Consider the following 72,089-nt stretch of genomic DNA (forward strand, 5'->3'; position numbering starts at 1 on the left):
TCCCCATACACAAGAGCGCTTGTTTGACTAAATGCTCCTGTGTTCTTTAGGTTTAGAGAAGCCACGCTTATTTTGAGTAGAACAAAATGATCAGCAGTCTGAAATCAGACATGCCAAATCAATATTTCCCCTTCCAGTAAATTGTCCAGTGCTCGCATACAAATTAGTGTCAGCCGAACCTGTCGATATCATCAGATTTGGTCATTATCAGCCTAATTAACGTAATATTGCCTAAGCCCACCATTATCATCTGGTTCAGCGAATTGGCTAATGTGTATGGGGTCCCCAGATTAAGTGATTATCAGTGGAGTTGAGGATCTAGAGTGTCTAATTTTGACTTACCGATCTTTTTGTTCTCTATGGAGATGGCTCTTTAATAGAGAACACAGAAGCACTCAGTTGAATAACTGGTAGAGCTCCCAAGATGGGTGCCAGCCAAATGCAACGTTCCGCTGATATCAATCTCATGTATATGACTTTAGTGTTGAAGAGAGCATCAGAGAATGGGAGTGTGTAGGGGGTGTACACTGTGAGGAAAGGGATAAGCATCCACAATCACAGGTAGGGCCGAAAAAAACAGGAGATAGAAGCCTACAAAATTTCATATTAGGGAAATTATCTGTATAACTATCTTCATATTTATTCCTAACAGTAAAGTTGTATACAGTTTTCTTAAATTCCACATAGAATGCTTTTGCTTCCTGCAATCATATGTTGGAATAATTGATAATTTTTTTTCAAAATATAAACATTTGTTCAACTCAAAATTATAAAAGGCAACTGGAATTTATTTATGACTGTCCTTACACTTAATTCTATGAAGGTCTGGTATGTCATGATGGATGTGCACTAGAATAAATGGTGGTATGTTTAAGGGATGCTACCAACCAATTTCACATTCCTATGTGTCACAATCAGAATGTTAGAGCTGGAGAAGTCAGTAATTATCATGTCATCGCTTCTTCAGCTGGTGAATCACACAGGGCACGGAAAAATGTTTCCTGGCATCAGAATGTGAAATGATTTTTTCTACTTGGTGACCTAGACAACACCAGAACTGTGTAAAAAAAACCTTATGATGGTATATGGCAGCATCAGTATGTGACCTGATTATATTATAACTATTATAATATGAAATATATCAATTCTAAATGGTCACTGTTGTTTCAACAAACTTTGCATAAATCAACAGTACAAGCAAAAATATAATTTGTAATTCATCCTAGAAAAGAACTTTGCTTCTTTCCCAACTTACAAGCTATGTCTTCTCCTTTCCTAACTAGAGATGAGCGGATTAATTTGCAGAGCATCGAGTTTGTATCAAATTTGTTGAAATACGCGGTTTCATGCAAATTCAAACATTCTGAGTTTCAATTTGCGGCTCTTAAAAATAAAAGTTGCCCTGCACCATTTCCCTCTCTGACAATGCATCAGGGAGCAGAAAAATGCTATTTGCATTACAGCATGGGCCTCAAAATAATGCTCTGTAGCTATGGCATAGTAGATTATCATACCTTGTACAGTGGTGGTCAGCATACCTCCCAACCGTCCCGGATTCTGCGGGACTTGCACGATTTATCAGGGCTGTCCCGCACTCCCGCGGCTCACAGCTGATGTCCCGGCTCCTCCCCTCAGTGGAGTGAATAAATTAAATTAAATTATCATCGGCTCTGGATTTTCTGGGCGGCCGGGACTCGAACTCGTGGAGCTGTGAGTTCATTGTTTCAAAGGCAGCAGCTTTACCACTGAGCTACTGCCTCTATTGAAAGCAATAGGAAGATTTTATTATCTTGACCTCTATACTGCAGGTGAGACACCAGAAGTAGGTTATGCAGCTGCAAAGATGGATGGAGGGATACAGGGAGGGATGGATGGATGATAGAGGGATGAATGGAGGGATAGAGGGAGGGATGAATGGAGGGATAGAGGCAGGGATGGATGGATGATAGAGGGATGAATGGAGGGATGAATGGAGGGATAGAGGGAGGGATGAATGGAGGGATAGAGGGATGGATGGATGAATGGAGGGATGAATGGAGGGATAGAGGGAGGGATGAATGGAGGGATAGAGGGATGAATGGAGGGATGAATGGAGGGATAGAGGGATGAATGGAGGAATAGAGGGATGAATGGAGGGATAGAGGCAGGGATGGATGGATAATAGAGGGATGAATGGAGGGATGAATGGAGGGATAGAGGGAGGGATGGATGGATGATAGAGGGATGAATGGAGGGATAGAAGGAGGGATGAATGGAGGGATAGAGGGATGAATGTAGGGATAGAGGGATGAATGGAGGGATGAATGGAGGGATAGAGGGAGGGATGGATGGATGATAGAGGGATGAATGAAGGGATGAATGGAGGGATAGAGGGAGGGATGGATGCATGGATGATAGAGGGATGAATGGAGGGATAGAGGGAGAGATGGATGGATGATAGAGGGATGGATGGAGGGATAGAGGGAGGGATGAATGGAGGGATAGAGGCAGGGATGGATGGATGATAGAGGGATGAATTGAGGGATGAATGGAGGGACAGAAGGATGGATGGATGATAGAGGGATGAATGGAGGGATGAATGGAGGGATAGAGGGATGAATGCAGGGATAGAGGGATGAATGGAGGGATGAATGGAGGGATAGATGGAGGGATGGATGGATGATAGAGGGATGAATGGAGGGATGAATGGAGGGATAGAGGGAGGGATGGAGGGATGAATGGAGGGATGAATGGAGGGATAGAGGGATGAATGGAGAGATAGAGGGAGGGATGGATGGATGATAGAGGGATGGATGATAGAGGGATATATAGATACACGACAGATAATAGATAGATAGAGATAGAATCATAGAATCATAGATAGAATCATAGATGGAATCATAGATAGAGAGATAGAATCATAGATAGATAGAGGGATAGAGATAGATAGATAGATAGATAAATACTGTATCTCAATGTAGGTGAAAAAGTCAGATTCATTTATTCCCATAAAACCACTATAAAGAAATGAGGAAAAAAATACAAATACAATTTTTTATTTTTTTATCTTCACCATCTTGGATTCAAACCAGCAACGTTCAAAACTTGTATCTAGCAGCCTCCTGGCTTTCCTAGCTGCTCAAGCTGTTGAGCCACTAGGATTGATGATGTCAGAGGGAGGATTTCACATAAATGAACCTACAATGCAGCCTCTTACACAGCAGATTACACAGGACACAGCTACATTGTACAGAGCAGCATCTCTATGTCCTGTATTCTAGAGGGAGAGGAAAAGAGGATTTTTTTTTCTTCTAATAAAGTTACTAAAAATAATTAAAAAAAATAGAATAATGTAATTTTATTACACTTTTTTATAAAATAATAAACATCACAAATCAGCAAATAACATGGACATATTTGGTGTCCCTGTAATCGTAATGACCTGAACAACACAGCGATCAGATTATTTATGGGGATCGGTAAATGGCGGGAAAAAAAAGGCACAATGTATTATTTTTCTTTATTAAAACCCATAAAAAATGTAATAAAAATGGATCACTGAGGCCGTGTTCACACATAGCGTAAATGCTGCATTTTTTCTGCAGGTGTCCGCGCCACGAGTGCAATAACAATGTTCTCTGATTATTGCGTGTTTGTGGTATTTTTTATACATTGTCCCCCTTATTTGATACATGTTTGTTGCAGATGTGAATCCTGAAGCTTATAAAGAAAGAAACACCAAATCTGCACAGTTCAGCGGCGTCTTTCCACGCACCAGGGGCGGAGATTTCATGACGTTTCCTCCACTTTGCTTGGACGATTAGTCCATATTCCCATGTAGTGTGAATGCTGCATTTTTTTCTGCTGTTTTTTTGCACATTTATTCTGCTGTGTTTAATTGTCCAAGTAATGTGGATGTGATTCCATGAAAAGACGCCACTGAATTCTGCGGTTTTCGGGGGGGGGGGGGGGAGGGTTCTCTGGAGGTTTCTATGTGGAGCTTAAAAAATGCAGGAAAAAGCTTCTCTGTACAATTAAAACTCTTAAAACCGCAGATTCACATCTGAACCAAAAACGCATTAAATAATAGAGAGAAGGCAGAAAAAATGCAGCAAAAATGGAAAAAACAGAGAAGATTGTTATTGTGTAGTTTGGTGCAGACAGAAACAAAAGAAACAGAATTTATGCAACGTGTGAACACGGATTGATAGGCACAAATAAGCAACATGTCATATAGTGACACAGAAATATAAAAAAATTCTGACTGCTATAAATATGAATGAACAGTCCGGGGCATCTGCTGAATGACCCTTACTGCCAAATGGGTGTGACTAGGGGTGTGGCTAGGGGCATGGTCAAAATTTGCTGCGGCGCGCGCAGCGCGCCGCATACTTTGTCCCTCTTTCCTTTCTTGAAAAGTTGGGAGGTATGGTGGTCAGTACTCGAGTCATCACAGATCACATGGAGCACAGTTTATACAGCTGAGTCATTTTCAATCTCCAAAATCCCTGAGTAAGTCTCTCTCTCCTCTACAGTGTAAGCTCTTATGACCAGGTGTGCTCTCTCTCTTGTCTGTAAAGTGTAACCAATTATAATCAGTAAGGTCCCCTCTTCTGTAGAGTGTAAGCTTTTATTGTCAGCTTGGTTCTTTCTCTCTTTCGCATGTAGACTATAAGCACTTATGATCAGCAGAGTCCTCTGTCGCCTGTAGAATGTAAGCTCTTAGGGTTAGAAATGTCCTCCCTCTTTTTTGCTTGTAAATTATTAGAATCTCTTATGGCCAGGAGCCCTCTCTCGCCTGTAACGTGCAAGTTTTTATGATTTGGGGGGTCTTCTGTTCTGTAGAGTGTAAGCTCTTTTGGCCAGCTGGGTTCTCTCTTTCATTCTCTCTCTTGTATGTAGAGCACAAACTCTTGTGATCATCAGAATTCTCTCTCACCTGTAAACTGTAAGCTCTTATGGTCAGTGAATATTTTTCTCACACCTCTCCCCACGTGTATTATATGAGTAGGGGTAAGTGAACCAGAACTGTAAAGTTTGGGGTTTGTAATGGTCACCTAGTGTCCAGTTCTCAAATTCGAACACAGACTTCTCACTGAAGTCTGCAGTTGAGTTCGGAGTTCAGATGCTGTTCGGATAGATGAAAAGCTACACTGCAGCCAATCAACAAGCTTTTCAGCATAGGGAAGATCCCTTGGTGCTGCTGGGAAGAATGCAAATAAAAAATAAAACAAATGATGTGAATCACCCTTCTTTTTTGATAACCAATGCAGATGAAGCAGACAGCTGGGGGCAATTGAAACAATTCTGGCGCTTTGCCTGGCTCTTCCAGATTGCCCTGGTGGGGTGGCAAGTTGTGTCATTGTTTTTGGGGTTGATGTCAGTTGTCAAATCACTATATGGAGAGAAGGTATGCACACCAGGGACTATGTAAGGGGAATATATGAAAGGCAGAAACTGCTGTGTGAATACTGACATGAAAAATCCAATAGCTATTGGATTTTTCATGTCGGTATTCACACAGCAGTTTCTGCTTTTCATATATTCCCCTTACATAGTCACTGGTGTGCATACCTTCTCTCCATAGTGTAGATTTTTTTAGGTTTTTGCACCTGTGATGCCCTGGACCCCAGGGGTCACAGGTCACAACATCACCACATACACCCCCACACTAGAAAGGTAACATCAGCCAAACACAAAAACCTGATTGCCTCCCTCAGTGTTAGACAGGCACACCAGGTGGACGGAGTCAGGCGGAAAGACATGCCCACCGAGGAGTCTGCTGGCCTGAGGCAGGGAAAACACGAGCAGTTTAGTCAGAGAGTTCAAGGAGTGCAGGACAGTGGAGTGGAGAGTTGGTCCAGTACAGTCAGGTAGGCTGACGGCAGTGGCCGCCTGCAGGAGACCGGGAACACGACCAGCGGAACTGTAAGGGACCAGGACAGGGTAGTGGCCCGCCGGAACCGAACCAGGGAGCTAACAGGATACCGGAGCACCAGGCAGGGTACTCAGACCCCGAACTAGGCTATATGCCACCACCATAGTCGAATTAACTGGACCTCAGGGGTTCATTCCCACCAAAGTCCCGTTTGGCGGCAAAAGCCCAACCCGTCCGGATAGTAGCCACCGCCAAAAGGCCAGAGATCCAAGGGCCAGCGCCTGTGGGCAAAGGAGCTCCTCCGACATCTACATGCCGGGGAGCGGACTACCAGTGCTCAGGCACAGTGGTCAAACTACAACATAGGTGCAGGAGAAAGGTGGACATTGCCAAACCGACTAGGAAGCTGCAGCTGGCTGTGAGCCCCGTTCATGCCTTCGTTTGGTTTACCAGTGACTCTGTGTGGTTTAATCGTGAGTACACCAGTGCCATCAGGCACCGCACCGTGCTGCACCGCAACACTGCGCCCTGCACCCCGGCCCTCGCTCCACCGGGTCCCGGGACCAACACCCCCTACCCACGGAGGGGTCAACACCTAGCTGGGCCACTACACCGCTCCCGGGAGTCCCCGTACCTTCACCGCAGCGGTGGTGTCTACCATCACCACCACCCGTGGGTGGCGTCACGAACAATCACCCCAAAACCAAATACCTGCATTCCCCCGTGTGTAACGCAAACCCCCTTGCAGAGCGACGTGACCCCCGGGTCCGTGAGAGGCTCGAGCCACCACCCGTAGCACGCAAGCACGGATCCTAGTGGCTCGGCGGCCAAGGCCGCGGGGCGGTACACACCCAGTTCAGACTCAGAATGGTGTTCCAGACGTTATTTCTTGATTGAGTTGTCAAATCACAGCTGACATGAAACCCTGCCATTAGTAATGGAGAAGCATCTATCAGAAACCCCCAATACTAACCCAGTAATTATAAAGAGAAAAAAACACACACACAAAATAATTAAAATAAAAAGAAAGCCATAAAAATTCCGAAGTAATACAGCAAATCCAAAGTAGTCAAAAATGGTAAACTGAATGACAAAAAAAGAGCAAATTAAAGAAAATGTAAAAACAAGAGACAGTCCCTTATCCGCCATTTTATTAACTCCCAAAAAAACCTTGCAGGTCCAATGTAATCCATGGTGTTCCGAGAATCAGAGAATGGTGTTTAGAGAATGAAGCTTCATAGGTCACTACTAGTTATTTCTCACTAGCGGTGATGTCAATAACTAGGTAACGTCACCACTCATGACAGAACAATGCAAGACCCGGCGACAGTGGTAAGTTCATGTAAGGTTACTGACTTCATCACCACTCTTGCAGGGTCTTGTGGAGGGTAGTGTGAGACCCGGAATGTCTCATGAGCGGCGAGAAAGGACTGTGAGAGACCTATCAAACGTACCTCTCAGCATGATGCTCCATAGATTCAATGGACGTCGTGGGATCACTATAGATTTTGTCAAAGCTGAGAAGTTTTTTTGGAAACTAATAAAGTGGAGAATGAGGGACTGTCTCTTTATTTTATTTCTTTAATTCTCTCTTTATATGTCACCCAGGTTTCTATTTTTAGACTATGCAGGATTTGATGAATTAGTTCAGCATCTTCATGGCTTCTTTTTTTTTTTTAAATAAATTGGTAAATGAGGGAGTCGAGGAGTGTTTTTTAGAATAATTTTTTGTTTGTGTGTGTGTGTTTTTCTCTTTATAATTACAGGGTTAGTAATGGGTGTATCTGATAGATGCCTCTCCATTACTAACCCCTAGGTATGATGCCAGCTGTCAATTAACAGGTGACATCAATCCCAAAAATTATTACCCTGATAACCACAGAACCAGGGTAATCGAGAAAAGCCAAGGCAAAACACCAAAATTGGCATATCTAATGTGATACACCAATTCTGGGCAGGTGCAGGATTTTTAGGCTAGTAAGGGCCATATAGACATGCTTGACAATATCAGCCCTCAGCTGTCTGCTTTAGCTTGGCTGGTTATCAAAAGTAGGGCTGAACCCACAATTTTTTTTAAAAATGTCTATGTAAATAATTTTTTAGAATGGCATGGGATCCCCTCAATTTCTGAGAACCAGAGAAGGTAAAGCTGGCAGCTGAGGGTTTTAGCCCACAGTTGTCTGTTTTACCTGTGCTGGTTAGCAAAAATAGGTGGTAGCCCAAGTAAACTTTTTATTTATTCCCTATCCACATTTACTAGCAGGGCAATTTCCCCCATTTTGCTTCCTTTTGCAGCCCTAAGCCCTTACTATAACCATTTTAAAGCCTCTTGTGAGCACAAAAGTAGGGGTTTCCACTGGCTTTCTCAGCGACAAAGGGTATTCAGTTCTTTGTTTCTTTTTTTTTCATATCCTCCTCCACCACATGAACCGGGTCATAATGTGACCTCGCTCTAAATTTTTCTAGGGTGTGTATGATGCCCTTCCTCATACGTTTTAGAGACCTACCTTTTCTTTTTACATGTTTTTTCATAGCATAAATGCATGTCTTTATTCCCATATTCATTGTTCCATATACAGTTGCACTCAAAAGTTTACATACCCCAGCAGATTTTTTTGCTTTCTTGGCCTTTTTTCAGACAATAAGAATGACAACACAAAATCTTTTTTCCCACTCATGGTTAGTGCTTGGGTGAAGCCATTTATTGTCAAACTACTGTGTTTTCTCTTTTTAACTCATAATGACAACCAAAAACATACAAATGACCCTGATCAAAAGTTCACATACCCCAGTTTTTATTACTGTGTATTGCCCCCTTTAACATCAATGACAGCTTGAAGTCTTTTGTGGTACTGTAGTTGTGGATGAGGCTCTTTATTTTCTCAGATGGTAAAGCTGTCCATTCTTCTTGGCAAAAAGCCTCTGGCTCCTGTAAATTCCTTGGCTCTCTTGCCTGAACTGCGCGCTTGAGTTCTCCCTAGAGTGGCTCAATAATATGAAGGTCAGGAGACTAAGATGGCCACTCCAGAACCTTCACTTTGTGCTGCTGTAGCCAATGACAGGTAGACTTGGCCTTGTGTTTTGGATCGTTGTCATGTTGGAACATCCAAGTATGTCGCATTTGCATCTTCCAGGCTGATGAGTGCAAATTTGCCTCCAGAATTTGCTAATAAAGTGCTGCATTCATCTTTCCCTCAATTTTGACCAAGTTTCCTGTGCCTTTGAAGCTCACGCATCCCCACATCATCAGTGATTCACTTCTGTGCTTTACAGTAGGAATAGTGTTTCTTTCATCATAGGCCTTGTTGACATCTCTCCAAATGTAACATTTATGGTTGTGGCCAAAAAGTTCGACTTTGGTCTCATCACTCCAAATTACCTTGTTCCAGAAGTTTGGAGGATTCTCTCTGTGCTCTTTGACATATTGTAGGTGAGATACTTTGTGGCATTTGCGCAGTAATGGCTTTCTTCTGGCAACTCGACCCAGCAGCCCATTTTTCTTCAAGTGCCTCCATATTGTGCATCTTGAAACAGCCACATCGCTAGTTTTCAGTGAGTCCTGTATTTCAGCTGATGGTATTTGTGGGTTTTTCTTTGCATCCCAAACAATTTTCCAGGCAGTTGTGGCCAACATTTTTGTTGGTCTACCTGATCGTGGTTTGTTTTTTTTAGAGCCCCTGATTTTTCATATGTCACAGTTTGAAGACTGATAACTGGCATTATTAATTCCTTGGATATCTTTTTGTATCACTTTCCTGTTTTACATAGTTCAACTATCTTTTACCGTAGATCCGTTGACAATTCTTTTGCTTTTCCCATGACTCACAATCCAGAAACATCAGTGGCTGGATGAAAGATTCAAGAGTCGATGGGGTCAAATCGAAAGTGACGCACATCCGGTGTCACAGTCGATATCGTAGTGTGCAAATCCTTTTTGATACGATTAATGAGCGCAAAAGCGTCGTTATCGTATCATCGGTGTAGGGTCCGACATTTCCATAATGCCGGTGGAGCGACAGGTACGATGTTGTTCCTCGTTCCTGCGGCAGCACACATCGCTGTGTGTGAAGCCGCAGGAGCAAGGAACATCTCCTACCTGCGTCCCGGCTGCAATGAGGAAAGACGGAGGTGGGCGGGATGTTTACATCCTGCTCATCTCCGCCCCTCCGCTGCTATTGGCTGCTTTCCGTGTGATGACGCTGTGACGTATGGCTTCAGCCAACCTCTAACCATGAGAGGAAAAATGATTTTGTGTATCATTCATATTTTCTGAAAAAAGGCTAAGCAAAAAATCAGCTAGGGTATGTAAACTTTTGAGCACAACTGTATCTTAGCAATACAGAGTACAGCTGTCTCGTTTTTGTTACTGTTTAATTTTCAGTTTGCACCTGTTCACATTAGAAAGATAGGATGTGACATCAGTCTTTTCTTAGATTACAGGGTTTAGCTTTCTGATTGAGCACTCCTGCTCTTCATCCTCAGGCAATTTTAATTCACAATTTGCAGCTTTCTTTCTAGGGAATCAACAAAAATGAGGTTGCCATGCCGTTACCTGTTGGGCTCACATAAATCTGGCCAATTTTGTGTGCAAAGTATTTCAATTTTTCCATGTTTTTTTCATAGCAGTATTGCATGTCTAGATTCCCAAATTGCTCCATATATCTTAGCACTACAGAGTGCAACTGTCTTTTTTTTTACCATTCATTTTCCCACATTGCGTACTATAAAATGGGGAAAAAAAATCCAAATGCGTAGAAATAGTGAAAAAATAGAATTCCGACATGGTTTTTGGATATTGTCTTTATGGTGTACATTTTGTGGTAGAAATAATCTCCCAATATGATTAACCTCATCAGAATGATTATGGCAGTAACACACATGTGCAGTTTTTATATTATATTAGTGGTGAAAAAAAAATCAGGAGTTTGCAAACAAAAAAAAATTGGGGAGTTGTGTCACCATATTCGAAGACCCATAACGGTTTAATGTTTCTGTCAATGAAGTCATGTGACGGCTTATTTTTTGCAGGGTAAGAAGACATTTATATTTATACCATTTTGGGATCGATATGACGTTTTGATCGCTTGTTACAGCAATTTTTGTGGTATTGCAGTGTCCCAAAAAAATTATTTTGCCATTTTAGAATTTTTTGTTACAGTGTTTATCGATCATGTTAATTATTTTTACATTTTGATAGATTGGACTTTCCTGAACACGCTGATACCACATAAGTGTATTTTTTAATTTTTTTTAATTTTTTATTATTAATGGGGAAAAAGGGGGATGATTTGAATCTTTGGGGTTTTTTTTTCGTTTTTTTCATATTATTTTTAAAAAAATGTTTTTATTTTTCACTGTTTTAATAGTCTCATTAGTGGACTATAACCTGCAATTACCAGATCACTTGTGCTATGTACAGCAATGTTACTGCATTGCTTGATATAATAAAAATCATTGTCTCCTTTAAAGCCTGGCCAAAGTCAGGGTTTCAATGGACCACTGCTAGGACAAGCACAGAGGTCTATAGCAGACCCCCTGCTGTCATAGTAACTCAGCAGCGATCCTCGATCATGTGACAAGTATGTTAAATGCCGCCATCTGTCACGAGTTTCTCTAGTACTCGAGAGACTTGGGACAACTCTGGGATTGGAGCTTCACATTGCTCTGTGATTGTAAATGTGTTTTGCTTTCTATTGCTGCAGCAAAGGATAATGACATTTTCCTTGCTAGTATCCAGTGGTTAAGCTGGTTTGTGACCACTTCCATCTCCTTTAAATATCATATGTTCTATCACCTCCTCCCAGTGATAGAATATCATTTCTGACTATCCTGGACAGAGGAAGTTCTCTTTGAGCTGCTGGTGTTATGCTGCTGAAGCTTAGCTGTTGCAGTGCTGTTTTGTAGCCTAGTCAGATTCAGCCTTAAGGGTGCTTTACATGCTGCGACATCGCTAGCGATTGCTAGCGATGTCGAGCGCGATAGCACCTGCCCCCGTCGTTCGTGCGACATTTGGTGCTCGCTGCCGTAGCGAACATTATCGCTACAGCAGCATCACGCGTACATACCTTGTCAGCGACGTCGCTGTGACTAGAGTTGAGCGCGGTTCGCGGTTCGAGGTTCTGCAGTTCGATGCTCGAGTGATTTTGGGGGCTGTTCTAGATCGAACTAGAACTCGAGCTTTTTGCTAAAGCTTGATAGTTCTAGATACGTTCGAGATCGGTTCTAGTAGCAAAAAGACAAGCTAATTACTAGCTGGCTTTCCGCTGTAATAGTGTAAGTCACTCTGTGACTCACACTAATATGAAATTTCAGTGTATAGTGTGCGGGAACAGCGCATTCATATCACTGCTGTTTGGATAATGGCGATCACCATTTTTTTTTTTCCTTGTCTTCCTTCCCTAAGCGCGCACGTGTAGTGGGGCGGGCCAGCATGTCAGCCAATCCCAGACACACACACAGCTAAGTGGACTTTTAGCCAGAGAAGCAATGGCATGTGTGATAGGATGTCCATGTCACATGTCCATGCATTATAAAAACGGACATTTTCCTCCAGCACGCCATTATCTGCCTTCTGCGTCTTGGTGTCAGTCACCGCTGGCGTAGCTCCTGTCTCCGATACTGCTGTGTACGCTCTATACACAGCGCTATACAGAATAAGGATAGAAGTTTCTATTAGTCCTTGTAAGGGCTAATACCGGCAGGGTCAGAGCCATAGGTGACAGTCAGGTCAGTGAAAACAGATTTTAACAGCTACACAAGATGACAGCGTCTGTGTAGCTAAGGTCAGGGATTTCCTCGCTGCATTTCCCCATTAGGAGGGATAGAAAGTGAGGCTTCCTTTCCTCTACCCAGAGCCACAACCCTGCCACTGTACCCTCCTGCCCTTTGCACACTCAAACTCATTGTTACTAAGCCATTATACTAGCAAACACTGAGGAAACTTAGTGGCATCCTAAAAGTGGCTGTTGGACTTCCATTAGTGTCCCACTGGTGCAAACCTATGTGCAGCACCTCTGCATTGCACACTCAAACTCATTGTTACTAAGCCATTATACTAGCAAACACTGAGTAAACTTAGTGGCATCCTAAAAGTGGCTGTTGGACTTCCATTAGTGTCCCACTGGTGCAAACCTATGTGCAGCACCTCTGCATTGCACACTCAAACTCACTGTTACTAAGCCATTATACTAGCAAACACTGAGGAAACTTAGTGGCATCCTAAAAGTGGCTGTTGGACTTCCATTAGTGTCCCACTGGTGCAAACCTATGTGCAGCACCTCTGCATTGCACACTCAAACTCATTGTTACTAAGCCATTATACTAGCAAACACTGAGTAAACTTAGTGGCATCCTAAAAGTGGCTGTTGGACTTCCATTAGTGTCCCACTGGTGCAAACCTATGTGCAGCACCTCTGCATTGCACACTCAAACTCACTGTTACTAAGCCATTATACTAGCAAACACTGAGTAAACTTAGTGGCATCCTAAAATTGGCTGTTGGACTTCCATTAGCGTCCCACTGGTGCAAAGCTATTTGCAGCACCACTGCATTGCACACTCAAACTCATTGTTACTAAGCCATTATACTAGCAAACTATGCTGCCAGTTTAAGGGCCGTAGTTGCATTGTCAGGGATAGTTATTGTTGTTTATTCTGCTGTTAATAAAGCTAGACCACCGCTGCAATCTACACCACCTCTCAATTTTTACTACCACAATTTAAGTGCACAATCTTGTCGCAATCAAAATGAGTGGCAAAATGACAGATGCTGGTGGAAAGGGGAAGAGGCGTGTTGGAAAAGGAAAAAAAAGGGTTTGTCCGTGGGGAAGGTGGCAAAGCTCCATTAACATCTGCTGAAGATAGACCATCTTCCAGCAAAAGTAAGATGTCTACTACTTACCGTGGACAATCCGATGTGCTCCCTTTTTTACGGACACGAATAACTGGAACAAAGGTAGATGATGGCCAAAAAAAGAAAATGCTTGAATGCATCTCAAGTGGTCCAACAAGTGCCCTCTCCTCCACCTCAACTACCACATCCAAAAAACACCAGTCCTCTGAGTTGTCATCCCAATCACACTTGCTTTCTCCCAACTCTGAAGTCTCCATCCACCCTGCACAGTATGGTGGAACTGAGATGGCTGAGTCTGCAGAGCTGTTCAGTCACACTATAGCCTGGGAATCAGAGGTCTGCTCCCAAGCTACAGTGAGTACAGACCAGGAAATGGTCTGCAGTGATGCCCAGAACCTTTATGACTCAGATTCAGGCCATGATGACCAAGTTTCTGAGCATAATGTTGACCCTTATTCACAAACTGAAACACCTGTTGTAATAGACAATGAGGAACATACTGATGACGATGAGACGCAGATACCAGATTGGGATGACAAATTAAATATTCGGTCAGGGCAAGAAGAGGCTCGGTCTGAGAGTGAGGGGAGTGCAAACACAACAATTGATGAGGAGGTTCTAGATCCCACCTACTGTCAACCCACAGTCAGGCCCTCGATGAGGTCAACAGAGACGGTGGAGGAGGATGCAACTGACGACGAAGTTACCTTGCGCCTTCCTGGACAGAGTCGGAGTACTGGTAGCACGTCTACAACTGCATCCTCAGCCACCACTGTGCCTCTGAGCACTAGTTGGGGTGGATCAGCAGGTCGCATGCCCTCTAAGCCTTGCCTAGCCTGGTCCTTTTTGACATAGCAAAAGATCGCCCAAATTATGTGATCTGTAAAATTTGTCGTGATTCTGTTAGTAGAGGGCAAAACCTCAGCAGTTTGACAACTTTTTCCATGAATCGTCACATGAATAAATATCATATGTCCCAGTGGGAAGCTCACCGTGCTACAATGCGGCCTAGCGGAGCGAACCATCCACCGCCTGCCCCTTCCAGTGCATCCGCGCACTCTTCATCTTCTAGGACTGTGGGGACAGCTGTCACACCTGGTTTTCCACGCACAACTCCCACCACTGTAACCGCAACAGGCAGTTTGCTTGGTAGGTCTTCAGTTGATTTGGAAGGGGAAACAAGTGCGTGTGTACAGCTCTCTCAGACATCGATAGCACCAACGTTGGATGAAGGCAACATCATGTCTACGCCTGCACTTTCCTCACAAAGCTGCATTTTTCCAGGGACACCCTACTCAACACCGTCTACACACAGCAGCCAGATCTCTGTCCCTCAGATGTGGACAAATAAAAGGCCATTTCCTGCGACCCATGACAAAGCTAAGAGGTTGACTTTATCCCTCTGTAAGCTCTTGGCTACCGAAATGCTGCCTTTCCGCCTGGTGGACACACAGCATTTTAGAGACCTTATGTCTGTCGCTGTGCCCCAGTACCAGATGCCCAGTCGCCACTACTTCTCTAAGAAAGGTGTGCCCGCGCTACACCAGCATGTCGCACACAACATCACCGCTTCCTTGAGAAACTCTGTGTGTGAACGGGTGCATTTCACCACCGATACTTGGACCAGTAAGCATGGACAGGGACGTTACATGTCACTGACTGGGCACTGGGTAACTATGGTGATAGATGGTGAAGAGTCTGCTGCACAAGTCTTGCCATCCCCACGACTTGTGTGTCAATCCTCTGTCTGTCCAAGTTCCGCCACTGCTTCTGCCTCCTCCACCTCATCTGTGTCCTCCACCTCCGCCCCAAGCCTGCCTGGTCAGGCCACCAGCGTTCTCACTGCGCAGATGGAATCACGCACCCCTCATTACTATGCTGGCAGCAGAGCGCAACAGCATCAGGCGGTCTTTAGCTTGACATGTCTTGGAAATAGGAGTCACACAGCGGATGAGTTGTGGGCAGCCCTGGAGACTGAGTTTAATAAATGGTTGTCTCCACTCAACCTGCAGCCTGGTAAGGCCGTGTGCGACAATGCTGCAAACCTGGGTGTGGCCCTTCGCCTGGGCAAGGTGACACACGTGCCTTGTATGGCTCACGTGGTGAACCTTGTTGTCCAGCAATTTTTAACACACTATCCCGGCCTAGATGGCCTTCTGACCAGGGCACGAAAACTGTCTGCTCACTTCCGCCGTTCAACCACCGCTGCTGAGCGACTTGCATCGCTCCAGACGTCTTTCGGCCTGCCGGTTCATCGCCTGAAATGCGATGTGGCGACACGCTGGAATTCGACTCTCCACATGTTACAGCGACTGTGGCAGCACCGCCGAGCCCTGGTGCAATTCGTCATGATGTATAGCCTGGGCCAACGAGATGCAGAAGTGGAGCAGATCACCCTGATGGAGTGGTCTCAGATCAAGGACCTATGCACCCTTCTGCACAGTTTCGACTTGGCGACGAATATGTTTAGTGCTGACAATGCCATTATCAGCATGACAATTCCAGTCATTTACATGCTGGAGCACACGCTAAACACTATTCGGAGTCAGGGGGTGGGACAACAGGAAGGGGAGGAACTACAGGAGGATTCATATGCGCAAGACACAACAACATCACCAAGGTCCAGACGTTCATCATCACCAACACGGCAGGCATGGGACCATGGGGGACAGGGATCAACAAGGGCGCATGGTAGTAGGCGAAATGTTGAGGAAGATGCAGGAGAACATGAAGAAATGGAGGACGAACTGTCCATGGACATGGAAGACTCAGCGGATGAGGGAGACCTTGGTCAAATTTCAGGTGAAAGAGGTTGGGGGGAGATGTCAGAGGAAAAAAGAATGGTTAGCACCTCTATGCCACAAACACAGCGTGGACTTGGTCCGCATGACTGCGCAAGACACATGAGTGCCTTCTTGCTGCACTACCTCCAACATGACCCTCGTATTGTCAAAATTAGAAGTGATGATGACTACTGGCTTGAGACACTATTAGATCCCCGGTACAAGTCCAAATTTTGTGACATAATTCCAGCCATAGAAAGGGACGCACGTATGCAGGAGTATCAGCAGAAGCTGTTACTCGATCTTAGCTCGGCTTTTCCACCAAACAACCGTGCAGGTGCAGGGAGTGAATCTCCCAGTTGTAACTTGACAAACATGGGTCTCATCATCTTCAACAGTCTACCCGTACCAGTAGCACTGTATCTGGTGCTGGTAACAGCAATTTTATTGAATCTTTTCATAATTTTTTTAGACCCTCCTTTGCAAGGCCACCAGAGACAACAAGTCTGACACATAGTCAACGGCTGGAGAGGATGATACAGGAGTATCCTCAAATGAACATCGATGCCATTACTTTGCAAATGGAGCCTTGCTCATTTTGGGCTTCAAATCTTGAAAAATGGCCAGAGCTCTCCACTTACGCCTTGGAGATTTTGTCGTGTCCAGCTGCCAGCGTTGTCTCTGAACGTGTCTTCAGTGCTGCTGGGTGTGTGCTGACAGATAAGCGCACGCATCTGTCCAGTAACAATGTGGACAGACTAACGTTCATCAAGATGAACAAGTCATTGATCCGCAAGGACTTTTCTACCCCAGTGTCATCCTGGGGAGAGTAAAGGCTTGTGGATTTGGATTGTGTTACATGCAAATCAACATGTCAAGTTTGCAACTGGGGAACAACTGATGCCACTTAAGTGGTGTCTGTGGCCCAATTTTTGGAAAAAAGGGAGACTCTGGTTGGAGTCCCCTTTTTGTTTTTTTAAAAATGTTCCAAAATAAACCAGTTATTGATCAGCAAGGACTTTTCCACCCCTGTGTCATCCTGGGGAGAGTAAATGCTTGTGGTTTGGGATTGTGCTCACAAAAGCATCGTAAATTGGTGATCTGTGTAGCGTCAGACATTTTCATAATGTCGCACCAATAGGAGATATGATGTTGTTCCTCGTTCCTGCGGCATCACACATCGCTGTATGTGATGCTGCAGGAGCGAGGAACATCTCCTTACCTGCCTCCTCCAGCTATGCGAAAGGAAGGAGGTGGGCGGGATGTTTACGTCCCGCTCATCTCCGCCTCGACGCTTCTATTGGCCGCCTACCGTGTGATGTCGTACGACCCGCCCCCTTAGGAAGTAGGCGGGTCGCTGGCCAGAGCGACGGCGCAGGGCAGGTAAGTGCATGTGAAGCTGCCATAGCGATAATGTTCGCTACGGCAGCTATCACAAGATATCGCATTTGCGACGGGGGTGGGTACTATCGCGCTCGGCATCGCTAGCATCGGCTACCGATCTCTCAGCATGCAAAGTACCCCTAAATGCTTCTGGTTTTGGATTGTGCTTCATGCAAATCAACATGTCAAGTTTGCAACTGGGGGACAACTGTCAGGGCCAGGTGGACGGGCAGACCCAGGAGGTGGATCCACTGGGCCGAACTCCTAGATGGTGGTAAGGGGTCCGGTAGCTGGAGCACTATAGGCAGCAGAACAGTCCGTGCACACGAGTATAACGGAGAAGTCCCTGGGACCACGGAGTCACTGGTGGTAGTCCGGGTGACGTAGCTCAGGTTCGGAAGCCGAGAATTTGTCAGGCGGGGTCCGGAACCTTTGGAGCGAGATGACGGGTCACCGCAGGGATCCGAGATGGTACGGACTGTCAGGATGGCAGATGGACAGCGTTCGGGGTTCGGGATTCGGCAGGACCGGATGGCGAGGCAGGCACGGCTCTACAAGAGAGATAGGTGAGTATATCACAGAGACACCAGGAGACCTGACTCCTAGCTTAAGAAACACGAAGATCAGGCCCCGCCCCCTTGGACATTACACCCCTTTATACCCTGTACCTGTTTTGCATCATTTCCTGTTAATGGACGCTGGCCCTTTAAGAAAGGGTCAATGACCGCGCGCGCGCCCTAATGCGCATGCGCGCGGCCCGAATGCCAGAAGCCAGAGCAGGAAGCTGCGAGGAGGAAGCAGCAGGGCCGGGCTGGGGCTGTGAAGCCGACGGGCGCCGGGAGCGGGGACCAGGACGCTGGGGACGCGCCGGCAAAGGGTGCTGGAGAGCGGGGAGCGGCGGTGACCGGACCAAGGAACCGGGAAGCGAGGCGGGGGAGCCGGGGAGCGTGACAGGTGAGCCGGAGGGCAGCGCAGGGGACCCGGGGAGCGTGACAACAACTGATGCCACTTAAATGGTGTCTGTGGCCCAATTTTTGGAAAAAAGGGAGACTCTGGTTGGGGAACCCTTTTTGTTTTTTTAAAAATGTTCCAAGATGAACAAGTCATTGATCAGTCATTGATCAGAAAGGACTTTTCTACTCCTATGTCATCCTGGGGAGAGTAAATGCTTGTGGATTTGGATTGTGCTTCATGCAAATCAAAATTACATGATCATCACATGTTTCTCAACCCTAAGGTCAACCATCCTTGCTCACATAGTCTTTTACTAGGCAATGTCCCACTAGCCAGATTCCTACTCCACACTGATGAGGGGCAAATACCCCGAAACGGCTGTCTGTGGATGGATACCATGTTTGGCATAGGTGGTCTCCTTGATTGGAGACTGCCCTTCCCGTGGTTGTTCCTTCCCGGTGAAAGACCTGGCTAGTTTCCTGCCAGCATTGAGAAACATGTGATGGTGTCTCCGCAGGCCTTCTTGCTTTGAATATTTCCCAGGGGGCATTGCTCTAGAACCACTTCGTTGAGAAACACGTGATGGTGTCTCCGCAGTGGTGGATGTTGATCTCCCTAAGGTCACCATCCTTGCTCACATAGTCTTTTACTAGGCAATGTCCCACTAGCCAGATTCCTACTCCACACTGATGAGAGGCAAATACCCCGAAACGGCTGTCTGTGGATGGATACCATGTTTGGCATAGGTGGTCTCCTTGATTGGAGACTGCCCTTCCCGTGGTTGTTCCTTCCCGGTGAAAGACCTGGCTAGTTTCCTGCCAGCGTTGAGAAACATGTGATGGTGTCTCCGCAGGCCTTCTTGCTTTGAATATTTCCCAGGGGGCATTGCTCTAGAATCACTGCGTTGAGAAACACGTGATGGTGTCTCCGCAGTGGTGAATGTTGATCTCCCTAAGGTCAACCATCCTTGCTCACATAGTCTTTTACTAGGCAATGTCCCACTAGCCAGATTCCTACTCCACACTGATGAGGGGCAAATACCCCGAAACGGCTGTCTGTGGATGGATACCATGTTTGGCATAGGTGGTCTCCTTGATTGGAGACTGCCCTTCCCGTGGTTGTTCCTTCCCGGTGAAAGACCTGGCTAGTTTCCTGCCAGCATTGAGAAACATGTGATGGTGTCTCCGCAGGCCTTCTTGCTTTGAATATTTCCCAGGGGGCATTGCTCTAGAATCACTGCGTTGAGAAACACGTGATGGTGTCTCCGCAGTGGTGGATGTTGATCTCCCTAAGGTCAACCATCCTTGCTCACATAGTCTTTTACTAGGCAATGTCCCACTACCCAGATTCCTACTCCACACTGATGAGAGGCAAATACCCCGAAACGGCTGTCTGTGGATGGATACCATGATTGGCATAGGTGGTCTCCTTGATTGGAGACTGCCCTTCCCGTGGTTGTTCCTTCCCGGTGAAAGACCTGGCTAGTTTCCTGCCAGCGTTGAGAAACATGTGATGGTGTCTCCGCAGGCCTTCTTGCTTTGAATATTTCCCAGGGGGCATTGCTCTAGAATCACTGCGTTGAGAAACACGTGATGGTGTCTCCGCAGTGGTGAATGTTGATCTCCCTAAGGTCAACCATCCTTGCTCACATAGTCTTTTACTAGGCAATGTCCCACTAGCCAGATTCCTACTCCACACTGATGAGGGGCAAATACCCCGAAACGGCTGTCTGTGGATGGATACCATGTTTGGCATAGGTGGTCTCCTTGATTGGAGACTGCCCTTCCCGTGGTTGTTCCTTCCCGGTGAAAGACCTGGCTAGTTTCCTGCCAGTATTGAGAAACATGTGATGGTGTCTCCGCAGGCCTTCTTGCTTTGAATATTTCCCAGGGGGCATTGCTCTAGAATCACTGCGTTGAGAAACACGTGATGGTGTCTCCGCAGTGGTGGATGTTGATCTCCCTAAGGTCAACCATCCTTGCTCACATAGTCTTTTACTAGGCAATGTCCCACTAGCCAGATTCCTACTCCACACTGATGAGAGGCAAATACCCCGAAACGGCTGTCTGTGGATGGATACCATGATTGGCATAGGTGGTCTCCTTGATTGGAGACTGCCCTTCCCGTGGTTGTTCCTTCCCGGTGAAAGACCTGGCTAGTTTCCTGCCAGCGTTGAGAAACATGTGATGGTGTCTCCGCAGGCCTTCTTGCTTTGAATATTTCCCAGGGGGCATTGCTCTAGAATCACTGCGTTGAGAAACACGTGATGGTGTCTCCGCAGTGGTGAATGTTGATCTCCCTAAGGTCAACCATCCTTGCTCACATAGTCTTTTACTAGGCAATGTCCCACTAGCCAGATTCCTACTCCACACTGATGAGGGGCAAATACCCCGAAACGGCTGTCTGTGGATGGATACCATGTTTGGCATAGGTGGTCTCCTTGATTGGAGACTGCCCTTCCCGTGGTTGTTCCTTCCCGGTGAAAGACCTGGCTAGTTTCCTGCCAGCGTTGAGAAATATGTGATGGTGTCTCCGCAGGCCTTCTTGCTTTGAATAATTCCCAGGGGGCATTGCTCTAGAATCCCTGCGTTGAGAAACACGTGATGGTGTCTCCGCAGTGGTGGATGTTGATCTCCCTAAGGTCAACCATCCTTGCTCACATAGTCTTTTACTAGGCAATGTCCCACTAGCCAGATTCCTACTCCACACTGATGAGGGGCAAATACCCCGAAACGGCTGTCTGTGGATGGATACCATGTTTGGCATAGGTGGTCTCCTTGATTGGAGACTGCCCTTCCCGTGGTTGTTCCTTCCCAGTGAAAGACCTGGCTAGTTTCCTGCCAGCGTTGAGAAACATGTGATGGTGTCTCCGCAGGCCTTCTTGCTTTGAATATTTCCCAGGGGGCATTGCTCTAGAATCACTGCGTTGAGAAACACGTGATGGTGTCTCCGCAGTGGTGGATGTTGATCTCCCTAAGGTCAACCATCTTTGCTCACATAGTCTTTTACTAGGCAATGTCCCACTAGCCAGATTCCTACTCCACACTGATGAGGGGCAAATACCCCGAAACGGCTGTCTGTGGATGGATACCATGTTTGGCATAGGTGGTCTCCTTGATTGGAGACTGCCCTTCCCGTGGTTGTTCCTTCCCGGTGAAAGACCTGGCTAGTTTCCTGCCAGCGTTGAGAAACATGTGATGGTGTCTCCGCAGGCCTTCTTGCTTTGAATATTTCCCAGGGGGCATTGCTCTAGAATCACTGCGTTGAGAAACACGTGATGGTGTCTCCGCAGTGGTGAATGTTGATCTCCCTAAGGTCAACCATCCTTGCTCACATAGTCTTTTACTAGGCAATGTCCCACTAGCCAGATTCCTACTCCACACTGATGAGGGGCAAATACCCTGAAACGGCTGTCTGTGGATGGATACCATGTTTGGCATAGGTGGTCTCCTTGATTGGAGACTGCCCTTCCCGTGGTTGTTCCTTCCCGGTGAAAGACCTGGCTAGTTTCCTGCCAGTATTGAGAAACATGTGATGGTGTCTCCGCAGGCCTTCTTGCTTTGAATATTTCCCAGGGGGCATTGCTCTAGAATCACTGCGTTGAGAAACACGTGATGGTGTCTCCGCAGTGGTGGATGTTGATCTCCCTAAGGTCAACCATCCTTGCTCACATAGTCTTTTACTAGGCAATGTCCCACTAGCCAGATTCCTACTCCACACTGATGAGAGGCAAATACCCCGAAACGGCTGTCTGTGGATGGATACCATGATTGGCATAGGTGGTCTCCTTGATTGGAGACTGCCCTTCCCGTGGTTGTTCCTTCCCGGTGAAAGACCTGGCTAGTTTCCTGCCAGCGTTGAGAAACATGTGATGGTGTCTCCGCAGGCCTTCTTGCTTTGAATATTTCCCAGGGGGCATTGCTCTAGAATCATTGCGTTGAGAAACACGTGATGGTGTCTCCGCAGTGGTGAATGTTGATCTCCCTAAGGTCAACCATCCTTGCTCACATAGTCTTTTACTAGGCAATGTCCCACTAGCCAGATTCCTACTCCACACTGATGAGGGGCAAATACCCCGAAACGGCTGTCTGTGGATGGATACCATGTTTGGCATAGGTGGTCTCCTTGATTGGAGACTGCCCTTCCCGTGGTTGTTCCTTCCCGGTGAAAGACCTGGCTAGTTTCCTGCCAGCGTTGAGAAATATGTGATGGTGTCTCCGCAGGCCTTCTTGCTTTGAATAATTCCCAGGGGGCATTGCTCTAGAATCCCTGCGTTGAGAAACACGTGATGGTGTCTCCGCAGTGGTGGATGTTGATCTCCCTAAGGTCAACCATCCTTGCTCACATAGTCTTTTACTAGGCAATGTCCCACTAGCCAGATTCCTACTCCACACTGATGAGGGGCAAATACCCCGAAACGGCTGTCTGTGGATGGATACCATGTTTGGCATAGGTGGTCTCCTTGATTGGAGACTGCCCTTCCCGTGGTTGTTCCTTCCCAGTGAAAGACCTGGCTAGTTTCCTGCCAGCGTTGAGAAACATGTGATGGTGTCTCCGCAGGCCTTCTTGCTTTGAATATTTCCCAGGGGGCATTGCTCTAGAATCACTGCGTTGAGAAACACGTGATGGTGTCTCCGCAGTGGTGGATGTTGATCTCCCTAAGGTCAACCATCTTTGCTCACATAGTCTTTTACTAGGCAATGTCCCACTAGCCAGATTCCTACTCCACACTGATGAGGGGCAAATACCCCGAAACGGCTGTCTGTGGATGGATACCATGTTTGGCATAGGTGGTCTCCTTGATTGGAGACTGCCCTTCCCGTGGTTGTTCCTTCCCGGTGAAAGACCTGGCTAGTTTCCTGCCAGCGTTGAGAAACATGTGATGGTGTCTCCACAGGCCTTCTTGCTTTGAATATTTCCCAGGGGGCATTGCTCTAGAATCACTGCGTTGAGAAACACGTGATGGTGTCTCCGCAGTGGTGGATGTTGATCTCCCTAAGGTCAACCATCCTTGCTCACATGTAACACAGAGCCATTACCTGCCAAGTATGGGGCAGACTCACCCTGTGAACTCACTCCATACACCTGCTTCCGACGTGCCATATAGGCACGGTGGATGTCATGAAGAGGTTAAGGTTAAAAGAAGAGACTAGTCCATCTGTAACGGAACATGTTGATCCAGAAAATGTCAAAAACACCATAAGGCAGAAACTAATTGCTCCATATTAAGGGAAATATTCCTTTCCAAGTCCACATATGGCAATCAGACTAGTTGCTTGGATCTTTGTACTGTACCTTAATATATTTGGACATTGTAAGACGATGACCCTTACCTTCCTTTTTCGAAGCTGAATAACCTCCAGTTTGATGACCTGTCTTGCTGCTGCAGTTTCGCTATTCTTTTTGTACCCTTATTTGCTTTTCTCTGTACCCGCTCTAGTTCAGCTATGTCCTTCTTATACACTACAGATACAAAATTGTACCTAATATTCTAAAGGTGGCTTTACACACTACGAGATCGCTAAAGCGATCTAGTTGGGGTCACGGAATTTGTGTCGCACATCCGGCCGCTTTAGCGATGTCGTTGCGTGTGACACCTATTAGCGATTTTGAATCGTTGCAAAAACGTTCAAAATCGCTAATCGGTGACATGCCCCCCTCTTCCCAAATATCGTTGCTGCTGCAGTAATGATGTTGTTCCTCGTTTCTGCGGCAGCACACATCGCTACGTGTGACACCGCAGGAACGAGGAACCCCTCCTTACCTGCGTCCCGCCAGCAATGCGGAAGGAAGGAGGTGGGCGGGATGTTCGTCCCGCTCATCTCCATCAATCCGCTTTGATTGGGCGGCCGCTTAGTGACGTCGCTGTGATGCTAAACAAACTGCCCCCTTAGAAAGGAGGCGGCTCGCCGGTCATAGCGACGTCGCTAGGCAGGTATGTGCGTGTGACGCTGCCGTAGCGATAATGTTCGCTACGGCAGCAATCACCACATATCGGCCGTACGATGGGGGCGGGTGTTATTGTGACGCCCTGGCACAGCCAGGTAGTCACAGAAAGAGTTAATCCTCCTTGGTAACCTGATCTCACACCGGTGCAGCCAGACAAGCACAGCACCCAGTGTAAGGGAAAAGCAGAGGAGAGGGGAGGGGCTGGAGCAGAGAGTGTGTGGAGGGCAGACAGGACAGAGGTCTGGAGTCTAGCTCCCAGGTGGGGAGTGAAGCATCTCCAAAAGGGCCGGGGCAGGCCGTAGTGAGGAAGGGGCCAGAACAGGTAGCCGGAGCCGGGCGGTGGCCCCTCGGTACCTGGGTACCCGGATCACTACAGGGGAGTAGATTCCCCGTTCCCGGCTGAGGAGAAAGAGGAAGAGAGAGGAGAAAAAGGCACTTTGCTGCAGGGAAGGAAACAACAAGGGCTGCTGCACCGTGTGTGGGACTCTAACACCCCCGTACCAGAGGCCGCGGACACCGGCAATTCTTAGTTCACCAGTGACTCCGTGTGACTTTCTTGTGAGTACACCCGTGCCCTCGGGCACCGCACTGCAGCACTGCGCCCTGCTCCCCGCTTACCCCATCACCGGGCCCCGGGACAACCAACCCCCCTACCCACGGAGGGGAGAAATAACATCTAGCTGCTCCATACCATCGCCCCCGGGATTCCCGTCCAAAGCAGCGGTGGTGCTACACCTCACCACAACCGTGGGTGGCGTCACGAACTATAACAATTCCCCTTACTAAACCCCCTTTTACTGTGGAGCCTGGGATCACAGACCGGGTCACGCCATCGTGATACCCACAGAAGTGACTCTGTGGCCCGGATCTGAGTACCCCTGGTCCCCGGGCGAAACACTATCACACTCAACATCGCTAGCATCGGCTAGCGATGTCGCAGCGTGTAAAGCGGCCTTCTATACTAGTGTTGAGCCACCCCTCTAATGTTCGAGTACGGTTCGGTTCGTCGAACGGCGGGTCAGTTCGGCAAACGTTCGATGAACGTTTGACGAACACCTTTGCACCCCATTAAAAACAATGGCAGGCAAACACAAACACATACAAAAACAGAGAAAACACGTTATAAGGTGTCCAAAAGTTGACAAACAACTCACAAGACACCACAAACACATGGAAAGTGACAAGTACATATACTCATGCGAAAACAAAAGAGCTGGACAAGTAAAAGGAGGAGGAGACACAGATATAGGCATGTCATGCCCTTCTAAAATCATGTAATTTTGATTTGCATGAAGCACAATCCAAATCCACAAGCATTTACTCTCCCCAGGATGACATAGGAGTAGAAAAGTCCTTTCTGATCAATGACTTGTTCATCTTGGAACATTTTTAAAAAAAACAAAAAGGGTTCTCCAACCAGAGTCTCCCTTTTTTCCAAAAATTGGGCCACAGACACCATTTAAGTGGCATCAGTTGTCCCCCAGTTGCAAACTTGACATGTTGATTTGCATGAAGCACAATCCAAAACCAGAAGCATTTAGGGGTACTTTGCACGCTGAGAGATCGGTAGCCGATGCTAGCGATGCCGAGCGCGATAGTACCCACCCCCGTCGCAAATGCGATATCTTGTGATAGCTGCCGTAGCGAACATTATCGCTATGGCAGCTTCACATGCACTTACCTGCCCTGCGCCGTCGCTCTGGCCAGCGACCCGCCTACTTCCTAAGGGGGCGGGTCATACGACATCACACGGTAGGCGGCCAATAGAAGCGGAGAGGCGGTGATGAGCGGGACGTAAACATCCCGCCCACCTCCTTCCTTTCGCATAGCCGGTGGAGGCAGGTAAGAAGATGTTCCTCGCTCCTGCGGCTTCACACACAGCGATGTGTGCTGCCGCAGGAACGAGGAACAACATCATATCTCCTATTGGTGCGACATTATGAAAATGTCTGACGCTACACAGATCACCAATTTACGATGCTTTTGTGAGCACAATGCAAATCCACAAGCATTTACTCTCCCCAGGATGACACAGGGGTGGAAAAGTCCTTGCTGATCAATAACTGGTTTATCTTGGAACATTTTAAAAAAAACAAAAAGGGGACTCCAACCAGTCTCCCTTTTTTCCAAAAATTGGGCCACAGACACCACTTAAGTGGCATCAGTTGTCCCCCAGTTGCAAACTTGACATGTTGATTTGCATGTAACACAATCCAAATCCACAAGCCTTTACTCTCCCCAGGATGACACAGGGGTAGAAAAGTCCTTGCGGATCAATGACTTGTTCATCTTGATGAACGTTAGTCTGTCCACATTGTCACTGGACAGATGTGTGCGCTTATCTGTCAGGACACACCCAGCAGCACTGAAGACACGTTCCGAGAGAACGCTGGCTGCGGGACACGACAAAATCTCCAAGGCGTTATTGGCGAGCTCAGGCCATTTTTCCAGATTGGAAGCCCAAAATGAGCAAGGCTCCAATTGCAGAGTCATGGCATCAATATTGACTTGGAGATACTCCTGTATCATCCTCTCCAGGCGTTGACTATGTGTCAGACTTCTTGTATCTTGTGGCCTTGCAAAGGATGGTCTAAAAAATTCATGAAACGATTCCATAAAATTGCTGTTACCACCAGATACTGTTACGGCCGGGCGGTCGGGCAGACCCAGGAGGTGGATCCACTGGACCGAACTCTAAGATGGAGGTAGGGAGTCCGGCAGCTGAAGCACTGAAGGGCAGCAGGCTAGTCCGTGCAAGTGAAGACAGCGGAGGAGTCCCTGGGACCACGGAGTCACAGAAGGTAGTCTTGGTGACGTAGCTCAGGTTCGGAGGCCGAGATGATATCAGGCGGAGTCCGGAACCTCTGGAGCAAGATGACGGGTCACCGCAGGGATCCGAGATGGCAGGTGCTGTCGGATGGCAGACGGACAGCGTGCGGGGTTCGGGATACGGCAGACTGGATGGCGAGGCAGGTACGGCTCTACAAAGAGAGATAGGTGAGTACAGGCACATAAACACCAGGAGACCTGACTCCTAGCTCAGGGAACACGAAGATCAGGCCCCGCCCCCTTGGACAAGAACCCCCTTTATACCCTGAACCTGACTAACCTCATTTCCTGTTACTGGATGCTGGCCCTTTAAGAAAGGGTCAGTGACCGCGCGCGTGCCCTAATGCGCATGCGCGCGGCCCGGGTGCCAGAAGCCAGGGAAGGAGGCTGCGAGGAGGACGCAGGAGAGCCGGCCAGGGCCTGGGAAGATGTCGGACGCCGGGATCGGCGACCAGAGGACCTATGGAGGACGGGCACCGGAGGCTGGGACGAGGGGAGCGTGGCAGGTGAGCCGGGGAGCGGAGCTGAGGACCCGGGGAGGGGAGCCGAGGACCCGGGGAGCGTGACAGTACCCCCCCCCCCCACGCCCCCCTCCCCGCAACCGGGACATGAAGGCACGGATAAGAGGAGTGCCTACGTTCTCCCTGGGCTCCCAGGACCTATCCTCAGGACCATACCCTGCCCAGTCCACCAGGAAGAACTGCCGACCTCGTACGGTCTTCATGGCCACGATATCCCTTACCGCATAGATGTCATCATCGGCAATAGGTGGAGGAGCTGGACTGGCAGCAGCGGAGAAGGGACCAAGGACCACCGGCTTGAGCAGGGAGACGTGGAACGAGTTGGGTATCCTCATCGTGGCCGGGAGCTGCAGCTTGTAGGAGACCTCATTGATCCTGGCGAGGACTTTAAACGGCCCAATGTAGCGAGGACCCAGCTTGTATGAAGGTATCTTCAGGCGGACGTACTGGGAAGAAAGCCAGACGAGGTCTCCAGGAGAGAAACACGGAGGATCCAGGCGTTTCTTGTCTGCGTGTCTCTTCATCCGCAGGGAAGCACGTCCTAGAGACACCTTGACAGAGTCCCAAATGGTGGCAAAGTCACGGGCTACTGTATCTGCAGCAGGGACATCCGAAGAGGGGGATACAGGCAATGGGATGGAAGGCTGAAGTCCGTAAACAACATGGAAGGGAGAGCTGGAGGACGACTCACTGATGTGGTGGTTGTGGGAGAATTCAGCCCAAGGTAGAAGAGCGGACCAGTCGTCGTGATGGGCGTTAACATAGTGACGTAGAAATGAGGTCAAGATTTGATTGACCCTCTCTACTTGGCCATTAGACTGAGGATGGTATGCAGATGAAAAGTCCAGAGTCACTCCCAGATGGTTACAGAGAGCCCTCCAGAAGCGGGAGGTGAACTGAGTTCCTCTGTCTGATACGATGTGTAATGGAAAGCCATGCAAGCGGAAGATGTGTTGTATAAAAGCGTCCGCGAGTTCCTGAGCAGAGGGCAGTCCGGCCATAGGAACGAAATGGGCCATTTTTGAGAACCGGTCCACCACGACCCATATGACTGTGTGCCCGGATGACAATGGCAAGTCCGTAATAAAGTCCATTGCTATGTGTTGCCACGGAATCGAAGGTATCGGCAGAGGCAGAAGGCGGCCATGTGGGAGGTGTTTGGGCGTCTTGTTTCTGGCACAAGAGGAGCAGGCAGAGACAAAGGCGGCGACGTCCGTGCGAAGAGATGGCCATCAGTAATGGCGTACAATCGCACCCCATGTTCTCTTCTGGCCTGCATGGCCGGCTGTTTTTGAGGTATGACCCCAGTGTAAGACCGTTAGCCTGTCGGTCTCCGAGACATAGGTCTTCCCAGGTGGTATCTGGGCCAGAGTGACAGGAGCCACCGGAACAATCTTGCTAGGAGAGATGATAGGCTGGATAGTCTCTTCCTCCTGTTCCATGGGCATGAGAGACCTAGACAAGGCATCAGCGCGTACATTCTTGTCCGCTGGTCGGAAGTGGAGCTGGAAGTCAAACCTGGCAAAGAATAAGGACCACCTGGCTTGCCGTGGGTTCAGTCGCTGAGCGGACCGCAGGTATTCCAGGTTTTTGTGGTCCGTGTAGATTATCACGGGGTACACTGCTCCTTCCAGGAGGTAGCGCCACTCCTCCAGAGCCAGTTTGACCGCCAGTAGTTCTCGGTCACCGATGGTGTAATTACGTTCGGGTGCTGAGAAGCTCTTAGAGAAGAAACCGCAGGTCACCATCTTCCCGGAGGAGGATTTTTGCATGAGCACTGCTCCGGCTCCTGAGGAGGAGGCATCCACCTCCAAGGTGAACTGGCGGTTTAACTCCGGTCGGTGGAGTACAGGGGCGGAGGCGAATGCTCGCTTCAAAGAACAAAATGCGGCGTCTGCCGCAGGTGACCAGTCCTTAGGATTAGCCTCCTTTTTGGTCAAAGCGGAGAGAGGAGCGGTCAAGGCAGAGAAGTGCGGGATAAACTGGCGGTAGTAGTTGGCGAATCCCAGGAAGCGTTGGATTGCCTTCAGTCCAGAAGGCGGAGGCCAGTTGATGATGGCGGAGACCTTCTTGGGGTCCATCTGCAGTCCAGTATCAGAGATGATGTACCCCAGAAAGGGGAGGGAAGACTGCTCAAAGACACACTTCTCATACTTTGCGTACAGGCGATTCTCTCTCAGTCTTTGTAAGACCAGCTGTACGTTTTCTCTGTGGGTTTGGAGGTCCGGAGAGAAGACAAGGATGTCATCTAGATAAACAACCACACAGATGTAGAGAAGGTCCCGAAACACGTCGTTCACCAGTTCTTGGAAGACGGCAGGAGCGTTACACAGACCGAAGGGCATCACGCAGTACTCATAATGTCCATCGCGCGTATTAAACGCGGTTTTCCATTCGTCACCAGAGCGGATGCGTACCAGATTGTAAGCACCCCGAAGATCCAGCTTGGTGAACACACGAGCTCCTCTAAGCCGGTCAAATAATTCGGGAATGAGCGGCAGGGGGTATTTGTTTTTCACGGTGATTTGGTTGAGACCCCGGTAGTCTATGCATGGGCGTAAGTCTCCCTCTTTCTTCTTGACAAAGAAGAAACCTGCTCCAGCAGGAGAGGAGGATCTCCGAATGAACCCTCTTGCTAGGCTCTCTGAGATGTAATCTGACATGGCCCTGGTTTCGGCTGGAGATAAAGGATATATCCGTCCTCTAGGTGGGGTTGTCCCTGGAAGCAGGTCAATGGCACAATCGTATGGATGATGTGGCGGCAGTACCTCGGATTCCTTTTTGTCAAAGACATCGGCAAAGGACCAATAGGCCGAAGGCAGCCCCGTTAGGGTCTCAGGAACCGGAGGTCGTCGGAGGGGTGGTATGGACTTTAGGCACCTCTCATGACACGAAGAGCCCCAACGGGTGACTTCGCCAGTACCCCAGCAAACCGATGGTTCATGTGTCCGCAACCATGGGAGTCCCAACAGGATCTGGTGGGACATGTGTGGGAGAACGTAGAGAGCGATGTTCTCGGTGTGAAGAGCACCGATGCGTAGTTCGACAGGCCTGGTGATCAAGGAGATGGTATCAGAGAGAGGCCTCCCATCCACCGAGGCAATCACTAGGGGTTTGTCGAGTGGCATGACAGGCACCCGGTACTTGTCCACCGTGGCCTGCTGGATGAAATTGCCTGCTGCCCCGGAATCGAGGTAGGCATCAGCCGTGAACCGCGTCTCTCCCGTGGTCACTTGCACTGTCCATGTAACTGGGTCAGAGAGGGTCCCAGCACCTAGGGTGGCCTCTCCTACCAACCCTAGGCTTTGGAGTTTCCCGGCCTCTCTGGACAGGAGCGTAGCAGGTGGGTGTCCTCACCACAGTAAAAGCAGAGGCCCTGGGCGAGCCGCTCTGCTCGACGTCGTTCAGACTGCCGCACTCGGTCGATCTGCATGGGCTCGTGGACGGGAATCCCAGCTGTTGATGACTGAGGAACGGAGGACTTCTGCGGAGGAGGAGAATGCCGTACCGGGCGTCTCTCCCGAGATAGCTCTTTGGAGCGCTCCTGAAAACGTATGTCCACACGAGTTGCTAGGGCGATCAGTGCATCTAGGGTGGAGGGCACGTCCCGACCCGCCAACTCATCCTTGATGCGACTCGAGAGTCCTTCCCAGAAGGCGGCTGTTAGGGCCTCATTATTCCACCCGAGTTCTGAAGCCAAAGTGCGGAAACGGATGGCGTATTGACCCACCGTCAGTGTCCCTTGACGTAGGCGGAGGAGTGATGAAGCAGAGGCAGAGGCGCGTCCTGGCTCGTCAAAGGTACTGCGGAAGGCCTGTAGGAACTGTTGAAGATCCTTGGTCATGGGGTCCTCCTTCTCCCACAAGGGGTTCATCCACGCCAGCGCCTCGCCCTCTAGGTGGGACATTATAAAGGCGACCTTGGCTTGGTCGGAGGCGAACAGATGTGGCAGCTGCGTGAAGTGAAGGGAACATTGGTTTATGAAGCCCCTGCAGGTCTTGGGATCTCCAGCATACCGAGGAGGTGACGCCAAACGGAGTCGGGAAGCATCTGAAGAGGCTGCCACTGGTACGGGAGCCATAGCTTGCCTGGCGGGGGACCTGGGTGCCGCAGGCGTCATTGATGCTTGTAATGTGTACAGGCGGGTGTCCACGGAGGTCATGAATTGCAGCATGCGGGTCTGGACTTCACGCTGGCGTTGGAGTTCCTCTTGCAGGGCCATTAGTGCAGCAGCGGGATCCATGGCCTGATCTTACTGTTACGGCCGGGCGGTCGGGCAGACCCAGGAGGTGGATCCACTGGACCGAACTCTAAGATGGAGGTAGGGAGTCCGGCAGCTGAAGCACTGAAGGGCAGCAGGATAGTCCGTGCAAGTGAAGACAGCGGAGGAGTCCCTGGGACCACGGAGTCACAGAAGGTAGTCTTGGTGACGTAGCTCAGGTTCGGAGGCCGAGATGATATCAGGCGGAGTCCGGAACCTCTGGAGCAAGATGACGGGTCACCGCAGGGATCCGAGATGGCAGGTGCTGTCGGATGGCAGACGGACAGCGTGCGGGGTTCGGGATACGGCAGACTGGATGGCGAGGCAGGTACGGCTCTACAAAGAGAGATAGGTGAGTACAGGCACATAAACACCAGGAGACCTGACTCCTAGCTCAGGGAACACGAAGATCAGGCCCCGCCCCCTTGGACAAGAACCCCCTTTATACCCTGAACCTGACTAACCTCATTTCCTGTTACTGGACGCTGGCCCTTTAAGAAAGGGTCAGTGACCGCGCGCGTGCCCTAATGCGCATGCGCGCGGCCCGGGTGCCAGAAGCCAGGGAAGGAGGCTGCGAGGAGGACGCAGGAGAGCCGGCCAGGGCCTGGGAAGATGTCGGACGCCGGGATCGGCGACCAGAGGACCTATGGAGGACGGGCACCGGAGGCTGGGACGAGGGGAGCGTGGCAGGTGAGCCGGGGAGCGGAGCTGAGGACCCGGGGAGGGGAGCCGAGGACCCGGGGAGCGTGACAGATACATTGTTGCTGGTACGGTTTGACTGATGATGACTCGACAGTCCCATGATTGGCAAGTTACAACTGTGAGATTCACTCTGTGCACCACTGGTGTTTAGTGGAAAAGCCGAGCTAAGAATACATAACAGCTTCTGCTGATACTCCTGCATACGTGCATCCCTTTCTATGGCTGGAATTATTTCACCAAATTTTGACTTGTACCGGGGATCTAAGAGTGTGGTAACCCAGTAGTCAGCATTACTTCTAATTTGGACAATCCGAGGGTCATGTTGTAAGTAGTGCAGCAAGAAGGCGCTCATGTGTCTTGTGCATCCATGAGGACCAAGTCCTTGCTGTGTCTGTGGCGGCGAGGTGAGAATCATGCTTCCTTCCTCTGACCTCTCCCCCCAACCTCGAACAACTGAAATGTAATGAAATGTAATCAAGGTCTCCCTCATCTGCTGAGTCTTCCATGCCCATCACCAGTTCGTCCTCCATTTCTTCCTGGGCTTCTGCACCTTCCTCAGCAGTTTGGCTGCTACCATGCGCCCTTGTTAATCCCTCTCTACCACCATCCCATGCCTGCCGCCTTGGTGATGCTGAATGTCTGGATCTTGTAGATCTTGGTATCCCTTCCGCATATGAATCCTCCTGTACTTCCTCCCCTTCCTCTTGTCCCACCACCTGACTCTGAATACTGTTTAGAGTGTGCTCCAGAATGTAAATGACTGGAATTGTCATGCTGATAATGGCATTGTCAGCGCTAAACATCTTCGTCGCCATTTCAAAACTGTGCAGAAGGGTGCATAGGTCTTTAATCTCAGACCACTCCATCAGTGTGATCTGCCCCACCTCTGCATCTCATTGGCCCAGGCTATACGTCATAATGTATTGCACCAGGGCTCTGCGGTGCTGCCACAGTCGCTGCAACATGTAGAGAGTCGAATTCCAGCGTGTCGACACATCGCATTTCAGGCGGTGAACCGGCAGGCCAAAAGACTTCTGGAGCGATGCAAGTCAGTCAGCTGCACCGTGTGATCGGCGGAAGTGAGCACATAGTAACCGTGCCCTGTGCAGAAGCCCATCTAGTAGTGGGTTAAAAATTACTGGACAACAAGGTTCAACACGTGAGCCATATAAGGCACGTGTGTCACCTTGCCCCAGCGAAGGGCCGCACCCAGGTTTGCAGCATTGTCGCACACGGCCTTCCCTGGCTGTAGGTTGAGTAGAGACAACCATTTACAACACTCGGACTCCAGAGCTGACCACAACTGGTCAGCTGTGTGGCTCACATTTCCCAGACATTTCTACGTAAAGACCGCCTGATGCCGTTGAGCTCTGCTGCCAGCATAGTAAGGAGGTGTGCGGGATTCCTTGTGCGCAGTTACAACGTGGGTGGCCTGACCAGACAGGCTTTGGGCAGAGGTGGAGGACCAAGATGAGGTTGAGGAGGCAGAAGCAGTGCAGGAACTTCTACATACAGAGGATTGACGCACAACTCGTGGGGATGGCAAGACTTGTACAGCAGACCCTTTTCCATCTCTCACCATAGTTACCCAGTGCCCAGTCAGCAACATGTAACACCCCTGTCCATGCTTACTGGTCCAAGTATCGGTGGTGAAATGCACCTTGTCACACACAGAGTTTCTCAAGGAAGCGATGATGTTGTATGCGACATGCTGGTGTAGCGCAGGCACACCTTTTTTGGAGAAGTAGTGGCGACTGGGCATCTGGTACTGGGGCACTGCGACAGACATAAGGTCTCAAAAATCCTCTGTGTCCACCAGGCAGAAAGGCAGCATTTCTGTAGCCAACAGCTTGCAGAGGGTGAAAGTCAACCTCTTAGCTTTGTCATGGCTAGGAGGAAATGGTCTTTTACTTGTCCACATGTGAGGGACCGATGGCTGGCTGCTGTGCTGAGATGGCGTTGAGTGAGGTGTCCCTGGAAAACTGCTGGTTTGTGAGGAAAGTGCAGGCAGAGACATAATGTTGCCTTCATCCAAAGGTGGTGCTCTCGATGTCTGAGAGAACTTAACACCAGCAGCTGTTTGCACTTCCAAAACAACTGACGACCTGCCAATCACACTGCCTGTTGTGGTTAAAGAGGTGGAAGGTCTGCGTCACATAGCATGTGTGACTACTGTCCCCACAGTCACAGAGGATGAAGAGCGCACGGATGCACTTGAAGGGGCAGACGGTGGTTGGCCCGCTCCGCTAGGCCAGTGAGCTTCCCACTGGGACTTATGCTTCATATCCATGTGACGGTTCATGGACGAAGTAGTCAAACTAGTGAGGTTTTGGCCTCTACTTAGAGATTGGCGACAAATCTTACAGATGACTTGAGTTGGGAGATCCTTTGTGATGTCAAAAAGGACCAAGCTAGGCAAGGCTTAGAGCCCATGCGACCTGCAGAGCCACCCCGACTTGTGCTCAGAGGCAGAGTTGTGGCTGAGGATGCAGTTGTTGACGTGCCATCAGTACTCCGTCTGTGTACAGGAAGGCGCAAGCTAACCTCATCATCAGTCGCATCCTCCTCCACTGCCTCTGCTGACCTCATTGAGTGCCTGACTGTGGGTTGACAGTAAGTGGGATCTACAACCTCATCATCACCCTGTGTGTTTGCAGTCCCCTCGTCCTCAGAGCCAACCTCTTCCTGCCCTGACCGAATAGTTAAGTTGTCATTCCAATCAAGTATCTGAGTCTCATCAGCATGTTCCTCATTGTCTCCACCAAGAGGAGTTACAGTTTGGGAATGCGGGTCTACATTATGCTCAGAAACGTCTTCATCAGGGCCTTAATCTGACTCACAAAGCTTCTGGGCATCACTGCAGATCATTTCCTGGTCTGGACTCACTGTAGCTTTGGAGCAGACCTCTGACTCCCAGGATATAGTGGGACTGAACAGCTCTGCAGACTCAACCATCTCTGTTACCCCATACTCTGCAGGGCGGGTGGGGACTTGAGAGCTGTTAGAAAGCAAGTGAGATTGGGGTGACAACTCAGAGGACTGAAGTCTTTGGGATGTTGAAGTTGAGGTGGAGGAGAGGCCACTTGATGGAGCACTTGAGATACATTCAAGCATGTGCTTTTTTTGTGCATCATCTACCTTTGGTAGAGTTGGTCATTTGCGTAACAAAGGGATCATATCAGATTGTACACGGAAAGTAGTAGACATCTTACTTTTGCTGGAAGAGGGCCTTTCTTCAGCAGATGTTACTGTTGCTTTACCACCTACCCCACGGACACAAACTTTTTCTCCCTTTCCAACACGCCTGTTCGCCTTACCACCAGCATCTGTCCTTTTGCCACTCATTTTGTTTGTGACCACATTGGACACTTAAAATGGCGTAGCAAAAATCACATACTATCCCAGACAATGAAACTATGCCTCTAAAACTGGCAGCACTTTTTGCAATTAAATTTGCGTAGCAAAAATGGACAGGTGGTGTTCAATGCAGAGGTGGTGTTGCTTGCTTGTCAGCAGAGGAACCCTCACGTACTATCCCAGACAATTAAACTATGCCCCTAAAACTAGCAGCACTTTTTGCAATTAAAATTGCGTAGCAAAAATGGGCAGGTGGTGTACAATGCAGAGGTGGTCAAGCTTTATTGACAGCTGAAGAACCAACACTGATTATCACAGACAATTAAACTATGCCCGTAAAACTGGCAGCACTTTTTGCAATTAAAATTGCGTAGCAATAATGGACAGGTGGTGTAGAATGCAGAGGTGGTGTAGCTTGCTTGTCAGCAGAGGAACCCTCACGTACTATCCCAGACAAGGAAACTATGCCCCTAAAAGTGGTAGCACTTTTTGCAATTAAAATTGCGTAGCAAAAATGGACAGGTGGTGTACAATGCAGAGGTGGTCAAGCTTTATTGACAGCTGATGAACCAACACTGATTATCACAGACAATGAACCTATGCACCTAAAACTGGCAGCACTTTTTGCAATTAAAATTGTGTAGAAAAAATGGAGAGGTGGTGTACAATGCAGAGGTGGTGTAGCTTGCTTGTCAGCAGAGGAACCCTCATGTACTATCCCAGACAATTAAACTATGCCCCTAAAACTGGCAGCACTTTTTGCAATTAAAATTGCGTAGTAAAAATGGACAGGTGGTGTAGAATGCTTAGGTGGTGTAGCTTGCTTGTCAGCAGAGGAACCCTCACGTAATATCCCAGACAGTGAAACTATGCCCCTAAAACTAGCAGCACTTTTTGCAATTAAAATTGTGTAGCAAAAATGGAGAGGTGGGGTACAATGGAAAGGTAGTCAAGCTTTATTGACAGCTTAACCCTAGAACGCGCAAGCAATTCAATCTACCAAAGAAAACAAATGACCTAGCAGGCGTTCGAGGCCCCAGGTATGCGTTCTAGGGTTAAGAACCAACACTGACTATCACAGACAATGAAACTATGACCCTAAAACTGGCAGCACTTTTTGCAACTAAAATTGTGTAGCAAAAATGGAGAGGTGGGGTACAATGCAGAGGTGGTGTAGCTTGCTTGTCAGCAGAGGAACCCTCACTTACTATCCCAGACAATGAAACTATGCCCCTAAGGCTATGTGCGCACGTTGCGTATTTGCCTGCAGTTATGCTGCGATCTGCACCGCAGCGTAACTGCATGCGTCCTGCGTCCCCAGCATAATCTATGAAGATTATGCAGGAGACGTGCGCACGTGGCGTATTAGAGCGCAGCGCTTCGGCTGCTGCCCGAAGTGTGCTTTCTAAGAAGTGACATGTCACTTCTCTCCTGCGCTCTGCATGCATCCCCTGCTCTGTCTATGGGAGGGGCTGCACTCAGAGCGCATGAAATCGGCTTTTTTTTTTTTTCATTACGGACTCTTTCTGCAGCGATTTGAAGCGCACATGTGCCGTTCAAATCGCTGCAGAAATTTCTGCAGGGACAAACACTACGTGCGCACATAGCCTGAAACTGGCAGCACTTTTTGCAACTAAAATTGCGTAGCAAAAATGGACAGATGGTGTAGAATGCAGAGGTGGTGTAGCTTGCTTGTCAGCAGAGGAACCCTCACTACTATCCCAGACAATGAAACTATGCCCCTAAAACTGGCTGCACTTTCTGCACTTTAAATATCGTAGCAAAAATGGAGAAGTGGTATACAATTCAGAGGTGGTCTAGCTTTCTTGTCAGCAGAGGAACCCTCACTTACTATCCCTGACAAGGAAACTATTCCCCAAGGAATTGCCTGAGCTGAGTTAGACAGACGCTGTGATAAAACCTTGCACAGCGCTGGCACAGACCTGCCTAGCAAAAATGGCTATGAAATGCTGTAATGTAGCCCTGAAAAGGGCTATAATTACAAGTAGTCCCTAATCCCTAAACCGATGTGTAGATTGCACTGTATAAGTCCATAGCGCACACATCAGCAGCAGCAGCAGCGGGAGCGGTGACTGTCACATACCCGCAGCAGAGAGATAATGGCGGCGAAGGGGAAAATGGTCTTATAGGGCAAGGACATGTGACATGCACAGCCTATGACATATGCCCTTGCATTCCTGGCAAAAAATCCACTTTGCTGTGTGTGTGTGTCTGTGATTGGCTGACAGCCTGGCCCGCCCCATTGTACGCGCCATTCTTTCAGCACTCAGCAGCACTGATCTAAACCCCGTCCCCCCCGCACACTATACGCTGAATTTTGATAATATCATTATTAATAGTGACTGACAGTATTACAGTGAAAAGTCAGCTAGGAACTAGCTACGCTTTTGGTGATCGAACCGTTATCGAACGGTAACTCGAACAGCCGAACTTGAAGCAAATCGTTCGAGTTCATCGAACAATTCGAACACCGCCCAAAATCACTCGAATTTGAAATTGGCGAACGGTTCAAATCAAACATCGCTCATCTCTAATCTATACCTCTATTAATGCATTTCATTATTTTATTAGCCTTGGCAGCAGCTGATTGGCACTGGTCACTCAAGTTGAATTTTTGCCGTCCACCAATGTATTCAAGTTTTTTCAATAACAATTTTACTCAGTGTTTTATTATTTAGTACATAATTGTACAATGTCAATTACTCAGCCCAAGTGTATGGATAATAAATATCTACATTAAAGTTCAATTGTCATTTCTCAGACCAAGGCTCCTGCTTCTGTAAATTCATATGTAATAATAAATTATACTCCTTTGTATTAATTGTCTTGTAGAGTTTAGTATCCCCTGCAAATATTGAAATTTTACATTATACAGTATGCCAGCTACAAGGTCATTAATTAATATGTTAAAAAGAAAAGGGCCCAATACTGTTCCCTGTAGTAATCCACTGTCCAGCAGAGTTTGTTAAATTAACAACCCTCTGTTTTCTGTCACTGAGATATTTGTTAATCCAATTACACATGCTTTCCCTAGTCCAATTATTTTCATTGTTGTATTTACCATTTTTGTAATACTGTATCAAATGCCTTTGAAAAGTCCAGACACAATATACAACATCCATGATTTAATACTGTCCATTCTGGAGCTTTATTCCTTACAAACGCTTAGCAGTACAGAGCTTTTACTATACAAATTGCTGATGACGTATGAGGTTATTTTTATTGAGAAACTCCAGGAAAGCATCTCTTTCAAAACCCTCAAAAATTTTGCATGTATGGCTGAACTTGACTGTTCAGCTAATGCATCTGTAAGGAAATAGGCTGGGTGCTGTCATATTCCTTCCCTTGAAGACATCAATCACGTTGCTGTATTGTATGCAGTGCAATGTGAATTGTGTCCTGCATCATTTGTAAATAATGTTAATTTGCAGCCACTAAACTTGCTGGGCCTCTTAACCAATCACAGTAATGCCGTCGCCATCTTGGTTGTGGCATTACTGTGATTGTCTGGCTGCGCAGCATCATAGGGGCTATAAAAGCCCTTCTGCTGCCATTTTGTCAATAAAAACGCAGGTCACCCACATTGTTCCAGAATGAATTAATTCTCTCTCTTTCTCTCTAAGCGCTTCACACTCACTGATCAATTTTGTGGCGCGGCTGTCACACTGCTCCCGCTACTTCCGCTGCCTCTCATTCTTCTTCCAGAGCTGCTTATTAGTAGAGATGAGCGAACCGGTCCCGGTTCGGCTCGAGGCCGGTTCGCCGAACGGGGGTCCCGTTCGAGTTCGGTTCGTCGAACGTTCGACGAACCGAACTCGAACGTATAGGCTATAATAGGAGGCAATCACAAACACATAAAAATGCATTATAAATGTACACAAACAGTTAATAAACATTGCCATAACACTTACCGGTCCTCGCGATCCCTTCTGCACTCTGTCTCCTGCCGCTATTCCATCCGATGATCGCTGAATCCTCCCGGTGACCTGCACTGCCAGCAGAGAAGCAGGACCTATCGTGACGTCAAAATAGCCATGTGACCAGTCACGTGGCTATTATCTCATTGGCTACAGACTGGTCACATGACTATGACACGTCATGTAGGACCTGCGAGTGCATCTCTCCGGTACACGGTGCACATATGTGTATCGCCGTGTACCGGTGACATGCTCTAGCACACGGTCGACTCCCCGTTCCGTTAGGGACCGGCTGACACAGCCGGTCATTAACGGAGATCACCGTTGCCATAGCAACGCAGTTAGCGGTGACGTCACCGCTAACCGCGGCTCCGGGAGCACCGTTGCTATGGTAACGCGTCTGTCAGCGTTACCGCTAGCAGCCAGCAGTGATCACTCACGGAGTGAAGGCTGCACGCTGCTTCCCGATTGTAGTGAGCATTGTAGTTAGGATGGAGGTTCCCCAGCCCCAAGTGATGCCCCTCACTACAATCGTCACTACTACTACACTAGAAAGAAAGAAGACAGAAGAGCAGGATCGTGGAGGGCTGACAGGGGTAATAAAGATGGAGTCTCTAATGTGTCTGTGTATTTATTTCTATTAAAGTATTTTTTCTCTGTGTGGTGTCTTTTTTTAACCCTTTATTGGAGATTCTTAATGGCCGGGTCAAACGTGCCTGACATTAAGAATCTCTGGCTTAATACTGGCTGGTAAAACAAAGCCAGTATTAACTCATGATTACCCAACAAGCCACCCGGCTCCAGGGCTGTTGGAAGAGTTGGATACAGCGCCAGATGATGGCGCTTCTATGAGAGCGCCATTTTCTGGGACGGCTGCGGACTGAAATCCGCAGCAGAGGCGCCCACAAACCTCGGGCTAACCTGTGCTGCGGATTCCAATCCCCAGCTGCCTAGTTGTACCCGGCTGGACACAAAAATAGGGCGAAGCCCACGTCATTTGTTTTTTAATTATTTCATGAAATAAGTGAAAAAATTAAAAAAAACGGGCTTCCCTATATTTTTGGTTCCCAGCCGGGTACAAATAGGCAACTGGGGGTTGGAGGCAGCCCGTGGCTGCCAGCTGTACCTGGCTAGCATACAAAAATATGGCGAAGCCCACGTCATTTTTTTGGTGGGCAAAAAACTTCTGCATACAGTCCTGGATGGAGTATGCTGAGCCTTGTAGTTCTGCAGCTGCTGTCTGCTCTTCTCCATACAGACAGACAGCAGCTGCAGAACTACAAGGCTCAGCATACTCCATCCAGGACTGTATGCAGAAGTTTTTTGCCCCCTGAAAAAATTATGTGGCTTCGCCATATTTTTGTATGCTAGCCAGGTACAGCAGGCAGGTACGGCTGCCCCCAACCCCCAGTTGCCTATTTGTACCCGGCTGGGAACCAAAAATAAAGGGAAGCCCTTTTTTTATTATTTCATGAATTTCATGAAATAATTAGAAAACAAATGACGTAGGCTTTGCCCCATTTTTGTGTCCAGCCAGGTACAACTAGGCAGCTGGGATTGGAATCCGCACCACCGGTTGGCCTGAGCTTTCTGGGCCCCACTGCTGCGAATTGCAGTCTGCAGCCACCTCAGAAAATGGCATTTTCATAGAAGCGCCATCTTCTGGCGCTGTATCCAACTCTTCCAGCACCTGCCTGCTATACCTGGCTAGCATACAAAAATATGGCGAAGCTCACGTCCTTTTTTTGTAGCTTTTTGGCAAAAAAAAAAAAAAATGCTTCCCTGGATTTTCCATTGCCAGTGAAGGTAACACCAAGCAGTGGGGGTTAGCAGCCAGTAGCTGCTTGGATTACCCTTAGCTAGCAATACAAAAAATGCAGTGGGAGCTAACATATATTTTTTTTAATTATTTATTTAAATAACTAAAAATAAAATGGGCTTCCCTGTATTTTGATTGCTGGACATCACAGTGCTGTAAAAATAAATCTTTAAAAAAATGACGTAGCGCTCCGCGGTATTTTTGATTCTCAGCGCAGATAAAGCAGACAGCTATGGGTTGCCACCCCCATCTGCCTGCCGTTACCTTGGTTGGCAATCAAAATACAGGGAAGCCCATTAATTTTTTCTATTTAAAAAATAGTTAAAAAAAAAAAATTACGTTGGGTCCCCCCATTTTTGATAGCCAGCTAGGGTAAAGCAGACGTCTGTAGCCTGAAAACCACAGCTGGCAGCTTTACCGTGGTTGGGGATCCAATGTGGAGGTCCCCTCAGGCTCTTTTTTATAATTATTTTATAAATATTAATAATTACACAATAAAAGTAGGGGACCCCCCAAATTGGATCACCAGCCAAGGTAAAGCGGACAGCTGTGGTCTGGTATTCTCAGGGTGGGAAGGTCCATAGTTATTGGGCCTTCACAGCCTAAAAATAGCAGGCCGCAGGCACCCCAGACGTGGCGCATCCACTAGATGCGCCAATCCTGGCGCTTCACCCCAGCTCATCCCGTGCCCTGGTGCAGTGGCAAACGGGGTAATAAATCGGGTTGATACTAGCTGTAAAGTCACCTGAGATCAAGCCCAGCAGTTTGTGATGTCATGGCGTCTATTAGATACCCAACATCATAAACTGTCAGTACTAACAAAAACAAAAAATCGACAAAAGAAATTTATTTGAAAAAACAGTCCCCAAAACATTTCCTCTTTCACCAATTTATTGTAAGAAAAAAAATAAAGGGGTCCCACGACGACTCTGGACCGTCTAGAATATGGGGGGGAGACACTCAGGGAACGTATCCCCCATTTTCTAGGAGTGCGGACCCTTCATGTGAGGAGTGTGGGTGCAATGAATCTGCACTCACTCTCCCCGGGTCCACAGCAGCAGAGTCCATGTCGTAATGGTTGCTACCAAAGCTGCAATGCCCTGCTCATGAGGTAAGGGCATGCCTAATCAGGAGAACTACTGTAGAGGAAGCTCTGCTCACTGGTATATAGGTGCTCAGAGGTAATAATAGATAAAATTAGTGAGTAACCTCGGCACTCTATATCTCCCAGACTAAGTCAGTAAGTCACAACGGATAGTAATGCAAAATCACTCTTTATTGGTCCGTATTAAGAAAAATTTTTTTTCATAAGCATATATGTTTTTGTCCAAAACAAGTTACAAATGACGTTTCGGCCTGAGCCTTCGTCAGATTGGACTTATCTGCATGTAATCATGAAAAATGACAATAATCAGTATCACATAAGAGTGAGAGAACAATAACATAAACTCGAACAATGTAGAGGTACAATTGGGATGCAGCAAAAAAATTGCAACACAGCAAGAAATGAAACACATGATACAAATGTCATAATACAGTACAAGGACAATATAGTAATGACAAATATGGGGTCAGAGTAGACTTAGACAGCTCTGGTACGAAAGAGATGTCAATCATTAAGTAACATGTGCAGTAGGTGTAGAGCTACACTATGCATGGCAGAGCTAATGGGTAGACCGACCATAGAAAAAGTAGAGAAAAAGTGGAGAAAAAGTGGAGAATAAGTGGAACATAAGAGGAGAAAAAGTGGAGAAAAAGTGGAGAAAAAAGTGGAGAAAAAGTGGAGAAAAAGTGGAGAAAAAGTGGAGAAAAAGTGGAGATTAAGAGGAGAAAAAGTGGAGAAAAAAGTGGAGAAAAAGTGGAGAAAAAGTGGAGCATAAGTGGAGAAAAAGTGGAGAAAAAGTGGAGAAAAGTGGAGCATAAGAGGAGAAAAAGTGGAGAAAAAAGTGGAGAAAAAGTGGAGAAAAAGTGGAGCATAAGAGGAGAAAAAGTGGAGAAAAAGTGGAGAAAAAGTGGAGCATAAGAGGAGAAAAAGTGGAGAAAAAGTGGAGAAAAAGTGGAGCATAAGAGGAGAAAAAGTGGAGATTAAGAGGAGAAAAAGTGGAGAAAAAGTGGAGCATAAGAGGAGAAAAAGTGGAGAAAAAGTGGAGAAAAAGTGGAGAAAAAGTGGAGCATAAGAGGAGAAAAAGTGGAGATTAAGAGGAGAAAAAGTGGAGAAAAAGTGGAGAAAAAGTGGAGAAAAAGTGGAGAAAAAGTGGAGCATAAGAGGAGAAAAAGTGGAGAAAAAAGTGGAGAAAAAGTGGAGAAAAAGTGGAGAAAAAGTGGAGATTAAGAGGAGAAAAAGTGGAGCATAAGAGGAGAAAAAGTGGAGAAAAAAGTGGAGAAAAAGTGGAGAAAGTGGAGAAAAAAATGGAGAAAAAGTGGAGAAAAAGTGGAGAAAAAGTGGAGAATAAGAGGAGAAAAAGTGGAGAAAAAGTGGAGAAAAAGTGGAGAATAAGAGGAGAAAAAGTGGAGAATAAGTGGAGAAAAAAATGGAGAAAAAGTGGAGAAAAAGTGGAGAAAAAGTGGAGCATAAGAGGAGAAAAAGTGGAGAAAAAGTGGAGAAAAAGTGGAGAAAAAGTGGAGCATAAGAGGAGAAAAAGTGGAGAAAAAAGTGGAGAAAAAGTGGAGAAAAAGTGGAGCATAAGAGGAGAAAAAGTGGAGAAAAAGTGGAGAAAAAGTGGAGCATAAGAGGAGAAAAAGTGGAGAAAAAGTGGAGAAAAAGTGGAGAAAAAGTGGAGCATAAGAGGAGAAAAAGTGGAGAAAAAGTGGAGAAAAAAGTGGAGAAAAAGTGGAGAAAAAGTGGAGAAAAAGTGGAGATTAAGAGGAGAAAAAGTGGAGCATAAGAGGAGAAAAAGTGGAGAAAAAAGTGGAGAAAAAGTGGAGAAAGTGGAGAAAAAAATGGAGAAAAAGTGGAGAAAAAGTGGAGAAAAAGTGGAGAATAAGAGGAGAAAAAGTGGAGAAAAAGTGGAGAATAAGAGGAGAAAAAGTGGAGAATAAGTGGAGAAAAAAATGGAGAAAAAGTGGAGAAAAAGTGGAGAGAAAGTGGAGAAAAAAATGGAGAAAAAGTGGAACACCCTTTGGTACCTTTCATGTGGCACTAAGGGGTGCTTAGCTTTGTATTTAGCCAAAAAAATGAAAAAAAAATGACATAGGGTTCCCCCTAGTTTTGTAGCCAGCTAGGGTAAAGCAGACGGCTGCAGCCTGCAGACCACAGCTGGCAACCTCACCTTGGCTGGTAATCCAAAACTGAGGGCACCCCACGCTGTTATTTTAAATTAAATAAATAATTAAAAAAAAAAACACGTAGGGGTCCCCCAAAATTGGATCACCAGCCAAGGTAAAGCAGACAGCTGGGGCCTGATATTTTGTAAAACTGTAAAGGGGAAAAAAGCGCAATAGGGTCTTACCCGGTATGAGGGTGGACAAACAATACAAAGAAGCACTCACCTGGTGAGGTTGTGCCAGTCACAACCCCTTATGATAGCCTGTGAGTGCCTGGTGGTTTAGCTGCAGCCCCGGGAGAGGAATTTTGTATCACACAGGTAGAAGAAAAGACCGGGTTTATGCCGCGCTGAAAACCACTGATGCGTGTAAATTAAAAGATTTCCTTTTTATTGGATAGTTCCTACGCGTTTCAGAGACATCCGTCTCCTTCCTCAGGAAAAGAAATCATCAGGGGCCTGATATTCTCAGACTAGGGAGGTCCATGGTTATTGGAATCTCCCCAGCCTAAAAATAGCAGGCCGCAGCCGCCCCAGAAGTGGCGCATCCATTAGATGCGCCAATCCTGGTGCTTCGCCCCAGCTCATCCCGCGCCCTGGTGCGGTGGCAAACGGGGTAATATTTGGGGTTAATACCAGATGTGTAATGTCACCTGGCATCAAGCCCTGGGGTTGGTGAGGTCAGGCGTCTATCAGATACCCGACATCACCAACCCAGTCAGTAATAAAAAAAAATACACGACAAACACATTTTTATTTGAAAAAACACTCCCCAAAACATTCCCTCTTTAACCAATTTATTAGATTGAAAAACAAATCCAGGTCTGGTGTAATCCAAGGGGTTGCCATGACGATGCACACTGTCCCAGTCAATGAAGAGCAGGATGTTCCCCATTGGCTGGGAGAGCAGTGCAGTGACCTGAGCTAACATCAATGGGTCAGCCCAGGTCACTGCAGGGGGGTGACAAGTGCTGCTGTCAGTGAGGTACATTACCTGCGCTGATCTCCAGCACACTGACAGCCCCTGTCACTGAGGTCAATATAGAGATATACCTTGACGAGGTTTTGGGGCTCAGTTACATTGATCAATGCGATTGCTAAATATCTCCTTTTTCCTAATACTCATGGCAGGTATGCATTTCATTATTCACACTTCCAAGTTAGCAAGTGGCATTTTTCATTGTATGTTTTTCGGTATGCTTTTACAGTGCCTACAAGTAGTCTTCAACCCCCTGCAGATTTAGCAGGTTTGATAAGATGCAAATAAGTTACAGCCTGCAAACTTCAAACAAGAGCAGGATTTATTAACAGATGCATAAATCTTACAAACCAACAAGTTATGTTGCTCAGTTAAATTTTAATAAATTTTCAACATAAAAGTGTGGGTCAATTATTATTCAACCCCTAGGTTTAATATTTTGTGGAATAACCCTTGTTTGCAATTACAGCTAATAATCGTCTTTTATAAGACCTGATCAGGCCGGCACAGGTCTCTGGAGTTATCTTGGCCCACTTCTCCATGCAGATCTTCTCCAAGTTATCTAGGTTCTTTGGGTGTCTCATGTGGACTTTAATCTTGAGCTCCTTCCACAAGTTTTCAATTGGGTTAAGGTCAGGAGACTGACTAGGCCATTGCAACACCTTGATTTTTTCCCTCTTGAACCAGGCCTTGGTTTTCTTGGCTGTGTGCTTTGGGTCGTTGTCTTGTTGGAAGATGAAATGACGACCCATCTTAAGATCCTTGATGGAGGAGCAGAGGTTCTTGGCCAAAATCTCCAGGTATGTTGGGGAGACCACCCAGCATATCCGAGACCGCATCGGGAAACACAAATCCACTATTCGTTGCAAGTTGACAATGTTACCCATCCCTCAGCATTTCATTCAGTGTGGCCACACTGTTTCCCAGCTCCGGTTTCAAGTTCTCGAACATGTTCCTCCACTGAGACGTGGCGGTGACAGGGTCGGTATACTTAAAAATAGGGAATCCTATTGGATCCATACGCTGGGTACCCTGTCCCCTCACGGTCTCAATAGGGAGTATGAGTATCATTAAGTTTATCTTATTTTATTTGAGGTCCGTCTTATCTGTGCTGTTTTCTATACCGACACATCATTATTCTGATATTTCAGATTATTTCCGTGTGTCTTCATATACCCTTGTGATGTATTTCTCACCATTTTGTAAGCATGTAAGCATATTAAACCCACTCTTGCTGTTTAATTAAATGCCGTATATCTAATGATATGATATTGCTTCTTTGACATGTAATTTTACTTCTTTCCCCTCTTTCCTATATTTACGCTGACGCTCACCGCCATCTCCATGGAAGTTTTTGGGTCCTCCTTTCTCTGTTTCTCCTGTTTTCTCCTTTTTTTTTTTTTTTTTTTCTATTCCATCTTCAGGAAATTGCTTCAATTGTCCCGCCCTTCCCCTTTATAAACCCTCTCTGTCAGTTCACTCTACTCACTCCACCGCTGATCACAGGTAATACTGCTTTGCTCTCCAGCTTATCCAATGGGCCTTTTTGCTTTGTATTGTCTTATTGTTAGTAAGGTGTTCTAAACTTCCTTTTTTCTACTCTTATTATTTCCCAGCTTTCCACATAGCGGTATTATATCCTTATACACTGGATTTCACTTAATGTCTTCTATCCCTTTTCAGGTAAAAAAACCCTTATTACCTTATTCTCTTGTACTCTTTTTGGCCCTTGGAATTTTGTTCCCTTATGTGATTCATATAATATGTTCTTTATATTTTTGGGCATATACACCTTATTGTATAGTTCTTATGATATGTCTTTTTCAATTAATGGACCCTCCTTTTTCTTGATGTCTGTCACAGGATAATCCATCAAGATTCCTATATTGAGAGAATTATCTGTTATATACCATATAGGTATTTTTTCTTTGTTGTATTTTCTATATATTATAATGAGTTGACATAGTATGGTACTAATACATGTATGTATATATTTTTTTCCTTTGTCTAGTTGAATTTTGATGAAGGCTAAAATTGCCGAAACGTCAATTTCAATCAAAATAAACTCTAGTTTGAACACAAATTGTTTCTTATGACTCAGAAGCGTGCCGGGATTTTTTTCTACTATAAAATCTCCAGGTAGGCCGTGCTATCCATCTTCCCATGGATGCGGACCAGATGGCCAGGCCCCTTGGCTGAGAAACAGCCCCACAGCATGATGCTGCCACCACCATGCTTGACTATAGGGATGGTATTCTTGGGGTCGTATGCAGTGCCATCCAGTCTCCAAACGTCACGTGTGTGGTTGGCACCAAAGATCTCGATCTTGGTCTCATCAGACCAGAGAACCTTGAACCAGTCTGTCTCAGAGTCCTCCAAGTGATCATGAGCAAACTGTAGACTAGCCTTGACGTGACGCTTTGAAAGTAAAGGTTCCTTACAGGCTTGTCTGGAACGGAGACCATTGCGGTGGAGTACGTTACTTATGGTATTGACTGAAACCAATGTCCCCACTGCCATGAGATCTTCCCGGAGCTCCTTCCTTGTTGTCCTTGGGTTAGCCTTGACTCTTCGGACAAGCCTGGCCTCGGCATGGGTGAAAACTTTCAAAGGCTGTCCAGGCCGTGGAAGGCTAACAATAGTTCCATAAGCCTTCCACTTCCGGATGATGCTCCCAACAGTGGAGACAGGTAGGCCCAACTCCTTGGAAAGGGTTTTGTACCCTTTGCCAGCCTTGTGACCCTCCACGATCTTGTCTCTCATGGCCTTGGAATGCTCCTTTGTCTTTCCCATGTTGACCAAGTATGAGTGCTGTTCACAAGTTTGTGGAGGGTCTTATTTAGTCAGAAAAGGATGGAAAATGAGATAATTAATCCAAACATGTGAAGCTCATTGTTCTTTGTGCCTGAAATACTTCTTAATACTTTAGGGGAACAAAACAGAATTCTGGTGGTTTGAGGGGTTGAATAATAAATGACCCTCTGAATAAACTTTTCACAATTTTTAAAAAAATAAAAAATAAAAAAAGAAATAACATTCTTTTTTGCTGCAGTGCATTTCACACTTCCAGGCTGATCTACAGTCCAAATGTCACAATGCCAGGTTAATTCCGAATGTGTAAACCTGCTAAATCTGCAGGGGGTTGAATACTACTTGTAGGCACTGTAGCATTATACTATTATCTAACTTTGATGTGCAGCCTTATCCTTATGTACTATGTATTTTTTGGCTTGCACTCAGAATATATATATTAGTGCTCACTTCAGTTATCCTATTTAGTATGATGAAGTTTTTTTTCTGAATGTGAACACAGCTCCGCCCCTTTCGGCCATGTTTTTTCCCATCTCCTATATAAGAAAGTCCTTGGTTACCCCTCTCCACACACAGCAGTTTTTAATTGCAATGAGATGACACACAGGGTCATAGAGCTAGGGACCCCAATATAGAGATGTACCTTGACGAGGTTTGGGGCTCAGTTACATTGATCAATGCGATTGCTAAATATCTCCTTTTTCCTAATACTCATGGCAGGTATGCATTTCATTATTCACACTTCCAAGTGGCATTTTTCATTGTATGTTTTTCGGTATGCTTATAGCATTATACTATTATCTAACTTTGATGTGCAGCCTTATCCTTATGTACTATGTATTTTTTGGCTTGCACTCAGAATATATATATTAGTGCTCACTTCAGTTATCCTATTTAGTATGATGTTATTGGTTGCAGTCAGACCTGCCGCCCACGCTGAGTGACAGCTGTCTGAATGCAACCAATTACGGACACCGATGGATGGGTTATATCGTACAGTAAAATAAATAAATAATTTAAAAAAACTGATTCCCCCAATTTTAATACTCAACCAAGATAAAGCCCCACAGCTGGAGGCTGGTATTCTTAGACTGCGGAGGCCTATGGTTATTAGGCTCTTTCTAGACTAAAAATATTAGCCAGCAGCCAGCCTGAACTGCTGCATTCATTAGATGTGACAGTCTCAGCACTTTACCCAGCTCTTCCTGATTGTCCTGGTGCAGTGGCAATAGAGGTAATTGGGAGTTAATAACAGTCCATTGCTGCCACTAAGTCCTAGATTAGTAATGCCAGGCATCTAAGAGACTCCCTTCATCATTAATTTGTAAGTGAAAGTAAATAAACACAAAAAACGCAAAAATCCTTTATTTGAAACAAAAGACAAAAAAGCACCCTCTTTCACCACTTTATTAACCCCCCTAACACCCCCTGCAGGTCTGACGTAATCCACATAGGACCCCACGATGCTTCCATCACTGCTACATCAGACGCTCACAGCGAGCGCCATAGAACAAGACTGCCCCTGTGAGCTCCATGCAAACAGCTCTGAGGTGGGGGGTGACATTCAGCTCTGGGTGTATACAGTTCTAAGGTGGGGGTGACATACAACTCTGGGGGGGTATAAAGCACTGGGGTGGTTGGACAAACAGCTCTGATGGGGTTTACAACACCGGGGTGGAGGGGACATACAACTCTAGGGGTATAGTTGTATGCAGCCCCCATATTCCTCCATATAGTGTTAAAAAGCCCCCATATTCCTCCATATAGTATTATGTAGCCCCCATGTAGTATTATGCAGCCCCCATATGGCTCTATGCAGCCCCCATATGACACTATGCAGCCCCATATGACACTATGCAGCCTTCATATGGCACTATACAGCCCTCATATGGCACTATGCAACCCCTATATAATATTAAGCAGCTCCCATATAGCACAATGCAGACCCAGATAGCATTAGGCACCTTCATGTAGTATACAGCCCGTATATAGCACAATGCAGGCCCCGATAGTATTAGGCACCTTCATGTAGTATACAGCCCACATATAGCACAGTGCAGACCCAGATAGCATTAGGCATCATCATGTAATATACAGCCTGTATATAGCACAGTGCAGACCCAGATAGCATTAGGCACCTTGATGTAGTATACAGCCCGTATTTGCACAGTGCAGACCCAGATAGCATTAGGCACCCTCATGTAGTATACAGCCCGTATATAGCACAGTGGAGACCCAGATAGCATTAGGCATCCTCATGTAGTATACAGCCCGTATATAGCACAGTGCAGACCCAGATAGCATTAGGCATCCTCATGTAGTATACAGACCGTATATAGCACAGTGCAGACCCAGATAGCATTAGGCACCTTGATGTAATATACAGCCAATATTTAGCACAGTGCAGACCCAGATAGCATTAGGCACCCTCATGTAGTATACAGCCCGTATATAGCACAATTCAAATCCAGATAGCATTAGGCACCTTCATGTACACTGTGTGCAGAATTATTAGGCAGATGAGTATTTTGATCACATGATACTTTTTATACATGTTGTCCTACTCTAAGATGTATAGGCTTGAGAGCCAACTACCAATTAACTAAATCAGGTGATGTGCATCTCTGTAATGAGGAGGGGTGTGGTGTAATGACATCAACACCCTATATAAGGTGTGCTTAATTATTAGGCAACTTCCTTTCCTTTGGCAAAATAGATCAGAAGAAAGATTTGACTGGCTCTAAAAAGTCCAAAATTGTGAGATGTCTTGCAGAGGGATGCAGCAGTCTTGAAATTGCCAAACTTTTGAAGCCTGATCACCGAACAATCAAGCGTTTCATGGTAAATAGCCAACAGGGTCGCAAGAAGCGTGTTGGGAAAAAAAGGTGCAAAATAACTGCTCATGAATTGAGGAAAATCAAGCGTGAAGCTGCCAAGATGCCATTTTGCCACCAGTTTGGCCATATTTCAGAGCTGCAACGTTACTGGAGTATCAAAAAGCACAAGGTGTGCCATATTCTGGGACATGGCCAAGGTAAGGAAGGCTGAAAAACGACCACCTTTGAACAAGAAACATAAGATAAAACGTCAAGACTGGGCCAAGAAATATCTTAAGACTGATTTTTTAAAGGTTTTATGGACTGATGAAATGAGAGTGACTCTTGATGGGCCAGATGGATGGTCCAGAGGCTGGATCAGTAAAGGGCAGAGAGCTCAACTCCGACTCAGACACCAGCAAGTTGAAGGTGGGGTACTGGTATGGGCTAGTACAATCAAAGATGAACTTGTGGGACCTTTTCGGGTTGAGGATGGAGTGAAGCTTAACTCCCAGACCTACTGCCATTTTCTGGAAGACAACTTCTTCAAGCAGTGGTAAAGGAAGAAGTCGGTATCGTTCAAGAGAAACATGATTTTCATGCAGGACAATGCTCCATCACATGCATCCAACTACTCCACAGCGTGGCTGGCCAGTAAAGGTCTAAAAGATGAAAAAATAATGACATGGCCCCCTTGTTCACCTGATTTGAACCCCATAGAGAACCTGTGGTCCCTCATAAAATCGATCAACAGGGAGGGAAAACAGTACACATCTCGGAACAGTGTCTGGGAGGCTGTGGTGGCTGCTGAACGCAATGTTGATCGTAAACAGATCAAGCAACTGACAAAATCTATGGGTGGTAGGCTGTTGAGTGTCATCATAAAGAAAGGTGGCTATATTGGTCACTAATTTTTTGGGGTTTTGTTTTTGCATGTCAGAAATGTTTATTTCTAAATTTTGTGCAGTTATATTGGTTTACCTGGTAAAAATAAACAAGTGAGATGGGAATATATTTGGTTTTTATTAAGTTGCCTAATAATTCTGCACAGTAATAGTTACCTGCAAAAACAGATATTCTCCAAATCTAATAAAAACCCCACTCCAACGTCCAAAAATATTAAGCTTTGATATTTATGAGTCTTTTGGGTTGATTGAGAATATAGTTGTTGATCAATAAAAAAAATCCTCAAAAATACAACTTGCTTAATAATTCTGCATACGATGTAATATACAACCCATATATAGCACAATGCAGACCCAGATAGCATTAGGCACCCTCATGTAGTATACAGCCCCCATATCATTTAATGCACCGCCATGGTCGTCTGGCCACAGTGATTGAATACATACTCACTTTTCCACATTCGCCCGCTGATCGGTCTCCTCAGCGCGTCCACTGCTGTCGCTCGCTCTGAGCTCACTGCAGGTGCACAGTGTTGACATCTCCGCGCTTCGTTGGTGTACTGTCAAAGAGCCGACAGATACAGCAGGCGAATGATAAGAGAGGGAGCGCGCCACTCCATCTCATCATTCATTGCTTTTAATTGTATCGACAGCTGTGATGCCGATACAATTGAAAGTGCGATCCTCGGTGGGCCCCTCCAGCAGCCAAGGGCCCCGGCATTTGACCGGGTTTGTCGGGTGCTGACGCCGGCCCTGATGTCAGGGGTTCACCCGAGTTCATTCTGATCGCGTGACTATGTCCACACTCCTAGCTGGCAGTCATGCTCTATGACACTCGCTGTGACAGGACAGGATTGTTCAACAAGGTATCAAGGACTGTGGAGAGAAAGGCGCATAGGGTCTTACCAGATAAATACCAGATAATTAAAAATTGGGTACACTCACCTATAGGGGTTGTGAAACCGTCACAACACCTGAAATCGAATAATCATGGGTGGAGATAGCTGCAACACCGCAGGAATTTAAGACGAATTTTTCAGAAGAAAAACGGGGGTCACCGCCACGCTTATCACCAATGCAAGTCAGAAATATTAATCCTAGTCGTTTATTGCATTGTATATGTATGCAGGTCAACGTGTTTCAGGGGTCTACGCCCCCTTCTTCAGGACAGTAGTATAGTAGTGACAAGGATAGTGTCACCCCTGAAACGTGTTGACCTGCATATGGGCCTGCAATAAACAACTTGGATGAATATTTCCGACTTGCATTGGTGATAAGCGCGGCGGTGACCCCCCGTTTTTCTTCTGAAAAATTTTGTCTCATGACAGAGATGTAGCAGAGCTGAATCGCTGTGGGACCTCGTGTAGATTACTTTGGACCTGCAGGGGTGTTTGGTGGTTAATAAAGGGGTTAAAGAGGGTGTTTTTTATATTTAATTCGAAATAAAGGATTTTTTGGGGTTTGTGTTTATATACTTTCACTTACAGATTAGCGATGAGAAAGGGGTCTCATTGACGACTGCCATCACTAATCTTGGACTTAGTGGCAGCTATGAGCTGTTATTAAATCCTTATTACCCTGATTGCCACCGTACCAGGGCAATCGGGAAGAACTGGGTCCAGCGCCAGAATTGGCGTATCTTATGGATGCGCCACTTCTTGTTAGGCTGGAAAGGGCCAAATAATGATGGCCTTTCCCACCCTAATAATAATAGCCCCCAGTTGTCTGCTGTACCTTGGCTGGTTTTAAAAAAAAATGGGGGGACCCCACGTCATTTAAAAAAAAAAAAAAATCAAATTTTTCATAACCAGCCAAGGTACAGCAGACAGCTGAGTCTTGCATTTTGTAGCTGCTGTTCCAGTGCTGGATGCAAAAAATGGGGGGGGGGGGCCCACGCCATTTTTTTTACCCAAAAAAAATAAAAAAATAAACAGCTGGCCAAGCTAGATATCCCCCTATCAAGCTATTCTATTATTTCTTTCTATCTATTCTATATGTTCTTTCTATCTATTCTTTCTATTTGTCTTTTCTATCTATCTATTCTAGCGATCAATTATCCTATCCTATAATATTTTGTATCTCCTTTAAATTAAGCGCATTAGCAAAATCACGGCAATATGCACCATCACTACAAGCAGGTTTTTTTCACACTTAAATGCTCTCTGTGACAATGTGCAGTTTTCGTTGCAGTTTTGGTTGCTGTTTGTGTGCAGCAAAAACCACAGTGTCTGCATATAGTCTAAATACTCTCCCTAGCAGCTGCTTGCTGTGTCCCTGTGCTGATACAACGCTGGCTCAGAATGCAATGTGCGCAAAATGGCGGTGGAAGGGCTTTTATAGACCCTATGACGCTGTGCAACCAGCCAATCACAGAAATGCCACAACCAAGATGACTGCAGCAGTACTGTGATTGGTTAAGAAGAACAGCATGTTTAGTGGCTGCAAATCAGGCGCCAAACCTGCTGGGCGGGACATACGAATATCGCAAAGCGAGTGCACAAAACTCACAATGTAACGAGTAACCCGAATACTGTATTATCTATGTGATTAGCGAATAGTAACGAATACACTCGTTCATCACTAGTCTTGTTTTTTTTAAAAAAAAATATGTTTGATGGACCGTAACTCCCTGATGTTTATAAGCCCCTATGGGGAGGAAGCAATTGATGGTACTGGACTGTTGTTTTCAAAGGAAGAGACTAGAAAATGGGTCTCCTAATGTTGTGGAGAGGTTACTGCCAGCATTCAGGCCTGCCACAAACCCACTAATATACACTACAGTTCAAAAGTTTAGAGTCACTTAGATATTTCCTTTTTTTTTTTTTAAAGAAAAGCACATTTTCTTCAATGAAGCTAACATTAAATTAAACAGAAATACACTCTATACATTGTTAATGTGGTAAATGACTATTCTAGCTTTAAACGTCTGTTTTTTAATGCAATATTTACATAGGTGTATAGAGGCCCATTTCCAACAACCACCACTCCATTATTCTAATGGTACATTGTGTTTGCTGTGTTAGAAGGCTAATGAATGTTTAGAAATCCCTTGAAAAGCCTGTACAAGTATGTTAGCACTGCTGAAAACAGTTTTACTGATTAGAGAAGCTATAAGGCCTAATACACACGGCATGAAATTCGGAGCGAGTGGAATGCGATAAAACATCGCAGTCTACTCGGACCAATATTACTCTATGTGCCAGCCCCCATGAGCGATTATTTTCTCAGCCCAATCGGACCGAGAAAACAGTCGCAACATGCTGCGGGTGCAATACGATCCTTGTTTCTCTCACCCCCATTCAAGTCTGTGGGATAAGAGAAAAATTGCACTGCACTCGCAGTGCACCAGTGTACTGCGATTGCAGGGCAAGAACGGCAATAGCCGACAACGGAGGAGAGAGGGAGATAAATCCCTCCCCTCCTCAGTGCCGGCTCGCCCCAGCAGCTGTGGTCCGATCGCATGATCGGACCTCAGTCGCAGTGACACTCGCATTACAGTCTGCTCCAGCTGTGCTGCCAGCGTGAGGTGAGTGTCATGCGAGGATCAAAGTAGTCTTCCTATCGAAGTAGTCACGGATGAGTCACACTGGAGAGAACAGCGTGACAGAGGTCTGTTGGGCAACCCTTTGAACAATCACATTTACTGTACAGTATGTACTATTAGCAGTCTACAGTATTTCGTCAGGTATGACGTTGAACCTTATTTGCATAATAGGGTAATTCCCCGTTTTATAAATTCTAATCATAGCTTTTCTATATGCAAGGTGTCAATTCGTATTGAATTGATGATGCCCTGCAACTTTGTAATTCACTTTTTTTCTGTATCTCTTTCAGTTTTCGAGATAAAAATTCTAACTCTGTTGTTTTCCACCAGGTGGTGCTATAGGTGGTTTCATTGCGTAGCGCATGGCTACGTTACTATACCTAGACACCACTTCTATGCCGCCGTTCTCAAGTTAATGGCGGTGGACAGGATATGGGCGGACACACTGTATATTCCACCGATTAATAGATTGACCACAATTGTTGTTGATTCACTAATTTCTGTTTTGTATTACAGATTGGTCATTGATCTATGGACTTTGAAGCCAAGCTTACAGCTCAGCGTTGCACTTCCTGTTATTATGGAACACAATCCACTGCGCATGCGCCAGTACGTGATCTCATTTGACCGGAGTTTGGTGGCCGGAAGTGACATGTGCGGTTCACCGTGCCGTAACTTTGGAACGCGTATCCTTTTAATTGATATCATTGGGTGGTGTGCCGCACACGTCGCTTCCTGATTATGTTTATGCGCGTTTCACATAATTGTTTCCATTTTAATATCCGGGACACACATTATCAAAATGTGTATTGATTGGATCATGCATTGCAATGCATGACACGTGAGTAAACCCAGACACATGATTGGCCCTTTACATATATTTAAGAATAACCCGCACTTTGTAAGCCACAACTCGTGAAGAAGACGCTTTGGAAACATATGTTGAGGTGGCCGGGTCTGGTGTCTAACTTATTCCTATAAGTGTTACTTTGTTTCATCTTAATATATGCACTATGCACTTTTTGAATTGATTGTAACCATTATCAATTTAGCACTGGCTACTTTTCTTATTAAGATTATGGTAATTTGCACTCGGCACTTTTGATCTTGATTTTTCATTGTGATTGTTAGTCTTAACCTAGTATGCCTAAACATATGGGGAAACCTTTATCAAAAATTTACATAATTTTTTTAAATGTATTTTGTTAATAGTTTGTACATATTGCATATTGATGTATATATTTGTTAATATGGATGAGTGTATTTATGTACTCAAAGCTTTTTTTCTTTTCCTTCTTAGCGACTACGGGAACAAGGCTATTATTCGCCGAAACATAGGAATTGGTCGCAATAAGCTTAATGGTTTCTCCTATGCAAAATAAATTTTCATTTGCCAAAGAACTATAGTGTGCAGTGTATTTATGTTTACTGGCTACTGGGAACTCTACCCGTACACTTGCACCTTGAATCATTGATTAGAGTGCACGCCTTTTTTCCTTGGTTAAATTTATTTAGAATGACATAAATTTCCACCAGACTATGGCGTTTTAAAAGCAGCTTTTGGTATTGACTATTGAACACTATTTTTAATCAAGTTTTTCCAATAAAAATTATTTTAGCCGAATACTTAATTTTTTTCTGCGTGTAACTCTGTGTAATTAAGTTTAAAGGCATTCTAAATCTATATTAAGGATGCTGTGCTTATAAATAGCTACATTGCCAAGTAGGTACAGTACAGACCAAAAGTTTGGACACACCTTCTTATTCAAAGAGTTTTCTTTATTTATCAAAACTGAACTTGAAAGGTTCACATTTATTCATCAAAACTATGAATTAACACATGTGGAATGAAATACTTAACAAAAAGTGTGAAACAACTAAAAATATCTCTTATATTCTAGGTTCTTCCAAGTAGCCACCTTTAGCTTTGATTACTGCTTTGCACACTCTTGGCATTCTCTTGATTAGTTTCAAGAGGTAGTCACCGGAAATAGTCTTCCAACAGTCTTGATTGAGTTCCCAGAGCTGCTTAGCACTTGTTGGCCCTTTTGCCTTCACTCTGAAGTCCAGCTCACCCCAAACCATCTCGATTAGGTTCAGGTCTGGTGACTGTGGAGGCCAAGTCATCTGGCATAGCACTCCATCACTCTCCTTCTTAGTCAAATAGCCCTTACACAGCCTGGAGGTGTGTTTGGGGTCATTGTCCTGTTAAAAAATAAATGAAGATCCAACTAAACACAAACCGGATGGAATAGCATGCCGCTGCAAGATGCTGTGGTAGCCATGTTGGTTCAGTATGCCTTCAATTTTGAATAAATTCCCAACAGTGTCACACCTCCTCCTCCATGCTTCACGATGGGAACCAGCCATGTAGAGTCCATCTGTTCACCTTTTCTACAAAGACAGAGTGGTTGGATCCAAAGATCTCAAATTTGGACTCATCAGACCAAAGCACAGATTTACAAAGGTCTAATGTCCCATCCTTGTGTTCTTTATCCCAAACAAGTCTCTTCTGCTTGTTGCCTGTCCTTAGCAGTGGTTTCCTAGCAGCTATTTTACTATGAAGGCCTGCTGCACAAAGTCTCCTCTTAACAGTTGTTCTAGAGATGTGCCTGCTGCTAGAACTCTGTGTGGCATTGACCTGGTCTCTAATCTGAACTGCTGTTAACCTGCAATTTCTGAGACTGGTGACTCGGATAAACTTATCCTCCGCAGCAGAGGTGACTCTTGGTCTTCCTTTCCTGGGGCGGTCCTCATGTGAGCCAGTTTCTTTGTAGCATTTGATGGTTTTTGCCCCTGCACTTGGGGACACTTTCAAAGTTTTCCCAATTTTTCGGACTGGCTGACCTTCATTTCTTAAAGTAATGATAGCCACTCGTTTTTCTTTACTGAGCTGCTTTTTTCTTACCATAATACAAATTCTAACAGTCTATTCAGTAGGACTATCAGCTGTGTATCCACCAGACTTCTGCACAACACAACTGATGGTTCCAACCCCATTATAAGAAATCCCACTTATTAAACTTGACAGGGCACACCTGTGAAGTGAAAACTATTTCCGGTGACTACATTTTGAAGCTAGTCAAGAGAATGCCAAGAGTGTGCAAAGCAGTAATCAAAGCAAAAGGTGGCTACTTGGAAGAACCTAGAATATAAGAGATATTTTTAGTTGTTTTACACTTTTTGTTAAGTATTTCATTCCACATGTGTTAATTCATAGTTTTGATGAATAAATGTGAATCTTCAATTTTCAGAGTCATGAAAATAAAGAAAACTCTTTGAATGAGAAGGTGTGTCCAAACTTTTGGTCTGTACTGTACATGCCATAAAAAGGAACATGCAGCAAAAGAATAATGTGCCCACAGGAGTTTGTGCCTTTGGATATATCCGCAGGTACGGCCGCAGGTTTCCCACAGCTGCTCACCGGAATCCGCAGCTATTTTCAGCTGCGGTAGTACAGCGAAATAGCTGCGGTAAACCTGCGGATATTCATGCGGCTTACCTGGGGAAGTCCCGGCCCTATCTCCATAGTGGAGAGCCGGGATTTCCGCAGGTAATTCCGCAGAAAGAATTGACATGCAATTACATGCGGCTGCGGAACATCCGCAGCATATTCTGCAGCTGCACGTATCCGCAGCATGGACACAGCACTCCCCATGTCCCATACGATAACATGGGGAGTGTCTGTACATGCTAAAACCTGCAGAGTTATTGGGAAAATCCAGAAAATCCGCAGATTTTCCGCAGGTAAATCCGCAGGTTTAATCTCCCGTGGGCACATAGCCTTAGGTATTGTTGTGGCACGTACAGTTGTTAAATTGGACTAATAAAACAATTATGCAAACCGTTAACTTTTTTTTGTTTAACTCTCCCCTATACACCAAAACCACCTTTGCAAAAATTCCAAATCCTTAAAAAGCTACATTGCTACATACACTGAAAAAAATGTGAATACAACACTTTTGTTTTTAATACTCAATTTAGCTCCAAAACTTTTTCTATGTACACAGACGGTCTTTTTCTCTCAAATATTGTTCACATTTAAGCCTTAAGGGGGCTTTACACGCTACGATATCATTAATGTTTTATCGTCGGGGTCACGTTGTTAGTGATGCACATCCGACGTCATTAACTATATCGCAGCATGTGACACGTACCTGCAACCTTAAGCGACCTTAAAAATGGTGAAAATCATTCACCATGGAGAGGTCGTCCCAAACTCAAAAATCGGTAAGGGTTGTTTATCCATGTTGTTCATCGCTCATGCAGCAGCACACATCACTGTGTGTGACACCGCAGGAGCGAGGACCATCTCCTTACCTGCCGCCGGCCACAATGCGGAAGGAAGGAGGTGGGTGGGATGTTACGTCCTGCTCATCTCCACCCCTCCGCTTTGATTGGCTGGCCGCTTAGTGATGTTGCGGTGACGTCGCCGTGATGCCGAACGTCCCTCCCCCTTGAAGGAGGGATTGTTCGGCAGTCACAGCAACGCCACCGACCAGGTAAGTACGTGTGACGCTGCCGTAACGATAATGTTCGCTTCCTGCAGCGATCACAAACAATCGCATGCACTACGGGGGCAGGTACTTACACGCTCGATATCGCTAGAAATTACTAGCGATATCGCTGCCGTGTAAAGCCCCCTTTAATCTGTGTTAGTGATAACGTCCCCATTGCCGAGATTATCCATCCACCTTCCAGGCGTGGCATCAAGATACTCATTAGATAGCATGATTATTGCAATAAGGAGAAGAAAAGTCACACATAATAGAAGCGCACATCCAATGAGAAAATGAAAACTATTTATTGAATCCATAGAAAGACACACAATATAAAATCAATTAAAACCATACATGAACCATGACCATGACCTCCACAGTTGAAAATATGTGCATAAGGACAATAATAAGACCAATAATGATATATTTTAAGAAGGTGAGTGTGCAAAATTGGTGAGGATAATTGATTGTGTTCCCACAGCCAAAAAATGGTTTATAGGGGTAATATACAGTATGTCTATAGGCAAGGCAATGGTTTAATACCAATATACAGTCATATGAAAACGTTTGGGGACCCCTATTAATGTTAACGTTTTCTTCATAACAATTTGGGTTTTTGCAACAGCTATTTCAGTTTCATATATCTAATAACTGATGGACTCAGTAATATTTCTGGATTGAAATGAGGTTTATTGTACTAACAGAAAATGTGCAGTCCGCATTTAAACAAAATTTGACCGGTGCAAAAGTATGGGCACCTCAACATAAAAGTGACATTCATATTTTGTAGATCCTCCATTTGCAAAAATAACAGCCTTTAGTCGCTTCCTGTAGCTTTTAATGAGTTCCTGGATCCTGGATGAAGGTATATTTGACCATTCCTGTTTACAAAACAATTCCAGTTCAGTTAAGTTTGATGGTCGCCGAGCATGGACAGCCCGCTTCAAATCATCCCACAGATTTTCAATGATATTCAGTTCTGGGGACTGGGATGGCCATTGCAGAAAATTGTAATTGTTCCTCTGCATGAATGCCTGAGTAGATTTGGAGCAGTGTTTTGGATCATTGTCTTGCTGAAATATCCATCCCCTGCGTAACTTCAACTTCGTCACTGATTCTTGCACATTATTGTCAAGAATCTGCTGATACTGAGTTGAATCCATGCAACCCTCAACTTTAAAAAGATTCCCGGTGCCGACATTGGCCACACAGCCCCAAAGCATGATGGAACCTCCACCAAATCTTACTGTGGGTAGCAAGTGCTTTTCTTGGAATGCCGTGTTTTTTTGCCTCCATGCATAACGCCTTTATGTATGACCAAACAACTCAATCTTTGTTTCATCAGTTCACATGACCTTCTTCCAAAATGTAACTGGCTTGTCCAAATGTGCTTTTGCATACCTCAGGCGACTCTGTTTGTGGCGTGCTTGCAGAAACGGCTTCTTTCGCATCACTCTCCCATACAGCTTCTCCTTGTGCAAAGTGCGCTGTATTGTTGACCGATGCACATTGACACGATCTGCAGCAAGATGATGCTGCAGGTCTTTGGAGGTGGTCTGTGGATTGTCCTTGACTGTTCTCACCATTCTTCTTCTCTGCCTGTCTGATATTTTTCTTGGCCTGCCACTTCTGGGTGTAACAAGAACTGTACCTGTGTTCTTCCATTTCCTTACTATGTTCCTCACAGTGGAAACTGACAGTTTAAATCTCTGAGACAACTTTTTGTATCCTTCCCCTGAACAACTATGTTGAATAATCTTTGTTTTCAGATCATTTGAGAGTTGTTTTGAGGAGCCCATGATGCCACACTTCATAGGAAATTCAAATAGGAGAACAACTTGCAAGTGGCCACCTTAAATACCTTTTCTCATGATTGGATACATCTGCCTATGAAGTTCAAAGCTCAATGAGGTTACAAAACCAATTTAGTGCTTTAGTAAGTCAGTAAAAAGTAGTTAGGAGTGTTCAAATGAAGAAATTGATAATGGTGCCTATACTTTTGCACTGGTCAAATTTTGTTTAAATGCGGATTGCACATTTTCTGTTAGTACAATAAACCTCATTTCAATCCAGAAATATTACTTATTAGTCCATCAGTTATTAGATATATGAAACTGAAATAGCTGTTGCAAAAACCCAAATTGTTATAAAGAAAAAAGGTTAACATTAATAGGGGTGCCCAAACTTTTTCATATGACTGTAGTTAGAAACCTCACAACCTGCTAGTTACTATGAACGGGTCTAAAAAAAATGCCCATGCACAAAAAATAGTAATAGATCACCACTCAAGGGTAACCATCCCATGAAAATTACATGTGTAAAAGGTAATATAAGGGGTTAACCCTAAGCTACACATAGTTACCAGCTGGGCCCGGTATCCTGAAGGAATAGTCAGGAATATATGTGAGCAGGGAACCGCATGAAGAGGGTAGAGACCCAAAATAGCAGTGGTGCTAAATGAGAAGCAAAACAGTTGCTTCAATAGGGAGGATCATGGAGAGAGCATGATTACTGCACACGTGTACCTTAGGCTGGCCACAATAAAGGGCCACTCTAAAATGTGCAGTTTTACAGTATTGCAGGGGTCCAGGGTCAGAAAACCAGTCAGTATCTGGTGTGACCACCATGTACCTCACCCAGTGCCACACATCTTTGCACAGAGTTGATCAAGTTGTTGATTGTGGTCTGCGTAATATTGGTCCAGACCTCTTCAACGGCTGTGGGAAGTCGCTGGATATTGGCAGGAACCTGAACACGCTGTCATATACTGTGATCCAGAGCATCCCAAACACGCTCAATAGGAGACATGTCCAGTGAGTAAACAAGAACTGAGATGTTTCCAGCTTGTGTACAGATATTGCAACATGAGGACATGCATTATCATTCTGGCACATGAGGTGATAGTTGTGGAAGAATGGCAAAACAAGGGGCCTTAGATTTTGTCATGTTATCTCTGTGCAGTCACAATGGCATCAATAAAATGCACCGGTGTTCACTGTCCATAATATAAACCTGCCCATACCACAACCTCACTGCCATCATTGACCACACAATTCACTTTGACACTAGCAAACCGCTCACTCACACGATGCCATATACGCAGTCTGACATCTATCCTGTACAGTGAAAACCGGGATTCATCCGTGAAGAGGATGTGGTGCCCATGAGGCTTCAGTTGCTACAGAGGTACTGCACCTCAGCCAGAGGTGTGGTATCCCATCTTGAGTATGGAAGAGGTCATCCACCGGTATGCACACAAAAACACACAACACTCTTAGTTAGCAGCTCACCACCGGGTCAGGGTTGGGGTTTGGTGCCGTTTATGCTATATTTAGCCACCACTGGTGAAAGCATCTCCTTTCCCCTAATCCGATACCTGGAGGGTGGAGTCTAGTTAGTGGGAGCAGCATGTGACAGAAAGTAAGAGAGTCGAGAAGGAGCAGTGCAAGGAGTGAAGACCTGTGGTCTGGAACTGGTGCAGTTCGACCCAGGTGCAAGGCAGAAGGGGTCCTAGAGACCACGGGAAAGTGCACCATACACCCGTGGTATCGTTCCACGTGCAACATATAGGAGTGGAGGGACTTGGCCTCAGAACGGGGACTGGTCCCTAGACTAGAAAAGAAGAACCAACGTGCTCCGCTAGTAAAACCAGAGGCTGAGGACACATCTAGTACTGAAGCCAACTCCGCACACGAATCCACTGGAAGGTGACCACAAAGGACCAAAGGAACCAGGCCGATAGGCTCCCCTTGTGAAGGATCCACGGACACTGGCTCAGGGCACTGTGTGCGTAGGTGCAGGACAGGAGGGTGAGAAGTCAGCGCAGGAAGATGACCAGGGAAGGTACATAAGAAAGGTGCACCGGTCTTGACCTCCAAACTACCTGGAATCGACTGGAGCTCATCACTGTGAAACCCAGCATTCCAAAGACAGTCACTGACTAGCTGTGTTACTTTGGAACCTGCTACAGTGAGTAAATACCTTGAGACTGTATCCCTGTGTTGCTCCATTATTTGTCTGCACCCCCACCATCTCCAACTACTACCCCCATCCGCCCTGGGGCTCAGCTCTACCTGTGGAGAGCTATACCAACCAAGTTGCGTCACTATCTGCCCCAGAGGTCCCATCCGGCAGCGTCGGCAATCTCTAGATGAGTACCATAGGTGGTGGCACAAACTACAACCCCCCATCATTATCCCCTTCCCTTTAACTGACACTGCTGGGGTCACGGAACTGGGCCTTGCAACCACAGTGTCCCAAAAGCAGAACTGCAAGTGCCCCACGGCCCCGGTGTGGGCGTGTCAAGGTACACCCTGATGCTAATGAATGTGAGCATTTGCCCACTCATGTCAGTTATCACAATGAACTGCAGTCAGGTGGAGACCCCGATGAGGACAACGAGCAGCAGATGAGCTTCCCCCATATGGTTTCTGACAGTTTGTGCAGAAATTCTTTGGTTCTGCAAACGAATTGTTGCAGCAGCCATCCGAGTGGCTGATCTCAGATGATATTAGAGATGAAGATTCTGGATGTTGAGCTCCTGGGCTGGTGTGGTTACACATGGTCTGCGGTTGTGAGGCCGCTGGAATGTCCTGCCAAATTCTCTGAAATGCCTTTGGAGATGGCTTATGAATTAGCAATGAACATTCAATTCAGAGGACAAATCTCTGGTAGACATTCCTGCAGTCGTCATGCCAATTGTATGCTCCCTCAAAACTAGAGACATTTGTGGCATTGTGCACATTTTAGAGTGGCCTTTTATTGTGGCCAGTCTAAGGCACACCTGTGAGATAATCATGCTGTCTAATCAGCATCTTGATACACCACACCTGTGAGATGGATGGATTATCTCTGCAAAGGAGAATTGATCACTAACACAGATTTAGACAAATTTAACAAAATTTGAGAGAAACGGTCTTTTGAGTACATAGAAAAAGTCTAAGATCTTAGAGCTCAACTCATGAAAAATGGGAGCAAAAACAAAAGTGTTACATTTATGTTTGTTCAATGTAGTTACATACCAAGAAAAAAAGATGCGGCAATATGGCTTTTAAATACGACTGCGAAAACAGTTATGAGAACCGGTTACCATTTTTTGTTATTCTTTTTTAGTTATCCCTACTCTAACAATAAATCCTCTGTAACATAAAAATACAACCTTGCTAGGTAAATACACATACAATTAATGTCTGGAACAGCACACTGTATTGCCATGGCATGTGTGGTTGCTAAATTGTACTTTTGTAGACAGGTATGCAAAACTTGAAGTGTGTCTTTAAAAAAAATAAATACTGAAAAATAAAAAACACTGCATGGCTCTTTACTAAAAAGGACGTGACAGCAAACAACAGGCAGATTTACATCACAAAAGCAAGCACTTGCAACAAGCCACTGTATTTGGGGGACATGTACAGGTGTAATATTGGACTTTTACAACAAGTGTGCAAAGACATTAGGTTCTTTTTTAAGACTCGTACATTTTGCGATGTTGATTTTTGCATTTTTATTTCTGGAATAATAAGATTTTTCTTTTATCTTTAATACCTTTACAAAAAAAAATGAAAAACAGTATTGCTTATGGCTTGTCTGTCTCTCAAGCCAGGAAGCATGCTTTCTCAGACCTCCATCACATGTCCATGTTTACGGTACATGTGGCATCCATTTTTTCATGTACAGTCATGGCCAAAAGTTTTGAGAATGACACCAAAATTATATTTTCACATGATCTGTTGCCCTCTGGTTTTTAATTGTGTTTGTCTGATGTTTACATCACATACAGAAATATAATTGCAATCATATTATGAGTACCAAAAGGTTATATTGACAGTTAGAATGAGTTAATGCAGCAAGTCAATATTTGCAGTGTTGACCCTTCTTCTTCAGGACCTCTGCAATTCTCCCTGGCATGCTCTCAATCAACTTCTGGATCAAATCCTGACTGATAGCTGTCCATTCTTGCATAAGCAATGCTTGTATTTTGCCAGAATTTGTTGGTTTTTGTTTGTCCATCCGTCTCTTGATGATTGCCCACAAGTTCTCAATGCGATTAAGATCTGGGGAGTTTCCAGGCCATGGACCCAAAATCTCTATGTTTTGTTCCATGAGCCATTTAGTGATCACCTTTGCTTTATGACAAGGTGCTCCATTATGCTGGAAAAGGCATTGTTGGGCGCCAAACTGCTCTTGGACAGTTGGGAGAAGTGGCTCTTGGAGGACATTCTGGTAACATTCTTTATTCATGGCTGTGTTTTTAGGGAAGACTGTGAGTGAGCCGATTCCCATGGCTGAGAAGCAACCCCACACATGAATCGTTTCAGGATGCTTAACAGTTGGCATGAGACAAGACTGGTGGTAGCGCTCACCTCTTCTCCTAATAAGCTGTTTTCCAGATGTCCCAAACAATCGAAAAGGGGATTCATCTGAAAAAATGACTTTACCCCAGTCCTCAGCAGGCCACTCCCTGTACCTTTTGCAGAATATCAGTCAGTCCCTGATGTTTTTTCTGGAGAGAAGTGGCTTCTTTGCTGCCCTCCTTGAAACCAGGCCTTGCTCAAAGAGTCTCCGCCTCACAGTGCGTGCAGAAGCACTCACACCAGCCTGCTGCCATTGCTGAGCTAGTTCGGCACTGCTGGTAGTATGATCCCGCAGCTGAAACAGTTTTAAGATACGGTCCTGGCGTTTGCTGGTCCTTCTTGGGCGCCCTGGAGCCTTTTTGGCAACAATGGAAGATCTCTCCTTGAAGTTCTTGATGATGCGATAGTTTGTTGACTGACGTGCAATCTTTGTAGCTGCGAAACTCTTCCCTGTTAGGCCATTTTTGTGCAGAGCAATGATGGCTGCACGTGTTTCTTTAGAGATAACCATGGTTAACTGAAGAGAAACAATGATACCAAGCACCAGCCTCCTTTTAAAGTGTCCAGTGGTGTCATTCTTACTTAATCATGACTGATTGATCGCCAGCCCTGTCCTCATCAACACCCACACCTGTGTTAATGGAACAATCACTAAAACAATGTTAGCTGCTCCTTTTAAGGCAGGAATGCAATGATGTTGAAATGTGTTTTGGGGGTTAAAGTTCATTTTCTTAGCCAATATTGACTTTGCAAGTAATTGCTGTTAAGCTGATCACTCTTTATGACATTCTTGAGTATATGCAAATTGCCATTAGAAAAACTTAAGCATTAGACTTTGTAAAAATTAATATTTGTAGAATTCTCAAAACTTTTGGCCATGACTGTATACCACAATAACCCATTATAACCTATGGGGCTGCTGACGTTTGAGTTTTCACACTGAACATGTGAACCATATTTAGAAATGTCCATTTTTTTCCGGCAGCACAGACGACAAGGACCAATACAATCCTATGGGTCTGTGTAAACATGTACACCCCTTGGGTGCCATTCGTGTGTCATCCGTGAGCTGCACGTGTACAACATAGAAAGTATAGTAAAAGCTTTGTAATATAATTTTGTTCAGCCTTTCTGGAAAAAGATGGATGGCATGTGGATGATATATTGATGGCGCACTGATGGAAAACATTGACGGTAGCGGTTTTACATCTACGTTTTTATATGCATCTCTGACAGAGCCTAACACAGACAAGCCTTGGTTTCAGTGTTTTTCTTGCGCAGTAAAATTAGGACTAAGGGGAGTTACAATGTCCTTCTTGTTTATAGTGCAAGAAGAATAAAAAAAATATAGTTTTATTTTGGGGCTGTACTGTAGTTTATCAAGGATCAATCATTTCCCTGTCACACTGACTCTGCAGGTCCAGCACCTCCCCATCACTTGAATTTGTGTATTATTTATTTTCTGTATTCTTCGGCACTGTAGTGGTACACCACACTCTGATTTAGGCCTTTCTATTCCCTATAGTGTACTGGTGAGACCTCCTATCCCTAGACTGTAAAATGCAAAAAATAACTACCGCTTTTCTTTGCTACCTCTTTTCTTGTGCCTATGATAGCCCCCCCTTCTTGGCTGTGCTAGGCCATGTGATGTGATAGCTGCAAGGCATTTTTTGGCAAACCCATGCAGCCATGTCTGATGTCATGTGAGCCAACTCTCTGGCTGATACAATCTTAATCAACGTGTGAATGGCACTTAGCTTTTTTTGTGATCCTCGTCGATCTAACAAAATTATTCGAGTTCACCTGAACTCAGGAAATTCATCTCAATGTCAATTTGCAATACATCAGCTCAATCATCTCTAATAATTTCAGCTTGTTTCATAAATGGTTGCTTATTGTAAAGCTAATTCATGGAAGAACCCTCAGTCACCGATCGGCCAGAAAGAAGTGACAGTATACACTGACCAATTTGTAGCATATGTCTGTAAAGTTGAGGCAGGGACAGACTTTAGATATGGTCTTCACTATATGAGTGAGGTTTGAACGTCTTGGTAATATTATATTTATGGCTCCATTACCTGAAATGTTATTAAGGAAAATATTTATATTAGATGTTGCAAATCTTCTCCGATCAAAGCGACAGTCCAGTCGGCTGTGGTGAGAGCTGTTAGTGGTTCCAGCACCTTCAATCCTTTTTTCAATAAACAGTTGCTAGTCAAAGTTTTATATATATAGCGCACATGTTAACAGAAAAATATATCTGAGGATCACTTTTATCCATTGACTCACCAGATTCTTTCCAGCAGAACCTTCACAATTAACACTGCCGATCTGTTTATTGCACAAATAATAAGTTAGGCAGGGACATATTTAACAAGTGGTAATCACATCTCATTGCTCAGGCACTTATAAAGACTCCTGGTTTGCCTTGTGGGCTTTGATGATGTCACAGTAACCACTGTGCTGGAGCACCGCCATCCTGTCAGTGAGACACTACTTATTCATCCTGTGCTATTCGGCACACAGAAGAGTTATTGATCACAGTCGCCGGTGTCACACAGACTGCCATCCCGAAAGACAGGGCTCTTGCCTAAATGGTAAACTCTTTTCAAACACACTATAAGGATATTAGGTGTTAATAGTGAGAGGAACAACGAAGAGCATCTCTTCCCTAGAGGACCTGGCACGTCTTTACATTAAATGCCACACCAATAGAGGAGTTGTCCTCTTTCAACACACTTTTGCCCATAGGCTAAGAGATATGTTAAAAAAACAAACTGAGCTTTTTCTTACCCACCCTGTGTCCAGCACTGTGTCAGTTGAGCTGCAATGATGTCACTGTGTCACTACTGCTGCAACCAATCAACAAAACTGATAAGATCCCCCTCCACAACTCATCACCCCCTGGGTGATGACTTGTGGAGGGGGGGTCTTCTGATCAGGGACAAGGACAGGAGATAGGGCCTAGATTGGAGGCCTGGACCTCCCTACCTTTAAGGGTACCTCCAGGTGTTAGGGTGAGCACAGGGGACCCAGCCTTAGGGCCAACATAGGCTTTCTTGTGTTTCCCCTAACATCATCTGAGGGCAGCATGATGTAGGCAAAGAGAACCTGAATACAACGATGTATCACTTAGTTTACTTGGTGCAGCAGTTATGCCACAATTAGAGATTTTATATTTAGCCATGCAACAGAGCTCAGAAAGATGTCCCTACCCACACCAAGCTCTGTATCTACAAAGTCTATAGACTATACGGTAACTTCTTCGTTCATTTGCAATTGGTTACTCAAGCATTAATTAGCATTAATTATATGAGCAGGATGGGGGTATATGAGCAGGATCGGGGTATATGAGCAGGATGGGGGTATACAGCAGGATGGGGGTATATGAGAGATGTGCTAATCAGAGGAGAGGGGGTGTGGTCAGACTAGTGTACTTGGGCAATGATAATTCCATGTGATAAACCTTCACCTTAAATAAACAACAGCACAATAGGGAAATAAATGACACCTCATTGAGTTCTTTGTATCAGTATCTATTGCCTGCTGTCTTCAGGTGACTTAGTGGAAATCTGACAGATTCCCTTTAAGCATGATTGCTTATTTTTATCAGTGATTCATAGTGGTATTTCAGGGGTTAAACAGCCATGACTGGAGCAATTCTGGTCAGTGCTGTTAGTGGGGGATGCTAGCTGAAAAAAAAGAGCCAGCTTCACACAAGAACACTTTACATAAGACGTACTATTACTTCCTATGTGATGAAAGTGTTGAAAAAAGGGATTGACCAAAGGAATAAACTACAGTACTGAAAGTTTAATAAATTGCTAAATTTTTTTGAAAACATAACTAATATGTCAGTTTCATAGGGCATTAAAATTCTATGTAAAGCACTGTAATTTAGGACCCTGTACATGAACACCTTATGCCACTGCTCGTTTCTGCCCGCTGTGGCTCACACACTACAGTGGGACCTGTTGCTGTGACATGCAGTGCCCTCATGATGTCATCTCAGATCACCGCAGTGCTTCTCATACAGATCAGTCTGTGAGGCTTCAGTGGCTGCTCTTCCAGCTCATTGAGTAATGTTCTGTTCTTCATAGGCTGGGACAGTGAGTTTTGGATCGTCGTGAGACCTCGTTATTGGATTATGGAGGACCTGGATTAGGGATTTTGCACGGAAATAAATTGGTGAAAGAGGGTGTCTATTGTCTTTATTTCTTTAATAATTTTCTCTTTGTATGTCTTTCAGGTTCACTTTTGGAGAACTTCGTGGGACCTCGCTATGGATTACAGCAGACCTTTTTTCTAAAATGTTAAATATTTGGTAAACGATGGACGTAGTTGGGGGGGCATTTGTTCAAATAAGATTTAGTTTTTATTTCAAACTACTGGATTAGTAATGGGGGTGTCTAATAGACGCCCACCCATTACTAATACCAGGGCTTGATATTTCAATTCACAGCTGGCATCAACCCCATATATTACCCCATTTGCCACTGCACTATGGCAACGGAAGAGCCGAGTACAGCATCAGATTTAGCACATATTATAGATGTGCCACTTTTGGGGTGATTGTGGTGTGCTATTTTTAGGCTGTAAGAGCCAAATAACCATAGCCCTTCTCACCCTAATAATATCAGCCACCAGTTGTCTGCTGTCTATGCTGGTTTTGAAAAAAATGGGGGGAACCCTAGGCTGTTTTTTTTTAAAAAAA

The sequence above is a fragment of the Anomaloglossus baeobatrachus genome, chromosome 5, assembly GCF_048569485.1.
Source record: "Anomaloglossus baeobatrachus isolate aAnoBae1 chromosome 5, aAnoBae1.hap1, whole genome shotgun sequence".
NCBI lineage: Eukaryota > Metazoa > Chordata > Amphibia > Anura > Aromobatidae > Anomaloglossus > Anomaloglossus baeobatrachus.